The sequence below is a fragment of the Spermophilus citellus genome, assembly GCF_964194105.1.
Source record: "Spermophilus citellus genome assembly, chromosome: 3".
Taxonomy (NCBI): Eukaryota; Metazoa; Chordata; class Mammalia; order Rodentia; family Sciuridae; genus Spermophilus; species Spermophilus citellus.
In genome coordinates this window covers 219,747,275-219,818,479 of record NC_138184.1, presented here as the reverse complement: position 1 = coordinate 219,818,479, position 71,205 = coordinate 219,747,275, and the positions used below count along the sequence as shown (strand labels likewise).

At 45.5% G+C, this 71,205-nt stretch overlaps 3 protein-coding genes across 3 annotated transcripts; 2 read left to right on the top strand and 1 right to left on the bottom strand.

Moving 5' to 3' along the window:
* Positions 1-11,519: 11,519 nt before the first annotated feature.
* On the top strand, positions 11,520-30,624 carry KEL (Kell metallo-endopeptidase (Kell blood group); the record flags this gene model as incomplete). The annotated part of the gene is made up of 18 exons (XM_081283332.1): positions 11,520-11,540; positions 11,820-11,961; positions 12,253-12,429; positions 14,252-14,376; positions 14,696-14,842; positions 17,663-17,725; positions 17,814-18,002; positions 18,250-18,398; positions 19,358-19,487; positions 26,144-26,254; positions 27,319-27,417; positions 27,617-27,694; positions 28,078-28,178; positions 28,357-28,467; positions 28,610-28,677; positions 28,880-29,049; positions 29,404-29,499; positions 30,379-30,624. 18 exons carry the CDS (start codon positions 11,520-11,522, stop codon positions 30,538-30,540), a joined length of 2,139 nt encoding a protein of 712 aa, XP_081139458.1. The 3' UTR covers positions 30,541-30,624.
* Positions 30,625-31,193: 569 nt separating this feature from the next.
* LLCFC1 (LLLL and CFNLAS motif containing 1) lies at positions 31,194-32,045 on the bottom strand (the record flags this gene model as incomplete). Its single annotated transcript, XM_081283331.1, has 2 exons — positions 31,194-31,372; positions 31,904-32,045. The coding sequence occupies 2 exons, from the start codon at positions 32,043-32,045 to the stop codon at positions 31,194-31,196; spliced, it is 321 nt and encodes a 106-aa protein (XP_081139457.1).
* Positions 32,046-37,047: 5,002 nt separating this feature from the next.
* TRPV5 (transient receptor potential cation channel subfamily V member 5) lies at positions 37,048-60,479 on the top strand (the record flags this gene model as incomplete). Its single annotated transcript, XM_081286504.1, has 15 exons — positions 37,048-37,160; positions 39,377-39,474; positions 39,624-39,746; positions 40,223-40,360; positions 40,668-40,766; positions 40,893-41,065; positions 41,493-41,639; positions 43,497-43,709; positions 53,734-53,820; positions 53,917-53,993; positions 54,249-54,414; positions 54,617-54,683; positions 56,374-56,642; positions 59,489-59,595; positions 60,182-60,479. The coding sequence occupies 15 exons, from the start codon at positions 37,048-37,050 to the stop codon at positions 60,477-60,479; spliced, it is 2,175 nt and encodes a 724-aa protein (XP_081142630.1).
* Positions 60,480-71,205: the final 10,726 nt, after the last annotated feature.

The window sequence follows — 71,205 nt, the reverse complement described above, 5'->3', positions numbered from 1 at the left end:
GCCAGTTCTATATTTATGGACCACAGGCTTTAGAAAATGTAGAGGACAATCTGGAAAGCAAAGTAAGAACATTTCTCTTCAAAATAGAATTTTCTTGGGAGGCTTCGGGTTCCCAAAAGAGAATAATCCTGTAGACCCATTCCAAACCAGCCACACAAATAGACTCAGAGGGTTTTTAGAGGCAAAATCCACATTTTCCTATTGTGCAGTGATAAGTTTGGCTAAACTTATCTTGTTCAATTAAGAACTTAAAACAACTGGGACCAGACCTCCAAAAATCTGGCATTAGGGACTCTACTGATGGGATGAGTACACAGTTTTTCTGTTTTTAACTCTATCTCCCAGAGTGGTTCCATCTTCTGCTGGGTGACCTCAGTTCCCAGGATTCATTAATACACCTTTGCTCTTCTAATTTTAAGGCATGTAGTTTCTACTTTTTGTTGATAATTTGGGGGCTGTTTCATTGGTTTCCTACCTGTTTGCTTCCTCCATTCTTTTATCACCTGTATATCCAATTAAATATATTAAGTTTCTTCTTTCTGTCTTCTTGGAAAGACTCCAATTATCCGACTCATCCAAATAAAGCCAAGTTGAACAGCTTGTGCAAGAACATCTAGGTCTCTGAGTGAACCAGCAAGCAGAATAGGAAGAACATAGCAGTAGGAATGAGATCAACTTCCTCTTTTTGACCTTATGTTACTTGTTAGATACAAGGTTGCCACGTGACCCAACCCTATAGAAAACCATGCATTCCCTAGCCCATGCATTTGACACTCCTTGGAGCTGTGCAGTTCACAGTATGGTCATCTGCATCTACCAACCCTGGGTAGGCAGACATTTTCAAACCCCGTTTCTTTTAGATGGTAAGTACCTGTGCGTTAGTAGGAACAGAGTAAACCATGAGTGATAGAAAAAAAATGACACTAACCTAAATCAAACAGTCATTTTTTCACATGTAAAAGTCTCCTGGGATGTAGTCCAGAGCTGGTAAAGCTGCTCTTCTCCACAAAGTTCTCAGACCTCCAGGCACTGGATTCCTTCCAATCCACCAGTGCTGGCCATCAAATGTGAACCTCATTTTTATCATCCATGGAAACATCTGCCCCCAGGCAGCAGAATAGAGGAAGGAACCAAAAGAATAACAATAACAAATGAAAACCCCAAAGAAAAACACAAAACATGTAGAGGTGATAGGAAAATGTAAGTCTCTTCCAAAGAAGATTCCAACAGCTAGTGTAGGACACGTTGCTTATATGCCTTTGGCAGAACTTTCAGGAGTGGAGGTGGTAAGCTTAAGTTGTCCCCACAGGTTGAGGCTGGTTTCTGACCCTAGAACTATAGAGACTTCTAAGAAAACTGTTGTCACCAAATCAGAAACCTAGAAGCACAGGTTTTAAATGCCAGATTTTATTGAGATAGAAAACTAGGCAAAAATCACCCTGGTAGTTTATGAGACATATAAAGAAAACCAAGTTTTCTGACTCCTAGTTCAGTGGACTCTTCATGATTATGATTTCCACAGAAAGTTGTCTTTCTCTTTATGGCATATCAAATATGAAAACATATGACCAAGTATTCTTTGCAATTTCTTCCCTCAAGTCAAGGAGTTTATTTTTCAACTCATTTAATATCCAGTAGTCTTGAGACTTGTACCAGTGGATTATGGCTGAAGTGATGCTGCAGGCCTTCCAAGCCTAGGTCCCCAGAGTCTTGCAAATTCCACTCTTGCTCCCTGGGAATCCAAGAAAACTAGTCCAGCCAGCCTGCTGGAGGGGCTTCATGGGGGTGATCTGAGCATCTGCCAGCAGCTGTGCCAACCACCTACCATGTTGAGTGGGACCATCCTGGACTGGACAGATTCAAGCCTCCCTGCCATGTGAAACCAAACACATAAATAAGCAGAGCTCCAGCTATACTTAATTGGTCAATCCATAGGATGGATAGCAATAAATTATGTTGTGTTTTTCCCCCTGGGGAGGGAATAGCACCAAATTTGGGGGTTGTGCATTATGAAGCAATAAATAACTGGTACACGCCCTGACTCCCTGTTCATATTCCTCCTGTTCCTTAAGGTTTCACAGAGGAAGACCATGTAGTGTGTCCCATTATTTTACCTTTTGTCACTCCAAATGGGAAAATTATTGTTATGAATCCTTCATACAACTCAGAGAACTTACTGAACATCAGAAGGACATAGGAGGGGCTAATATGCCTGCAGCATTTCATAACGTTTGTATTCACAAGAAATTTCATTGCTATAATGCTTAAGCATAATTCTCCAATTTTTCATATGATGGAATAAGAAGTTCCTCACCCTTGGTCATGTAGTTAATATGACTGGTTTAATAACAGAGCTAGACTTGGCAAAGTGCAGATTGACTTTATTCTTTCTTGCAATTATTCCAGCAAAAACTGCTCTATCAATTTGTTCATCATCTCTGGGTGAAGTCTTATGCAAGTCCAGTAGTTTTTCCAGGTGCTTTCAGTAATAAAACATCCAGTCAGTTAATAATAATAATAATAATAATAATAATAATAATACCATCTAAGCTGGTATTAAAGCCAAAACTCTGGCTTGTCATCTGTTTCAAAATGTTCTCTCCTTCCCCAGTTTGCACTTGTACCAGGCTTGGGGACTGCAGTGAAACACAAGTCATAGTCAACATCTTCTTTCTTTCTTTATCCACCTCCTTTCTAACTTGTCATAGCTGTTTTGTTTCCTTCCAGGTTAGAGCTTTGGAAGGGATGAGAAAGACAAGATGGAACTGGTTTTACTTTTAATCTGATGCTGGAGCCCTCTAGATGAGACCGATATCCAGAGTCTTATGGGACACTCTTCTGTGTTCTTCAGAGTGATTCTCCCACAGAATAAATAACTAAAGTCCTCTGAATTTTATCATGCTTCTCTGGCTCATCATTTTTAATTATGTCTTAATTTTTCCATCCAGGAGTGTATGAGCAGCCTCTTCCTGCTAAGTCTGCTTTCTCCTGGCATGAAGACCCCCATCGTGTACATTTTAGTGCAGCTCATGGCCAGCTCTACTCCAAGAGACTCACACAGCACCGAAAACAGGCATCGTGAAGGTGCATGTAATAGGCACTGTGGTGTTTTGGCTGGGCCATCTCAGTGCAAGTACCCAGCAGCCTCATCTTTACAGTTTTCAGGTATGAGTCATGAGCTCCCTTCATGACACGTCAAGTTCTTCAACATTTTCTTTTGCCTCAAAGTGAGAGGAGACTTGGTGAGGAGAAGAAACATCAGGACTCATGGTGAGGGGAAAAAAATCACAGTATCCCAAAATGTATTAAAAGAAGTGCATGTTCTCCAACGTCTTCAAATTTCCAATGACTTTCTAGCCTTGTCATATGTTCTGTTGAGATGCAAGACAAATCAAGAGCAAGAAAACCAGAGTCACAATCTCTGATTCTTTACTGCATCACTATCATGAAACTATTGCATTGTTCTTGGAAACTCTGAAACAACATAAATATGAAAACACAGGTACATGTGGGAAAGCCAGCACTTGTTGTTTGTCTATAATATGCAAAGCAATGGATAAAACGCATCACTTTATTTAGCTCTTACACCAAGTGGGTCAAAGAAGGCATGATTGTTGATTTACAGACGAGAACATCAAAGGTATAGAGATTGTGATACTTTCCTAAGATCTCATGGGCAGGAACTGGTAGAACTCACACTCCCAACGACTCAGCGATGCCTAGAACTAAAATTCCTGCTTTGCATTAGATCACACCACTTCTAAGAAACACACTGAGCTTATTTACTGGGGGGGGGGTGGATTATATATATTTTTATATCAGGTGAAGGATGAGGGAGCCAAGATTGACACAGAGAGCTGGAGGAGGTTATATTACAGGGAAGATGAGGCCAGTCGAGATATAAAGAGGCCTCTGACTTCCTGAAGGAGAAAGAAGAAAGAGAGAACCCCAGCACAGTCACTCTTAAGAGTTCCAGGAAAAGGTAAAAATGAGACAATAAAGGAGATGAGAAACTCACAAACCAGGAGGTACCCTTTTGAAGATGAGGTGGTGTGTGTGTGTGTGTGTGTGTGTGTGTGTGTGTGTGTGTTTAGAGGGAGTTAAAGAACAGAATTTTTAGTGAAAAAAGAAGTGGTTGAAGAAAGAGTAAAGGTAATTGCTTCCAGGGTTTGGAGATGATGACCGTGATCCTTCATGTCTTTAAAAAATTTTATTTTGATGCTCAGTTGTAGTAAAAAACATCGAACAGAAAATTTACCAATTAAACCATTCCAAGTGGCCAATTCAGTGGCATTAAGTATATATACCTTCTTGTATAACTAACATCCTTCTAAAGGACTTTTTCCTCTACCCAAACTAAAACTCTGCCTGAATTACACATCAAATCCCCATCCTCCCTTCCCCCCACCTGCTGGAAATCAGCATTCTGTGTTTTGTCTCTACGGATTTGACTACTTTAAGTATATCACCTAAGTAGACTCAATTAGTATTTGTCCTTTATTGACAGGATTCTTTAACTTAGACTTTTATTTATTTGTATTCAGTTTTGTATGGAAATGGTTGTATCCATTGTTGCTTATTTAACAATTTCTCAGCCATGAGACAGGTTAGGGGGTTATAGTTTTTAAAAGTCATTATAAATAACACTGCAGGTACCCTTATAGTCAAGCTGTAGGTCCGTTAATTCAGTTCTTCCTTTCCATTCAGAGTATGATCTCCCTGTTCTGTGCCAACACACTCAAGTCAGTGACTAATAAATATTGTCAGTAGAAGATGCTCTAACTTAAGAATCCAGGAATTAGGTCAGGCTAAGTGAGAGTCTTTGGACTCTCAAGAGACCAGAAAAGCTGAGAGCTGTCTCTGTAAATTCCTCCACATGCTAATATTAGATACCTCTTCCTGGGCTTTTTGTCCTTGCCAACCCCTGCCAGCTTCATTCCATTCTATTTCTTGAACTCAACACATCTTGGGTGATGTCTTGGGTTCTAAACTCAGCCTCGATTTTTACTTTTTCCTATTCATGTTGTTCAAAAGATCTCCATCTCTTTTAATTGGTGGACTGGCCAGCTGACATTGGGATAACAAATAACAATTTGTGGGTGCTTTTAGATCTGAAATCTAAAGTACAGAAAACAAAAGCAAAAGCATACAAATGGGTATATCAAACTAAAAAGCTTGGTCCAGCCAAGAAATAATCAACAGAGTGAAGAGACAAGCTATGTAATAGAAGAAAATATTTGCAAGCCATATATCAGATAAGAGTTAATATCCAAAATATGTAAGGAACTCAAACAACTCAATAGTTACAAAACAGATAACCTGGTTTCAAAAAATGGGCAAAGGATCCAAAGAGACATTTCTTAAAATAAAGTATATAAGTGCCCAACAAGTACATGAAAAGTTGCTTAACATCACTATCCATCAGAGAAATGCAATTAAAAACTACAGCGAGATGTCACCTCAGACCCGTTAGATGACTGGCACCAACAAGATGAAAGGTGACAAGTATTGGAGAGAATGTGCAGACGTCTCTGTATACTGTTGGTGAGAGTGTAAAGTTAAGTGGTCATTATGGAAAACATTTTAGAGGACCCTCAAAAAATTGGAAGTAGAACTGGCACATGATCTGGGGGTACATCCAAAGGAAATGGAATCAGTATGAAAGAGACTTTGCACTCCCATGTTCCATGCCAAACTAGTCACGATGGTCAAGATATGAAACCCACCAAGGAGTCCATTCAGGGATGAATGGATATAAAAAATGTGATTTTATATATTATGGAATACTATTTGGCCTTAAAAAGAAGGAAATTCTGTAATTTGGGATGACATGCATGAACCTGGAAGGTGGTTATACTCAGTAAAATAAACCAGGCACAGAAAGACAAATACCATATAATTTCACTTATATGTCGACTGTGAAGAGTTGAAATCATAAAAGTAGAGAGTAAAATGGTGGTTACCAAAGGATGGGATGTGGGAAATTGGGGAGATATCACTCAAAGGATATGAAACTTCAGTTAGAAGGAATAAATTCAAGAATTCTATTGCATAACACAGTGGCTACAGTTAATAACAATGTACTGTATTCTTTTTAATATTTATTTTTTAATTATAGGTGGACACAATATCTTTGTTTTATTTTTATGTGGTGTTGAGGATTGAACCCAGTGCCTCATGCATGCTAGGCGAGCGCTCTACCTCTTGAGCTACAACCCCAGCCCTCAATGTACTGTATTCTTGAAAATGCTGAAAGAATAGATTTTAAGTCTTCCTACCACAAAAATTATGAATATATGGGGTAATGCATATGCAAATTAGCTGGATTTTACCATTTCATAATATCTATATATTTCAAAGCAAAATGTTATACACAATTTTATTTATCAATTAATATAGAATAAAAATGAGTTTTTACAATTTCTAAACAAGATAAAAAAGTCATGGGTAGGGGGCTAGGTTAAAGGATCTTACTGGAACTGGAGTCTTCCAGGAGCTGAAGATCCAAGGCATGAATTTAAGCCAAAATCTTTAGAGTGTTTGCACACTTAAATCTGTATTAATTAATCTGAAGCAATAAGTCTGAGATATGGATGCTAGGCCTAAAGAAACGACAGAACTAAGGGTCAGTAGCAGAACCAGAAAGAATGGTCAATGTCAATATTAAAATGAGGAGAATCTTAGAAAACAATTTTTTTTTTTTATTCTGTGAAAAAGCTAAGGCATGTTGTGCATTTGCTTGAGTTGGTAAAAGACTGGTTTAATTGTTCACAGATGAAGGAATGCTACACTGCCTGTGGCCTGAGATGCCCTGCAGTGCTTAAGGACACAGGGAGCAAGGACCACCATTCATGTAACACAAGAAGTATTTGGGGTTTCCTCACGCAGAAAGCTGACCCCATTTGGTTCCTGCCATTTCATTTCTGTGTAGATTTCTGATGGTGTCACAAAGGGGCACATTTTTCTGCTTCCATAACAATATGATCAAACCCTAATGAGAGAGTATGTGGGATTCGCAATAGAATATGTATGGTGGTTTATGTTCATTAGTTAGCAAATATTCACTAATGTTCCCCTCCTCCTGTAGCAAGGTATACTTTTGATCCATTGACCTTGAGCTTGGCCATGTGACTTATTTTAGCCAATGGAATGTGGGCAGAGATGATGAAACCAACCTTAACATTTCTTTCACGCTTTGGTTTAAATCTTGGACTCTGGTGATCCTTTATGGGAACACATGACCTGCTTAGCCTCTGCCCATTAGCCTGGGCTCCAGAATAAACATTTGTGGGGCAGATCTGTATGAGCCTGTACTCTGGATTCAAACTCTCCAATTATAACGGGAAGCACAGAGGGATACCATGTAGATTGGCCGAACAACATGAGGTTAACACACAGATCTTTGAACCTGACAATAAATCCTTGTTTTTACATCCACTGAGTTTGGGTGGTTATTATGAACCACTGTTATGGAAGTTATTGATTCAGAAGGTTGGTTTAGGTTTAGCATACATTGAATTGACACAATTTTTAGAGTTTCCTATATCCAGACTATTGACATGAACACTTGTTGGCAGGGAAGGAGGCGTGGATAAAATAATAAGGACAATAAAGGACTAGAATCATCCTTTTGATGTGTTTTGAACTTCAGTCTTTTGGGCATTACCTTCAGGTTTTCTCCTTGTTTCAGTACCAACCCAACTATTATCTGTTAAATATATTTTTAGTTGACTTATCCATTTAATCAAACAGGGATTTTTCTATTCTAATATTGCTCTAGTCGTGTATCTATAGAAGACAAAAAAAAACATGGAAATTAAATAAAAATTTATATGGAAATTGAAACGTTAAACTCCTAAAATGGTTTAAAAACCAGTTTGTGGAATACTGAAGTTGTAATTTTCTATCCCAAGCAGGATCTCCAATTCTGAAGTATGTCTTCCTTTGAGAGAGTAATTAGAATGTCCCCAAACTTGCCTCCTGGAATCTGTGACTCCTCATTTTCTTGTCAAAGTCCTCAGCATTGCTCGTGACACAAAGGATTACTATGCTTCATTCAGAATCAGGTCGATGATGATTAGGAGGTAGCTTCCTGGTTGTTATCACTGCAATCCAATGAGCTAAGAAGCAAATTGCCACCGATGTTCACACCTAAGTGCCACAATAAGTACATAAATGTCCTGTCCTTGGTGTTGATACCATAAGCCCTGCAGATGGTAGCAGATTCTGAATAGATTAAAAAAAAAAAAAAGCAGCCCCAGTCTTCAGAAGGTGAAACTGGATGTTCAAGAGTTTAGAGAGTAACAGCCCCTAAAGCCATCTCATAACAAGGTCAAGCAGAAAAGATAGTTACAAAAAGGAAAGTAAGACAAAGGAAGAAAACTCATAAAGGCAGATGCTTAATGCCTAACAGCCTCAATTGATAAAGCTTTGGTTCAATTCTCAGTTCTGATCATTATTGATCTTATCACCTTGGGAAAGCTTACTGTGCTTCTATGCACTTCAGCTTGCTCATTTATACAACAGAGAGAATGGCAACTCTCACCTCCCCTACAGAACTGTTGTGAAGACCGAAGGGGGGAAAAAGACATAATAAGCAAATCATTTAATGTATTCCTGGCATACAGGAAGTGCTCTGTAAAAAATAGATATTATTGTTATGATTACTTGTAGTATAATTGTGCATTAAGCAAAGATCTTGCTTGGCATTAGAATAGGCAGTATCAAACAATTAAGGCACCCAGGAAGCAGTGTCTGCAGAGATAAACATGGTGGCTGCTCCAGGATGGGTGCTCTTAGCTCACCTCTCTTTGCTGCCCAGCTCTGAGTGGTGGCTGCTGTACTCACCCGGCTGGGCACGGCTGCGGTGGCGGTGACACCCAGAGGAGGAAACAGGAGATAAGGGGGAGCTGCACTCCTGAGGCAGCTCCCAGAACAGAGGTTCCTCGTTTGCCTTCAGGAGCTTCTGGACGGGAAGAGGAGAAGCCAGGAGGCTCGGTTGCCATCCAGGAGGGAACCCAAGTCAGGCTGGAGTGGCTGTCCACAGGGTTAATGCCACACAGCACATGCCTGCCTCAATTCACTCTAACCAACGGAGCTAGTCAGCCACCAATGCACTCTTATCTAATCAGAACGGCCCCCCTATTATCATTTTACTAGAGAAACAGCTTGGGGATTGATTGACAGAAGAGAAGGGAGGAAGGAAATTTGGGTGCAGGAAGTTAGATATTCATGGAAAGGGTTGTGGGACTGCCTGGGAAGGGAAGGCACCACTGGCATGTACCAGGCAGACTGAACACTTCTGAAATCCCAAAGCATCATTTTTCCCTTCAGGCTGATCCCCACTCCCCTCCTTAGCCAAGATCCCAGTTTTTCCATCACTGATGTTACTGTCCTTCTAGCCATCCAGAAATACAACTCATGCCTCCATGATGACCCCTCTCCCATCAATCTGAATATAGGACTTTATTTTCTTGCATAAAATGCTACTTTCTATCTACTTCCCTCCCCTTTTTCAGCATCAGGGGCCAGGCCCTCACTCCATTGTTTCTGCAACACCAAAGCAGCCACTGACTCTTGTCTTTTATTTAATCAATCCCGACCCACAGGACTACATCAACCTTTCTTAAGAGCCTCTTTCTGTCACTCTAGTCCTCAAAAACCTCATTTCCTTGTTTAATTGGTGCATTATAATTATATGTAATAGTGGGATTCATTGTGTTGTATTCATACATGCACTCGACATAATTGGATCAATCTCATTCCCAAGTAACTTTCCTTTCCCTTCCCTCAGGAGCCCTCTTTTTAAAATTCTTTTCCCCCCAAGTATTTCTACCTCCCACATATGAGAGAAAATATCTGATAATCTGACTCTTGATGTCTTGAGTCTGTCCTATTTGACTCACCATGATGTTCCCCAGTTCTATCCATTAACTAGCAAACAACAAAATTTCCCTGATGCCTTATTTTATATCCTGACTTATCTTCGTAACTTTCTTGATCTTCCATAATATGACCCCATTTGACCCAGCAGCTTGACTTCTCCAACTATGGAACCACTCTTTTGAACCCAGCTCTATCCCAAAAACTGCCACTTGGCCCTAGCACAGCGCTGCTGCTATCAGTGAGTATTTCCAGGTTGGCATTAACATGACCATCCTGATCAATTCCTTTCCACCTAGGATGAGGACACAAGGGATCTGCTCCCAGAAACGTGCTTGCTTTACTGAGACTGTAGGCAAGAGCTCAATATGATGCAGGAAAGAGAGTTTCTGACATGAAATTCGATTCATTCCTACTAACATTTGTAAAGCATCTTGGGTGCATGTGAAGCAAAAAGGGATACCATACCTGCCACAAAACATTTTTTAATCAACAGGGAGAGGAAGATGCAAATAAGTGGTGCAGTAGAAAGCAGAAGAAAGATTGGGACTCAGTATACTGAGTCTCATTCCTGAGTAGCAGGTGTGAGACCTTGTGAGGTAGGCATAGGAAAACATTACCTTCATTTTCCAGATGACAAAACTTGCTTACCAGCCTGAGAGCTTAAGTGGCTTGTTTATTGTTGCAGAGCTAATAATTAGCAGATTAGGGTCTCCTAGCTGGGTGATCTTTTAAATGTACAACTCTGCCTACAACCAGCAAGGAAATGAAACACCTAGAAAATCAATTAAGCATGCTTGGGAACAGAGTGAATGGCATGGAGCTGGGAGGCCTCCTGGGTGAGATGGCATTAGACCTGGGAATTAAAAAACCCAAGAGATTTAAATCAGAGAAGAAAAAGAAGGAGAAAGAATATTCTAGAAATAAAAGAAATTTATGAACAAAGCCACAGAACAGGATAAGAGGAACAGACCAAGGGCAAGATTTCTTGCCTAGTGAAGACTCCTCCCTCTTCTCCCCTGAGAAACTGAGATAAAGGAGGAGAGGCTTGAGTGTCTCCCTGCTGATAAACAGGCTCCACCCAGAGGCCAGTAGTGTGTGTTTGGGGACAGGGGGGCAGAGTGGCAGAAGTGCTCTTTCTCCAGGACCACAGACCTGGGGCAAGGGCAGAAGGGAGGCCATTTCCTACATCCCAGTCCTCAGACTCAACACCTAGTGCAGAACCAGGAGGACTCTGGGAGCCGAAGAGGAGAGACAGATGGCAAGTGCCCTAAAGAAGCCAGATACCTGGGGTGGGGTGTGGGGGTGGCTCTGTGAGAATGCCCTGCCCTCCACTAGGGAGGAGGGAATATGGGGCTTCCAGAATAGGAAGTGGGTAGAGCAGGAGGTGATGGAAGAGAAGGGATGAAGTGGCACATCCAGGGGATACATTCACCCTGAGGCCAATCTGGGGACACTACCTTGAGACGAGAATACATCTATGGGAGAGGTTGTGGGGGGTGTCAAACCACCAGATAAAACTGTCTTTAACACCCCCGCCCCCTTCCTGAACTGGCTTCTCTTTCCTCCTCTGCTCTCTTCAGGAGGGTGGGGACAAAAGTGGACAAGAACGAAGGAGACAGAGCCAGGCCAGGGGCATGGGGCCTCCCTGGAGCCAGGTAAGTGGCTTCCTCGATGGCATTGAAGTCAGTCCTTCCGGCTCTAAAGTTGCACAAACCCTCCTTGCTCAGTGCTTACCCCAAACGGGTAACGTCCTGTGCTTTCTCATCCTGCAGGGCCCGAAGAGGGATGGGTCTAGGAGAATCAGCAGAACTCCCTCTGTGCCAGGGGGCCCTGGCACTAACTTATTCCCTCTCTGTGCCCTCCCCTCGCCCTTTTCTATCCCTCTCTCAAAACTCCTCCATGTTGTGTTTTTCACCTCCTGGCTCCTCCCACAGAGCTCTCCAGAAGAGGGGCTGCCCACTGAATGGAGCCGAGAGTGGTCAGTGACCCGGCGGCTGCTGTTGGTTGTCTCCCTTTTCAGTCTGCTTCTTGGTTCTTCTGTGCTTTGGGTTTACATCTTCCGGAACTGCGGTCCTCGTAAGCAAGATTCTGGGACACCCCGGGCCCAGGCAGCTGTCCCTCAGCCATGGGCGCCGCCTTGTCCCTGAGGCTCCTGCCCTCTGACTTACTAGCCGCTTGCCCGGACCCTTGTATTCCCTGTGAATCCCTGGATCCCACACCCGGCTCCCACTCCCACCATGTTCTTCCTACCCTTGTTTCCCAGTTGATCCTCCCTTTTGATCCTCACTGGGGATTCCTTGGCCAGCCCCTTGGGGGAGCCCTCATCCCTTTCCCTCTTCTCTCCTAGCTCTGAGCTGTTCCCCACAGGCCCCTGTGAGACACCCATGTGTTTGGATCTCCTGGCTCGGTACCAGGCCTCTGGGAACATCAGTGAGGCCCCCTGCACTGACTTCTTCAGCTTTTCCTGTAAAAAGGCCAAAAGGATCAGTGATTCTTTTCAGGCTCTTGCGGAGGAGAATAAGAAACGTCTGAAGAGACTACTAGGTGAGGAAAGCAGGCCAGAAGATTCTCTGTGCAAGTAGATGGCTGAGCCTAGGACACCATGACTGCCCCAAACTCTGCACAGCAGTGAACAACTGGTTTGCGCCATCCTTGGTGGAATTTCTTGGGTTTGCTTCTCCACCCCTTTGCTCTCACATCAGATACCTCTCTCCCTCCATCTTTTCTGGTCTCTCTCCATGATCTCTTCCTCTTTTCTTTGCCACTTATATGTGGTTGCTCCAGTCTATTTAAGTGCTCTTTTTTAACAAGTTCCATAACCTTCGTTTTCCCCCCAATTTTTAATTTCTATCCTATGCATAGTATTTTCTACTACCTACTCCTCTTCAAGACATCCTGCACTTTAAGTCCTTATCAACATTACCTTCTCCTCCCATCTCTCCTCAAATTCCCTCTCACAATGACTTCTTGCTTCTCCCCCTGAAATGCTGGACCATGTCAAGCAAGTTGAAATGGAACAAGGCATAATGGAAATGGGTGATTAGAGATGATAGGGGAAGAAAAGAAGCTGAATAGAAGTGAGAGGGGCTTTCATTACGGGTGGTGTATGTGGAAAAGAATGAGTGAGCACAGAGCAAGAGGAGAGACAACTGAAATGCAGGTGAGGAATATTCCTGAAGATGGAGGCTATGCAGAAGAATGAATAACTGCCAGGACTGAAATGAAAACCAAGACAGAGGGGCAGATGAAAGGCAAGAAGAAGGGCACCCATGTTCGTTCCACAGTTTAGCAAATACCATGGTACCAACCTAGGTTCCTTTCAATACATGAATGGATAAAGAAAATGTGGTATATATATTCAATGGAGGTTGAAAGAGGGGTCCCAGGAAGTTGGTGGATGGCAATGAAGGTTTAGTAATAAGGACAAATAAGATAGGCAAGAATTTCCATTCCAAAGAAACCTAGAGAATGGGTTGACAGTGTAAATTGGAACCCTCCCTTTTATAAGAAAAGAGTGGGAAGTAGGTTTTCTTTTGGTTGAGGAGTACTTTCAGTTAAGGCACAGAAATGAAAAGAAATACCATGCTCAGGATAAGTTCTGTTTTTCACAAAGGGATGAAGAGATATCAGGGACACTGGAAGGAGAGTTGTAGATTTTAGTGGGCAGATGATCAGATAGATGTGTGTGTGTGTGTGTGTGTGTGTGTGTGTGCGCGCGCGTGCGCGTGTGAATTACTGTAACGTGTTGGATTGTTTGTTTTCTGAGATCAAGAGATGAGGAGAGTCTGAACTAATGGAGTTCTTCCCATTCTTCTCTTTTGATGAGTTTTCTTCCCTGCGTTCCCTCAAAGTCCTCTGGTTCCCTGATTCTGTCCCTGTCCCTTCTGCCTTCCATTTCTCTCCATTCTCCTTTGAATCATATCCCTCTTATCCCTATCCTTTTCTTTTATTCTTTTGTTTAATTTATAGCCACGGTGTCAGTAAAGACTTCCTGGAAGAGATACTCAGAGCCAACATTTGAAAACATGTAAGAATTTTCTAAGTGAAGTGTGGTTAATTGTAGGCAAAAGGAGCAGAGTATACAAATGAAGAAGAGACATTCCTTTCCTTCTTCTTTTGTTTTCCACTTTTCCCTTATTTTCTTTATCATCTTCTTGTCTGCAGTCTCTCTTCCTGTTCTTCTGCTTGCATCAAGTTGATCCATTACAAATTGGATGCTTTTTTTCCATTTATTTAAAACAGTTCCTCCCCTTTCTTCTATATTCCCGTGGGGAACTTCCCTTTCTTTCCTTTAAGTGCTGTGTCTCTCACCTCTCCGTCTCTACACCAGATTCCACCCTTTAATTCTCCCATTCTTCCTTTTTAGAAGATCCAGAGTCCTGGCACCCAGGCTCTGGGGAGGAGAAAGCCTTCCAATTCTATAACTCCTGTATGGACACAGATGCCATTGAAGCTGAAGGAGCTGGTCCCCTTAAACAAGTCATGGAGGAGGTAAGAAAAATCGGGGCATTGACTTTTCTGGATATAGAACCCATAAGTCCAAAGTATGCTTAGGGCTGCCATTTTTCCTAGAATCTGGGTCCCTTTCCTAGGGATCCTTAAGTTCTAGGAGGGAGATGGAGATGGAAATGGCCATGCCCTGTGAAGAATCAGGAACTAGGGTAAGAGGAGAGAGAGAGAATAGATGTAGAGACCTAGAGGGATCAAAGGGCTCAGAAGTCAGGAGACAGAGCTATGAGAGGAAGGGAAAATCAAGACAATGGGGAGAGGTCTCATAGCTCCCTGTCCTTTTGCCTTTCTCTTTTTCTAGCTTGGAGGCTGGCACATCTCTGGTAACAGGACTTCCTTTGACTTTAACCAAACTCTGAAACTTCTGATGAGTCAGTATGGCCACTTCCCATTCTTCAAAGCCTACCTGGGACCTCATCCTGAATCTCAGCACACGCCAGTCATCAAGGTGAGAGCTGCACTGGCAAAAACATAGCTGGACCTGGGCCTGGCTCAAACTCTAGGCTGCCATCTCTTAGCGGAAGACTATAAGGTTTGGGAGATACAACAAATGTTCAAAATTTCCTATTTCAAGAGAAAATTACTGCTATGAGAGCCAGGGACACTAGGTCAGAGTGGGAGAAAGAGCAAGAGTCAGTTCTGGGAAGACTGGAATAGTTCCAACCTTCCTTATTGCTAATCTGGATTTCTCTCAACCTCTTAACTAGTCTTCTCATCTCCAGGTTTGCCCTATTCTTATTTACTCTTCATTTCTGCCCAAGGGACCTTTTAAACTAAGAGTTAATTATGCTTTTGTTTCTGTTAAATGTCCCCCATTTTAATGGCTCATCAGGTCATCAAGATCTGATCCCTAATCCTTAGCAAAGCCTCCCAAGTCTTGTGATCTGACCCTTATACACTTCTCCAGCCTTATCTCCTACCACATTCTTTCTCCCTTTTATACCCTAACCTCTGCTGTCTCACTTGTAGCTCCAAGAATGTTTCTTCTTTCTTTGCATACTCTGCTCCTTTTGCCTACAATTAACCACACTTCACTTAGAAAATTCTTACATGTTTTCAAATGTTGGCTCTGAGTATCTCTTCCAGGAAGTCTTTACTGATACCGTGGCTATAAATTCGGTGAAATCCCTCTGTCCTGTCATATCCTCATGCTCTAAGCACTTAACACTCTAAATTGAAGACTTTGGGCCTCCTCCCAACAGGCAGCAGAGGTCCTCCTTGTCAAGCAGTTAGAAGTCTTTACTGATGTTTATTGAGCAAATAAGTAAATAAATAGTGGCACCATCACTATTGTGGTAGGCAATGTCATGCTATATATTTGGCTCCTGTTCTCAAAAAGTTCCACGGCATTATAAGGAAGAATATTCAAGAAGATCTGATAATCAGTGTAAGGTATTCAAAGTTCACTTTTAAAGTGTGTGCTCAGAAGTTTAACAGGTGTGGCCTTTGGAGATTTGTAAAGACCTGAGTTGGTTAAGGAAAGACTCAGAGAAGAGAATGTAAGGTGAGCCTTGAAGCATGGTCCATCTGCTCAGATGAAGGTGAGGCTGAAGGTCATCACAAGAGCTATGGGAAGATTCTGAGCCAAAGGAAGAACTGGGAACACTGTGGCTTTTCCATGGGGTCAGTGAGAAGACTGGTCTGGAGGTAGGGTGGGGGACCGTAGGAAGAAAAGGAAGACAACATGTGAGGTTTGACCTGGTTGTTCCTGGCCAAGGAAGCCAGGCAGATTTACCAGGAACAACAACAAGAACAAAGCTACTGAGTGCTTTCAGATTTTATGATGGCTATATATAGAGTTTAAGAGAGGCAGCAGTCTCGAAGGTCTACCAGAGGTGTTAGGAATCTAAGTGAGCACCATGAGGTCCTGAAATGGTGGAAGAAATGGAAAGGAAGAGCTAGGCATGAGGATATAGCCAACTTCATCCTGGTGGTGATGGTCTGAGGTGTTTCCAGAGGACTTAGTGACGGAATAAAAAATGAGGGAGATGGAGGCACTACCAAATGATGGCACTGTTTTGAGTCTGGGTGGCTCTTGGGAATAGAATAGGAAGGGAGATGCAACCACAGAAGGAGCACCCATGAGAGGCTGGCTCAGAAGGGAGCCAGAGAAGAGTAAGAACAGCCAGGAAAGTGGACGTTAGACCAGCATGTGTGGGACCACCCAGGAAAAGAGAGGACTCCCTGAAGGGGGTCGTTGTTGATTCCTGAGATTTCCAAATTTCTTTCCTTTCCATAGGAATGGAAAGATGTCACTGGAGACCTGCAGATAGTTTCAAAACAGTTGTAGAAATGAACACAATTTATTTGGCGTTTAGGAGAAGGGTAAGGAAGTTGAATCATTGGCATAGATGCCTTTTTACTTTTTAAACTTAGAACCTAAGATGTGAAAAAAGGGTCAAGTGAAATATTTTTTTATGCTAGAGGAAAATTATATAGCTTCAATTGGGAGTGAGATGTAGATATTGATGAGAAAAAGGAAAGTGTAGAAATGAAGATCTTCAAACGAGGGCATCACCACTATTGTGGTAGGCAAGGGGAATGGGGCACTCTCCTGGGGTGAAAAATTTAAGAGGTACCCCCAAACTCAGTATCAAGATAATTATGACTTGAATATTCTTTAAAAAAACCAAAATCAATGCAAAAATCTACTATGAACAAAATTTCCAATTTTGGTTTATTGTGGATTTGAGAGGGGGCAGGAATTATATCTTTTCTTCCCTAAATGGAACAAAAAAAACTTTATTAAGGACTTTTTTTGGGAAATACTTACAATATTAAAAGTAAATTAAAATTTATTGTGGAATTTATGGTAAAATAATGCTAAGCAAATTTTTGATGTTAATCATCATGGATTTTTTCCATTAACTTAGATTTTTGAAAAAATATTAAAATTTGTGTCCTGTTTTCTGTGTTGTGGCTACTCCTAATTATTTCAACTAAGGTGAGTGTCTCACCTGCCTTACCCCACACTTAACTCTGGCACAAGGAAGAGTTCCATCCAAGATGTTGATTTATTATATTTCTCTCTTGCTGAGCATCCTCAAACTGGTTGTAATTCCAATATCTGCTCACATTTTCATACCCGGACCTTCACCCATGCCACTTGCCCCCAATCTCTTCCTTTATTTATAATCTAGCTCCTTCTTTGTAGGCTCTTTACTCGCCTCTCCCCAAGCCATCTTTGGTGGAGCCTTCTCTACTTTCCCACACCTGCCCTCTCCACCCCCCATGCTCCCCATTTCTCTTCAGTCTCTCTTCTGTCCAGATAGACCAGCCAGAGTTTGATGTTCCCCTCAAGCAAGAGCAGGAACAGAAGATCTATGCCCAGGTAAGATGGTGCATGAACACAAACCTGCCCTCAGATCTGGAGAAAGATTGGGACTCTGGCACCTGTGACCAAGGTTGTCTTCCTCCAGATTTTTCGAGAATACCTGACTTACCTCAATCGCCTGGGAACTTTGCTGGGAGGAGACCCCATCAAGGTGCAGCAACATGCCTCCTTGTCCATCTCCATTACCTCACAGCTGTTCCAGTTCCTAAGTCCCGTGGAGCAGCAGGAGGCACAGGACAAGCACTTCCAAATGGTCACTATTAACCAACTGCAGGTGCCTGGAACTGGAGGGCAGAGGACTGTGGGCATGACAATCTATCAAACTTTATTTATTTACTTATTTATTTTACTTTATCTTCTTCCTCCTGGTGTCCTTGGCTCCTTTCTATCCCTATTATTCTCTGGCTGTATTTTTTCCTCAACGCTCCTCACTCCGTTTCAAACCCAAGGAGAAGCCCTTTCCCCTTCATTCTCGTTTCCCTTCATTCCCCCCACCCTCAGTTTTGTGTTCTTCCTCTAAGGAAATGGCGCCTGCCATCGACTGGTTGTCCTGCTTGCAAGCCACATTCACACCAATGTCCCTGAGCCCATCTCAGCTCCTTATGGTCCAAGACCTGGATTATTTGAGAAATATGTCGCAACTGGTAGAAGAAATGCTGTTGAAGCACAGGTTTGCCCCAGTTGGGTTTGGAGAGGAATTGGGAATGGAAACTGAGTCTGAGGACCCATAGGTTCCAAAGATCAAGGACACGGTAGGTGAGAAGGAACTGCAGAGAGGGGACAGAGTTAGTGTGCAGTGGATGACACAAGAGTGAATGGAGGGAACAAGAAGTGTGCAAGGCTTAGGAGCATGAAGAAGGCATATGCAAGAAATGAAGGATCCTGGGGTCTGTGGGAGGGAGCAAAATGTTAGCCTCTGAGGAGGCTGCATCAGAGGAGATGCTAGAAGGACCAGCCGGGAGCAGCCTGGGATGTTATAGGGGAAGAAATGGTGGGAAGCCCCTTCCCAGCTGTGGTGAGCAGATCCAGAACCTCCTTGGGAAAGAATTTTCAAGATAAATTCTGCTATGATTAGGAAGTCAAGGATGGTGGGACAGGAGTGTGACTCCATATTAGTTTTGCTGCCTTTCCTGATGCCTAAATGGCCACCACCCAAAGGTAGTGGCTTCCATCTGGGGGCTTGGACTCAGGACCCTTCTACAGAGTAATTCAGGGCAGCAGCATCTAGAAATCCCTTTTGAGGGAGGAAAGAAACACCCATGTGGGCACCAGCAGGTTTACATAGGGTACCGGCCGAGAGAGCTGCTGTGCTTAGGAGATGCATCTTCAGATGAACTGAGGTTCTTTGGTTATAGAAATAGATGAATCTGTTTGTTGAATTGAGCCCACCTCCTTGTGACTTAAGAAGGCTGCCTCTTTATCCAATTCCTCTGTCATTCTCCAAACCTCACCAAGAAAGGATCTTCTTGACTTGTCTGCATGCTGTGACAGTTATTCTTTGTAAATACACAGAAGGGTCTGCCCCCTGGAATGCTGACTTGGCTTCCACAAAGAGATTCTTTTTCTGAACACCCCCCCACACACAGAGCCCTACAGTTTATATGAGGTCTCTTTTTTTTGTCTCCCTAGGGACTTTCTGCAGAGCCACATGATCTTTGGGCTGGTGGGGACCCTTTCTCCAGCCCTAGACAGTAAATTCCAGGAGGCACGCAGGGAACTGAGACAGAAACTTCGGGAGCTGACAGAGCGGCCACCCTTGGTGAGGAGAGAAAGCCATGTATTTTCCAGATGGGGGCGAATATTGGTGTATCTCTATGAGGGAAGGGGCCAGGAGAACAGAGACCCCTCCACGTCTAGGCTTTCCGTGGAAGCAGGCAGGTTGGGAAGACAGAGACTCACTCAAGAAGCAAACTAGCAGATACCAGATTTTCAGGCATAAATTCCTGGCCACCTTGACATTATCAAGGACTGCTTTTGACAATTTGTCATCACTCTTCAACTGTTTGCTCAGTTATCTTGAGCTCTGTGATTGGAGGACTCCCGACCTACAGTTTAGGACTCACTGCAAGAATACATAAACATAGCAAGCACTGGACTTCCCTCTGTCTAGATGATCCCACATTTGATGTTCAAATGTGCTTCGCAAGGAGTTCATCTCTGATCCAGTGGGATCAGTGGTAGAGATGTTAATAACTCTGAGGAGGGGCCGGTGTAGGAAATATGCTTCACTAATCAGAGACTACTTGGAATTCTAGATCATATACATTCAAATGCAAGTAGAGATATCTACCACCCTGAATACATCCCAACCTCAGCAAAGGCCACAGTTTTGCCTTGAAAATTATTTTTTTCCTTAATAATTTTTGGACCATTTCTCTGCCTTAGAGAAACCTGAAATATGTATGGAATTCAGAGATGGGAAATGTATCCACAGAGAGAGGAATATAGTTATTGCTTATTGAGAGATTATCACATGCTCAATGTTTCCCTAAAACTTTGAGTCTAGTAGCTGATTTAATCCTCAAAATTTTCTGAGATATGATGGATATCATTTTATCTTTGTTTCAAAATAGGGAAATAGATGTACACCTATTAGGGAAGTTGCCCATGGTAATACAGCCAGTGAGTCATTGGAACAAGAATGTAAACCCCAGCGGTCTGGCTTCTGGGTCTGAGTGTTATAGAACATTTCTTCTTGGGCCCTTCACTCAGGGGGGCAAATTCCAAAGAAGCTCTTGCCCAGCTCCTTTCTTGATTCAACTGAAGCCAAACAGAACCCCAGCTCTTGTTTTCTTGCTACAAAATTCCTGGAAACAAATAGCTTTCTGTAAAAGCCAGCACCATGGCCTGACATCATGTGTTGAAGGGTGCAGGAGTGCCAACCTGAGACTCAAGCTTAAAGAATGTAGAAGACTTTCAAATCCTGAAACCACTATCCTTTCTTCTAGGGTACATATTTGTCCTTAGGCTGAAAAGCTGAACCAAGCTCTGCCAAGAAATAGTGGTGTGACCTTGGGGAAACTACTTCACCTTTCGGGAACAACAGTACAAAATATGACACAATAACTACCGTGCTCAGCCAAAAAACACTGAGTGGCTGCTGTCTGTAGTTATGTTCCTGGAAAACTTTGGTTTAAACAACAGAGATTCTGGGGGTTCCCAAGAAGGTGCATGATGGCAGGTTTGAGGATCAATGGCATCTCTTTATGACTGAAGCAATGTCTAGAGACCCAGAGTGTTCCAGCAAAGAAAGAGATCTCATCTGGTCAGGACAGCAGAGAACTTAGTGCAATATGGGGAATCTTCCTGGTGGCTCTGTCTGAGAAGAGATGACAAGGTTTGCCCGCGGGGCTGTGTCCAGGGCTACTGCTGAAACACGATGCGGGTGTTTGAAAAACAGAAAGTTAAATCAGGGCATCTGGAACAGAGGGAATAGGAGAACAGTGAGGTGGAAATGAGAGAGGCGTTGAGAGGACCTCACAGGGTTTGCAGGTCACTGTAAAGACTTTGCTGTTCTCTGCATGAAATAGGGATTGCAGAGGAATTTGTCTTTCATGTTTTAAAAGAAAATATTTTAAGTGAAGTAAGGGATTTTCTGACTCAAATGATGTAAGAAGAAAAGTGGGGACAAGGACAAAAATTAAGGTTTCAGCTTTGATTTGACCAAAATTTGGGGTTCTATCCAAGAGTCATTAATTTACAAACTTTATTATTCCTAAGGAATTCTAATTTCAGTTGTCTTTATTCGATAAGATGGCTAACTTTTATCATCTGACTATCTTTGCTGGGATATGTAGTCAGTGAAAATGTTTTGGAAAGTAAAAAACAGACCAAAAAATAAGAAAAGAAAAATAGGACATCACATTTGTACCTGTTAAATGTGTAGTATTTATATTCAATCAAAGATCCCAATTTGTTTATTCAATAATTTGAATCGTTGTTTCAACAATCCATTCTATGACTTTTCCTTTACATCTTTGGGTTGTTTGCAGTTTTATTCAGTATTTCTTCATCAAACCACTGCTAGATCCCGAAGCCGGGAGGACTTTGGGTCAAGTTATTGACTTACCTATACAGTCATCCATTTATTTATGTGAGAAATATTTATTGAGCACCTTCTATGTGCCAGACACTTCTTTACTCACGTGGAATACAGAGGAAACAAAACAGACAAGTATTCTTGCTTGTAGGCATTTGTATGGTGGAGGAAGAAAACAAACAAAAAATGTTGGGTGGTGTTAGGGTCAAAAGCTTAACAGCAAATGAAGAAAGTGATGCTAGGTGGGCAGCAGTTGTGAGTCTTGATGGGAGGGTCAGGAGAGGTCATAGGAAATCCAAGTCCTCCACCATCCATGTTTAGTTATGGTTTAGCCAGATGAGAGTCTGTTCAAATTGCACCATCGTTTAGCATTGATTTTTCTATTGAATTTCCTAGCACTGGGACTTGATTAGTGGTTCTGCCTGACATTCTCCTGAAATCAAAATAACTCCAACAGAGTGACATTAGATTAAACAGAGGAAGGAGCCAGGTGTGGCACACATGCCTATAATCTCTGAAGGCTGAGGCAGGAGGATGGCGAGTTTGAGACCAGTCTGGGCAATTTAGGAAGATTCCTGTTTCAAAAGAAGAAATAAAAAAGGCTGGCCGGGCACGGTGACACATGTCTGTTATCCCAGCAGCTCGGAAGGCTGAGGCCAGAGCATCGTGAGTTCAAAGCCAGCCTCAGTAATTTGGTGAGGTCCTTGGCAACTTAACAAGATCTCATCTTTAAATAAAGAATTAAAAATGTCTGGGGTTGTGACTCAGTGGTTAAGCACCCTTGGGTTCAATCCCTGGTGCCAAAAAAAAAAAAAAAAAAAAAAAAAAAGGCTGAGATTGTGGCTCAGTGGTAGGTAGAGGTCCCTGGGTTCAAGTCACAAAACTGGGGGGGGGGGGAAGATAGATATAATGCTTATGGAATTCCAGTGGAATTTAAAATATGCAGAGTATTTTGAAGATATTATTTTACCTGATCCTCCAATCTGTGAGGAGGGTAGAACAGGCATTACTCTTATTTTTACGGCTGGTGCAACCAGAGTACTGGGGTTTAAATTAATAACCATGCTTGGTAAATGCTGGATACTATTCAGGAGATTGCGGTGGCCCTTGAGGATCACTTTAGTCTATAGATTTGTTTTGTTGATTTTTAGAGTAATTTACAACTTTGAGGGCTGGGGTTGTGGCTCAGAGGTAGAGCACTCCCCTCTCACATGTGAGACCCTAGGTTTGATCCTCAGCACCACATAAAAATAAATTTAAAAAAAAATAAATAAAAATATTGTGCCCATGTATAACTAAAAAAATATTTGGGCTGGGGTTGTGGCTCAGCGGTAGCACGCTTGCCTAGCATGCATGAGGCACTGGGTTCGATTCTCAGCACCACATACAAATAAATAAAAATAAAAAGGTCCATCAACAATTAAAAAAATTTTTTAAAAAATGTACAACTTTGAATTAATTGCCAACATTCCCAAACTGGGAGATGACGTGCCAATATTCAGATTTCTAATTGCCTGTGAATGCACGCGACATGCAAAGCTTGACAGCCCTGGGCAGCCTTTTTGGGTGACAATGTTTGACTGTACCTGAAAAGGGCACCTCAGTACAGCTGGTGCCCCCTGTCCAGTCTCCCATAGCCTTGCCCTGCTCTGAGCTTGGGCTGCTGGACTGTTGCTGCATGGCCCCTGTTGGAAATCGTGGCTCCTGCTTGTTCCTATGCCCCAGTTTAATGAGCCTTTTAACCAGATAAATTTTTATTATTTTAGTATTATCTGTCCTCAGTGATCTCTCCTTGGTTCTTAATAGTTACACATTACTTTCAAAATTCTCTAAAATAATTTCTTTAATGACTCATTCTAGAATTTTGCTTAGGAATTAACATTAAAGATTCTCCACTGGGCTATTGTCCTTCATTCTACTTTACCCCTATTGAAGATTGTCCAAAGTTTTGCTTCCCTCCGGACTCTTGCAATTTTTCCTGAGTTCTATCACTTCTGAAATATTATTATTCATGGTTCAGAGGTGATAGATGAAAATTTCTCAGTGTCCTAAAATTAATCTACTGAGCTTCATTTCTTCCATCTTATATGTAAGCGCAAGATGATGGGTACAGACCTCAACAGATTTAGGGATTCTAAAGTTTTAGGGAATCAGATTTAGGGAAGCCATTTATTCATTTGTGGACTCCGGCACCCTAGGGCTTATTTCCTGGATGCGAGAAATGGCCTTCGTTACAGAGGGGATTTTGGTTTTATAGGGTACAATTAGGGTGGTTTCATCATTGGAATTTGTGGGCGTGTCCGTTCGAATAGTCAGGAGCTAGTTAGGTAGGTTAAAACGTTAACTCAGGAGGGCAGCTGTAAAAGGTTGAAATTCATTGTTACTTGGACAGGTAGGAGGAGCCCAGATTGTGAAGGATGGGTATTTAAATCTGTTCATCTCCTTCCTTCAGGGACCATTGTTCAGTATTTACCATGTGTCCTAATTTGCAATGGGGGAGGGTCAAAGTCCAGAGCCTAACACTCAGTTTTCAGTATTGGCCTCCTTCCTTCAGGGCCCATTGTTATAGGGAAGGGATTTACTGAAAGGTTAATGCTTGGCTAGTTTCTTTCCCTTCTCCTGAGCTGCTTTGTCTCTCTGCTTTTCCTCTGGGGGCTGTTTCATAGGATTATTATTTTTCATAACTCCTCATTATATATTTTACAGATTTTTCTCTTTTTATTCTATGTCTTTTTCTCTCTGCAGTCATTGTGGTTTACTTTAGCATTTTTATCTTGAAAGACAGCTAGGGTAGTAGTCTGAATGGTGTCTGTACTCTTGAGTAACCAGGTCTCATTACAAAGGGTGTTGGAGAAATGGTCAGGCATCCACCCGTGAAGGGGATCAGCAAACAAGTCGGGAAGTGTGAAAGGGCGGGCAGATCCACATCACCGAGTTCACCCGGGTCCCCCACAGATGCTGTTGCTGCTGCACCCAGGTGCAGCCATAGTCAAGGGAGAGGCATTCTCAGAGACAGGTCTGTCTGGAGTAGGAAGGATGTTGAAAGTCATTGCAGTCAGACCCACATTCCCAATGGGAACCCATTGCTTTTCACATTGATATTGCAGAACTTCGACTAGCACACCATAGAAAGGGTCTGACCACTTTTCACAAGAAGAGACATGCACAGAGTTTAGTTTATGGTTCAGAGAACAGAGCACACAGATTTGGGCACCCAAGACTGGAGCAACCTGCAAAATAATGAACTGCCCAACAGGCAGGCCCAGGAGCTTCCTCTCCACCCAGGCTGCAATGACCTGCCTTTCCATTTCCTCTAGTGGGATGCCCCTGGGGCCCCATCTCCAACCGGGGAACCAGCCCAGCTCATGTTAAAAACAGCAGTGACAGCTTTCCTACCTTCCTAGCCAGCAGATCTTCGGGAGGGAAATAAGTTACAGGAATAAAGTGGCTGGTTTCATCTCTTCTAACCCAGATTAGTCTAGTAGCTGGTTTTTGTAGGTTCCAGCTTGGCCACCCCTAGGCCAGTTGCCTGAATTTTTTTCTCTGGCTCCGCAATATATTTCTTTATCCACCTGTGTCCTCTCTGGGCTAATCTCTGGTCAACTTTTCAAAATCACCCAATCCATTCTCTGAAATCTCCCCAGCATCTTTCTTTTGTTTTTTATTCTTTGGGCCATGCTCTTAGAAAAACATGTCCCTAGTTCTCTGAGCTGATAATTTTTCTGTACCTTTGAAGTTAAATTTTCCTTTTCTCATCCTATTCCCCCTCAAAAAAAAAAAAATTGGGGTGAAAGTTTCATAGATTTGTGAATTATACACTTAGCTGCTTTTTTTCCCTTGCTTCCTCAAGCAAACAATGTAGCCTCCAAAGCCCAGTTTTATTAATGATTTTCTTCTTTATGACTTAAGGTCCTACAATATGATATATACACTTAGAGAGCAGGCATGGGTGATGGTAGAGGAAGGGAATCACTGTCTTAACTGTCCATTTTGAGCAAAGAAGTGTGGGAGGGTGGAGTCATTGCTGGGACCCAGGGCCATGCGTGTGGTGGGTGGGGACCGGGGTGGGTAATTGTCCTACTAAAGGAAGAGGTTAGGCTTCTCCTCCTCCCCTGCCCAGGAGCCTTTTATTCCTTCAGAGCAATGCCTGCCGGGAGTCTTGCTTTCCAATTAATAGGCAATTTGCTCAACCAGGCTCACAAGACCAGTTGCAGAGGACCCAAGCCCCTATATGCTAAGTAGGAATGTATGGCCAGAGGGGGTAATAAAGAGAGATAAATCAGGGACTCCAGGGGAGAGAGCAGGCTCTGGGGTGAAGGTCTAGAGAAGATTGGTGAGGAAAGAGCCTTAGACTCACTCCAACTTTGTCTCTGCAGCCAGCCCACCCGCGATGGATGAAATGTGTGGAGGAAACAGGCACTTTCTTCGAGCCCACCCTGGCGGCCTTGTTTGTTCATGAGGCATTTGGCCCAGGCATCCGAAGTGCTGTATGTGAGAGCAATCCCCTGCTGCGCCCCCTGCCCCGTCCTATGGACTGCATGCTTCTCAGTAGTATGTGTGGGGGACAGGGGGATCCCAGAGGCCCCTCCACCCCCTGGGTGAGCACAGTTCAGCTATGGAACAAGAGTAGGCATAACATGCACTAATTTGGACACGTCACCGACTTCCTTGGTCTTGTGTTTCTTCAACCATAAAATGAAAAAATCGAACTCCCTGACCTTTAAGGCTCCTCCCTGTTTATCTAAGACTTTAGAGCAACACATGACATGACATGAGCGTGAGGTGACGTAACCTTGAGGAGTACAAATAAATAACTACAGAACACTTGGTGAGTGTCTGTCACATGCTGGGACTCTTGCAAGTATTTCACCTGCGACTTTATTTAAGTCTGGGTATCATCCTAATTTGATAGGACCAAGAACTGAGGAATGGAAAGGTTAGATGACTCGATCAAGGTCACACAGCTACCAAACAGCACAGTCAGGACTGAACTCAGGCAGTCTGATGCCAGAGCCCAGGCTTCCGAATATTGTCACTCACTTTCTTCCCCTAAGAGAGGATGCATGCAAGATGCTGGGTGGCTGAAAAACAGGAACTATACTTTCAGGCCCTGAAGATGGGGAGAGGCCTACTTGTTAGGAAGCTGAAGAGCTCAGAAAGATGAAGAGAGGAAGTGCATGCATCGAGAGGGAGGGTGGGAGGACAAGATCCCGATCGATCCCGAGAGCAGAGGGGGAGATGGCAGCCCTCTTTTCCCTTGGCTCCAACTGTAAGGGCCTCTCCAGCTCAGATCTCCCTCTTCCTGATTGACCAGTGGTGGCCAGCTCCCACTTTCCTCTCTGTGCTTGGCACTGCCTTTTTAGCCCTGCCTTTATAGTACCTAGGAAAAGGCCTTCCCCTCCTCTTTCTGAGCTCTTCTTCCTTCTGTGATAGCTCCTCCTGTGAAGGCACCCTCCAGAGCCAAGGCCCCCTGAAGATCAGTGCTGTGGCAGAGCCAGAGCTGAGGCTGATCTTGGTTCTGTTACCCTGTCCCCCACCCTCACCCCCACAGGCCATGGAGTTATTCACTGAGATCAAAGATGCCCTTGTCTCACACCTCAAAAGACTCCCCTGGATAAGCGAAAAGACCCGAAGAGAGGCCCAGAACAGGGTAAGGCCAGGATTGCAGGCCAGTGTGGGAATGCTTAGGGGTAGGTCAAACGACAGTGGAGGGGGAGAGAGCCAAAGGCACATGAGCAGGCGGGAAGTACAGATGCCACTGTGCTGCACACACGCCTGGAGACAGTATTAAAGGCTCCGAGACAGTCAGGGAATGTGAGGTCCTTACCACCTTTCATGTCTCTCCCCAGGTCACTCAGCTGCAGGTGCAGATGGGAGCCCCTGAATGGACCCTGAAGCCAGAGCTGGCCAGACAAGAATACAGCAATGTGGGTCCCTGCCTTTTGCAGCTCCCCTCCCTAACCTAGCCAAGTCTTATCCACATCATCCATTTTCCCTGAGCAATTCTTACCCACCCACTTCCTTGCCCTGGTGCTGGCTGGGTCTTGCCAGCAGAAAAACAGAAACTATTCAGGCTGTGATGCTTGTGTGCACACACCTGTGTCTTCTGTGATTTCCTGTGTATGTTTGTCTGTGTGCTGATGCACGTGGATCGTGTCTGCACCCACAGCAGTAGTGGTCTCCACTAACTCATGGATGTTTGTGTATGAGGGTATTATGTGTGTTTGGGTTTAATGTGCTCCTTGGAATACATAGATGTCCGTCAGTGTTTGTCTCTGTGTGCCCAAGTCACCTCTTGCCTCCTCTCTAGATACAACTTGGCCCCAACTTCCTGCAGTCTTTTCTGAGCTGTGTCCGATCTCTCCAAGCTAGAAAGGTCTGGAGCTTCTTGCAGCCTCTCCCTTACCACAGGTATGGGGTCAGAGGAGATAGGGACGCGCCATCCCTGAGATACCCCATCTGTAATTAGTAGGAAAGGAATCTGGAGACTTGGAGGTGGCCATGGGGACAGTGATATTAGTTGGAGGAATTGTAGGTGCCTTGGGGCAGTTAATGATGGAGCTGTGTTCATATGTCCTTTCCCCCACAGATGGCAGGTGTCCCCCTGGGGGGTCACTGCTTCCTATTCCATACCTGACCATGAGGTGGTCTTCCCAGCAGGACTCCTGCAACCTCCATTCTTCCACCCTGACTACCCTAGGTAAGGGCCATTCTGGGAGGGTGGCCAGGGAGTTTCCCAGGAGAGATTAACAGTTGTTATGATGGATGAGATCCGTGGCTGGAGAATTGGGGTAAAAAATGTTGAAGGATTCTGGGGGTAAGACAGGCTCTTGTATCCCTAGAGCCGTGAACTTTGGCGCTGCTGGAAGCATCATGGCCCGTGAGCTGTTGCGCATCTTCTACCAGCTGTGTGGGTAACAGGGGCCATTGGGATGTGGGATCACAGAGAACCCAAGGGAAGACCTCAAAGAAGTCCTACAGGGGAAAGGAGGATTATTCAAGGGCTCCAGGAGGGACAGTCCTAGAAACTTGCCATGTTTCTGGGAGCCAGAACCTTCTGTGGCACAACCCACGTCCCTTGCCATTTCATTTTCTTGCTCTGTTTTCAACAGTGCACCCTGGGGACTGCCTGGACTGTGACACCCGGGCCCTGCAGGAGGCACTCCTATGTTTGGAGCGCCATTACGCTGCCTTCCCATTGCCCGGTGGAACCTCCTTCAGTGGCTCCAGCACACTCCTAGAGAATGCCGCAGACGTGGGGGGGCTGGCCATTGCGTTCCAGGTGGGTCCACGGTCATGATCTGTTTTCACCAGCAGACTAAAGGCACTGTCCTCAAGTTTTCCTTCCACCTTCTCTCATGCAAATATACTTACATAATTTTCTGCCCTTTATATCTCCACATATCAGTTGGCAGCTTGGGGACACACCTCATTCCCTGTAGATTCCCCCCTCCCACTTTCTAAGAAATCTATCAGTCTTCCGGAAAATATTCTTTCTTTTGGCTCAGACCAATGTGTTAGTTCAGAACAGGGAACAAAGGCCCGTGAGTTTGTTTGAGGTACCGCTCGAACGGCATCGAGCTTCCAGATGGTCTCAAGCATAAAGCCAACTCTTCATCCTATCCCCCCAATCCAGGCATACAGCAGGAGCCTCCTAGAGTACCGTGGGGAGACCAAGCTGCCCAACTGGGACCTCAGCCCCCACCAGCTCTTCTTCAGAAGCTATGCCCAGGTAAGCAGCTGCCCTGCCTTCCTCAGCTTGCTTCAGATCCGATAAGCACCCTATTACTAATACTCAAAGGCATTTTTCTCTTATGACACACCCTCTTCAAATACCCCTGACTCACTGCCATGGATGTCCCTGCTGTCATCCTTTCTCACTTGTCCCCTTGCCACCACCCTCCAGATGACTAAAAAATTCTTCAACCAAATCAGCAACCCTCCCCCTCCTCAAAAAGAAGAAAATATTTCTCCTTCTAGGTCCCTCCATGATTTGAGTCCAACATTTTCTTATGTCATAGGCCAGAAATATGGACCCTTTAAAATGACCCTACCAGAAGCTGACTATATGTAACATTCCTCCTCAGAGACTTCACCCCCAGGAGTGGTCCCAGTGTGACATGACCCCTTTTATCACCTGTGATTCCCCAAGAGGCACAGTCCCCAGCTCCCTCGCAGGGCTGTCTCATTATTAGACTCAGCCTCCGGGGTCCTCACCAATGGTGTCATTGCATAGCTTGGGCCCTCCTCTGCTCTCCTAGTGCCAGATGAAATGACTTACAAATGACATGTACTCTACTAGGCCCTTGAGCATTTGAATCCTGCTCTACTCTTTGCCTGCTACTCCTGGTGACCCTTAGCCCCAGCCTTGTTCTAATAAACCTATAAGAACTTGATCTGGTCAGGCACATCGTAATACGAGTGACATGAGAGGCTGAGGCAGGAGGACTGCAATTTTTGAGACCAACTTCAGAAATTTATAAGACTCTGTCTCAAAATCAACAAAATGGAAAGGGTTGGGGATGTAGCTACGTGGCACAGCACCCCTGGGTTCAGTTCCTAGTACTAGAAAGAAAAAGTCAAGACTTCTCTGCTCCTTACCCTTCCTCAGGTCCTGTGTAGGGAACCCAGCACCGAGCACTCCCAGGACACTCACAGCCCGCCCAGACTTCGAGTCCATGGACCTCTCAGCAACACCCCAGCCTTTGCCAGACATTTTCGGTGTCCGCGTGATGCCCTCATGAATCCCTCCAGCCGCTGCCAGCTCTGGTAACATGGACCCACAGACACAGCAAGGCAGGTGGATCAGCAGCCCCTGGCCCATCCAGGCAATGGGGCACCATTTCTTTTCCCTTCTAGTCTCCAAATAAAAGGCGGCACTTGGTCCCCACCTGTCTCCCAATGACTCTTTCCTGCTATGTTCTATTCCTAGAAGTCAGAAAAGATAAGAGGGAAACGTGCCAAGGACGGTAGGTAGAAAAGGAAAGAGCTGGCGAGATGGTGGGTCTGAAGGTCAGTCAGTCAGTGGGCCAAAGGGCTGGCAATTCAACAGACCATTTAGAGCCCCAAGGGCTTGGTGAGGGCTCAGAAAGCTGCTCCCGATTGTTTTCAGGATTTTATTGCTATTTTATTGTCACTGCCTCCTCCCTCTAATCTTCTGTTTTGGACAAAGCCAGGACAGGTGTAAGAGAGAGAAGGGTGTAGGTCTGGTGTGATGTCTCTGGCGGTGGGAGATGAAACTCTGGGCGTGGGGTGGCAATCCTCTAGGTACCAATGATAAGAGGTGGGGAGTGGTGTGTGAGTCCTTTTTGGGAGTAGTGACCTGAAGCCCACTGGGGGGAAGAGGTCAGTGAGCAATTATGAAGCGCAGGCAGACGTTCAGGTTTTCATTCAGGAACCAGGCCACCACCTCAGCCTCAATGTCTCTTATAAAAAAACCATGATGCTGGCCATGTTAAAGCAGAAGGCTAGATCAAAAAGGTGGTCTCGGACAGCTGCTGCCTTCGATGTCATGTTCTCCTCTTGCTGGGCCATGTCCATCACCTGCCACAGCTCACCCACCGAGGAAGCCAGAAAATGTTCTTCAAACTGCTCTTGGTTCTGGTCTGGAACAGGGAAGAGGGGGAGGGATGGGCGGCCCTGATCCTGACCTGCCCCCACCTTGACCTGGCTGAGAGAGAAAAGTGGGGACCAAGGGGGTTTGGCACAATCGCCACCTCTTTGGCCTTGACGAGAGAGGTGCTCCCCATTTAGATGTCCTTTCTGATCTGGGTTCACCACAGCCCCAAATCCCACACACCCAAACCCCACCTCTAAGGCTAGCTGTCTCCTCTAAAGTGGCACCATCCTGAGGGAATGAAGGACATCTTTCAATATGAGGAAAACCCAGGTTCTCCTCCAGGACACTCATGCTCACCCATGCAGAAGCTGCATGCGATTGCAGCTGGCCCAGGTGGGCCCTGGCTGGGAACCCTCCCTGCTCCAGACAGGACATTCTACCCTGATAGGGAAACGGAGCTATCTCCCAGAATCCAAACCCACCTCAGATGCACCCTCATCTGAACAGCTACCTGAGGCCTGGCCTCAATCAGACCCAACCCTTACCTCCAGACTTTGTCTCTCTCTTCTCCACCTACCTGCAGAAGCCATTTTCTCTTTCTGCTTCCCCTCATCCATGTCTGGGCTGCCCTTCTGAGACTCCATCCCCTTCACCCGCAGCAGCAGTAGGAGGGCTGTCAGGAATGCTACCCAGCAGAGCTGGGAGCCCAGAGATGTCATGGGCCTGCCCACCCACAGCTTCTGGTCCACCAGCTCCCTAGTGCCCAGCAGGCTTCCCCCACCTGCCTCCCAGTCCCTGTCCCAGTCCTTACCCTTTCCCTGCATCGATTTCCTCTCTTCTCTTCCATAGGACCTCTGACTTCATGTGCTCTGTGACATCACAGCCATGGATCCCATGCTCATTCCAGCTCACTAGTGCATTCCATTGCCAGGCGGGAGGAGGAGGGTAGCCAGCCGGGAATGGCAGAGGCTTTTAAAATGGCTGTAGTGGGTCATCCTGTAGAGATGGCAATAAAAAGGACTTAAGAGCTTGCAAAGTACTTTCTTTTTTATTTTGTACCCATGGGTGCTCAACCACTGAGACACATCCCCAGTTCTTTGTATTTATTTACTTATTTTATTTGGAGACAGGGTCTTGCTAAGTTACTTAGGGCCTTACTAAATTGCTGAATCTGGTTTTGAACTTGCAATCCTCCTGCCTCATGTTCCTGAGATGCTAGGATTACAGGCGTGAGCCACTGTGCCCAGCTTACAAAGTACTTTCAAATCCACTATGTTATTGGTTCCACACAGGCACTGGCACTCCAAAATACTAGTATTCTCATACCCATTATATAGATGAGGAAACCAAGGTTCACAGAATAAATGAGCCCTTTCTCAAGATCATAGAGTTACCAATGAATGGGCAGAGCAGGACTCTCAATTACAGCTTTTGAATGTGAACATGACATTTCTCCGCTGTCCACGTAGCATTTCTTTAAAGAGAGTGTCTTGAATAGATAAGGGCCAGACCAGACGTAGCAACAAGCAACAAAGATCACCAAATCCTGGGAACATGCTTCATGCTGTGCATGAAAGCCTAGTCTGTTCAAAGTGAAATAGAGTGGGGCAGATGGAGAGAGGGAAAATTCTCATGCTCTAAACCTGTGCATGAGCAACAGACAGACACAGAGACAGAGACACATACACAGAGAATGCACAGATATAGAAACAGAACAGTCTCCTGTCCCTGAGTAGAAGCCATCATCTCCTCTTCCTTCTCCTCTATTTTTTTTCCTTTCCTAGACTTTGTCCTCTTGAACCACTTGAAGCTAAAAACCTTCTCTCTTTCTCTGTCTCTCCCTCTCTCTGTACCAAGTATGATTGAACCCAGGGTCTTACCTTGCTAGGCAAGTGGTTCACCACTGAGCTACATCCCCAGCACTCCACCTTTTCAGATAGGGTGTTGTGGTGTGGATCTGGAGTGGCCCCCAAAAGCTCATGTGTTGAAGGCTTGGTCCCCAGTGCAATAGGGTTCAGAGGTAGGGCTTTTAAAAATGATTGGATCTGAAGGCTCTAACCTCACCAGTGAATTAATCCATTTGGTGGATTAATATTTTGAATAGACTATTGGAAGGGGATAGAAATTGTAGGAAGTGGGACCCAGTTGGAGGAAGCAGACCACTGGAGGTGTGTTCTTGGGGACAATTTCTTGTCCCTGCCCCCACCACCCTCTCTTCTTCCCATCTGCCATGAACTGAGCAGCTGTCTGGGGGATGCCACTGCCATGACATTTCTGCCTTGGAGCCAGCTGACCCAGGACTGAAACTCTGAAACTGTGAGCCAAAAATAAAAATAAACCAACCAACCAACCACCGAAGGTCTCACTAAGGTGCCCAGGCTGACCTCAGACTTGTGATCCTCCTGCCTCAGCCTCTCATGTAGCTGGAATTGTAGGTGTGCACCATGGCACCTGGGAGTCTCTTCTCTTCTTTTACATTTTTCTTTAAGACACAGAGAAAAAGTGTTTCCAGGCTCATCTCCAAGCCCTTCACTTGATGGAAGGAGTTACTCTGCAGAGGAAATGTAGTGGGGCAGGTGTCTCTGCAGCTCACTTTCATCCTGCCCCTGAACCTGGTGAGCACAGACATGTTGGCCCCCTGGATGGTTCTGGGTTGGAGAGACAGGATGAAGGACTTTCCTGGAAAACCAGAAGCCGATGCCAAACCATGAGAGGCAGGCTGGGTGCCCAGGACTGGGGAGGAGCTATCACAGCCACTAGCGCTGTCCACGCAGACCATGCCCGAATGAAGTGTGCACACGCTGGTGCAAGGACATATGCAAAAACATGTGCCCCTTCTTCAAGAGCGACCTGCAGACCTGGGAAGTGTGACAAGATTTGCCCGGGCTAGCAGATGTGTTCATGTGGAGGCTGCTCCTTGTGCAGCAGATACCACCTCTGACATAATTCCTGGTGACACAAACCAGATGACAGTGAACCAGAGAGCGGTCTGGAAGGGCACTTGATGATGAAGGAGGAAAGAGTCAGATTGAGAGTGACCCTGCTCACCCCTTCCTTGTACCCATTGAACTGCAGAGCCACAAAACTAATGCTTGAATGGAAAAAATAAAATCACTAATCTCCTCCTGGCTATTTTGGGGGAGGAGCCTGTTGATTCCCTGGCACAAAGAGAAGCCATCTCCAGCTCTGTAGATATGAATGGGGAGGGCAGCGGGAGGGGCAAGCTGGAGTGGAAAGAACCAGTTTATACCGACCACCATTACTTCCACCTGCCTGACTCCTGGTGTCAAGAGGTAAATAAATCCTTGCAGGAAGCCAACAATCCATTTAAATTTTTTTTTTTTTGTAAAGTATAGAAAAGTACACACACACACACACACACACACACACAAAGGCTAATCATTCCATCATTGAATGATATTCACTCTGAATGTTTTTAAAATGTAGTAGTACTCAGATCTGTTTCCTGCTTGCCTGTGGGCAGCTGGGGTGACAGGGCATTTCCTAAAACTTGAAACCCAGGTTTGTTTTCTCCTCCTTCTCAGCATGTCAGTCTGCGAAGTCCTGCTGCTTTTCTGTAAGAGCACTCTGGGATGTGTTGATGGGGCGAAGCGCCCCAGCCCAGCTCCTCTCCCAGGCACCTGGCGGCATTAGACTCTGAGGTGTCCTGGCTGGGAAAGCCGCTATCTGAATTGGGGATGTGCTTGTCCACAGAAAGCTGGGGCAGGACAGAGGAAGACAGAATGGCAATGCAGACTATTGCCAAGATGAGGAGTGGCCGAGATCAAAAGAGACTCAAATCTCCCCTCTACCAGCTGGGACTGGCAGACAGTATGGTCTCCATCCAGAGTACTTGTTCATGCTCTTCCCATTAAAGTCAGCAGTGTAGGCAGCAGCAGGGGACAGGGGAGACACTGAAGACCCAGGGGTGGGGACTTGAACATGGGGCCCTCTTTCCTCCTTCCCAGACTTACAGCTGATGCCCTTAGTGGTAGCCCGGGTACCTGCTCCGTGCAGCTCTGACCGGGCCAGCCTCCTCCACTGCCAGCTCCTCCCTCCCCCACCCCCTGCAGGATCAGCTTTATGGGTTGAGTGTTTCCTTGGCAAGTGCTCCCTTCCTGGCCTGCCCCCCTGCTTATCAGCGCATCTACAACCCCCACTTCAACCTTATCGCTCCCTCCATCTCCTTAGACTGGAAGTCCCCAGGCTTCAGTGATCATTACCACCCACACTGCCCCAACCCTGGGAGGGCAGAAAAATGTCCCACAAGGTGACCCCTCCCCACTCCCTGGGTGAGAACCCCTCCCTGTCGGGGACACCTCCTCTTCCTTTCTTGCTTGATTTTCCTTTCAATTCTTGTCCTTCTCTAGAGGTTATTTTATCCATCCCTTACTCTCTGGAGCACAGCCAACGAGGAAGGCAGTTCTTGGTTCCAGAGGATCCCAAAGAGGAGGGTCCCAACATACCCCACCCAAGTCTCTCACATCTTTATGGACAAAAGACTCCCAAGAAGCAACAAGATCTGGAGAGGAACTTACTGGGAGCCAAAGTCCCCAATTCAGAGCCAGGTCCAGTCTTGCCTCCAGCCCTGGAGTTTGGGGGAACCTCACTTCTCCTCTGTGCTCTGTCCTTCATTCAGAAAACAGAGAACTTGTGCCCTATTCCCCTTGGCCTCACAGAAGGACTACAACTCAATGACATTGATATGCCTTTTTGAGAACAATCACAACAATAGGCACAAGCTGTCACACAATAAAGTAATATAACCTCCACTTATCCGTGTCCATTCCTCCTGCAGCCTTGTTCCTGGAATGAGTCTTAAGATTTCCCTGTCCTACACTTTACTAGGCTCCTGCTGTTCAACTCCCCTTGGAGCACAGACCCCTGGGTGTTTCCTGGGATTTGTACCTGAGAGTCATGCTCAGGCTGGGCTCAGGAAAATGGCAGGGGAGGAGGAGTCACCACAGGCAGGGGTGGCCTGGAAAGGGGAGAGTCAGACACCCTCTTTTGAGGTCCAGACAGGAGCCACAGGCTTTTGAGGAGAAGCCATCCCCGGGTTCTTTGGGGGAGAATATGCTGGTGAGGTCTTGTGACACATGGTACCTTACATACACTTTCTTGTTATGGTATAATTGCTTCCCCTACTTTAAAAATTCAGAAGATCGTGGTGAAGAATGCTCACCTGACTGTAAGGGATAAGAGGCAGGACTTAAACCGGGATCTGCCAGATTCCTGAGCTGGAGGCCTTTAGTTCCCACATCTTGCAACCCACAGCCTGCACACCTTGTTCATGGGACCCACCTTCCAGGCACTGCCCTTGCTTCCTCTCCAAACTTGCCTGCCCCATTCCTCAGCCTCTCCAGGTCTCAGCTGACCCAGCTGACTGCCAGGAACCAAGAAGTTCCCTCCCCTTCCCCTATCCCTGCTCCAGGGCAGCTCTGTGCCCCCAGGCTCAGCTCTGGAAAGAGCTCCGCCCCTTCCAGGGAAAGCCTCCTCTCCCTAGGCAGGTTGGCTAGTCCCTCAGTGCACGTGCGCGCGCGCGCACACACACACACACACACACACACACACACACACCACAACCACACCTGCACACACAAGTCACACAGAGAATACACTCACTCAGGGTCCTAAGCAGACCCTGCTTCCTGAGTTGCTGCTGCCATCCTAGCTTGTTCCTCTCACCAGAGTCTCATACCCTGCCAGTGCCTGCAAGAAGACATGGGGGCAAAAGGGCCTTGGATTCAACTCCAGAAATTTCTGGCCTCCTGGCTGGTTGGAGAGCAAGACTGGGACCAGCACCTGGACCAGGTCTACATGTTGCAGCAGAAGAGGTAGGCTCCTAAGGAGTTGGTGTGAAACACACCAATTCTCAAACCCTCTGACCCACAGGACTGTTTTCCTGATATTGCACCCTAGAATTCAGCATCAGCTTCCTGGATATATTCTTCCCTCCAGCCCGCCCACTAAAGCACCCCAGCTGGACCCTCTTGGTAGTAGTGCAGAATGTAGCATTGGGCCACCTAAGGAGACTTTGTCAATATAAAGGCAGGGGCAGAATGACAGCCCAGGCAGGAACCTGCCTGCCTCCTAGAAGGAGGACTAAATGCGACTAGATTGAAGAAGCCAAGCATATAGAATGGGGAGGACAGACAATATCAGGTTGTTGGGAGCAGGTTGATGGAGATGGGATCAGATATTACCGGTCTTTTGTTGAGAAAACTTGGTGGAAGACAGAACATGAAGTTACAGTTGGAATTAAAGTCGGTTGTCTGGAAAAGGGGGAGGAGAGATTAGTTTTGTGTGACACTTGGATGAGACCAGCTGAAGAGGACAACCAGGGTGACATTGCAGAATCCTGCCTTCAATTCTGCCTTTTATTGTATGTACTGTGTTGGGGGTGCACCAGGTGCCCACTACATGGAGAATGAATGGGGCTTGTGCCGTTCCTGGGACCTTTAGTTCAGGAAAGGGCTGGTCTACCTAGTGCGGACCATCCCATGGTTTTTCCCTGAGGTCCAGAGTCAGGAAAAGCAGCCTGGGTGGGGGCAGGGATGCATCCTGCAGGCCAGCCTGCGGGGGAGGGAGTGGGGCCTTCCCACTCTAGAGCTGAGGGGTGGAGCAAGCCGACAGCCATCTCTGAAGCAGGCTGCTCTGGGTATCAGGAGAGTCTTGTTTTTGGTTCAGTGTCCTGCTGTCCCTGTCTTGAGACTGTTCATCATTTTGAAGAGGAAGTCCTGAATTTGCGTTTCACATTGAACCCTCCTATTGACAGGGCCTTCTGCTTACTGAGCCCCAATCCTCCACAACGCCCTATGCTGGAACCTTTGATCTCCCCTCCCCCTGCATCAGAGTGGGACTAAAGTGGTCTCCCAGGGACCTGGTCACAGGACCTCCCCTCTGCAGAGTAGCAGCGGGCCAAGGGTCAGGAGGGACAAGAGCTTTGTACAGTGGCCTTAGGACACGGAGTGATCTCTGGAATCTAGCCCTGGCCACTCTGGACAGGTCAGAGATACACAGTTCACTGGGACTGAGGGCCTGGGTGAAAGAGGCAGGTGCTGACCCTTCACTCTGCAAGTCTCTCCCAGTGGTATTCCCTGGGATAGAGAACTCCTTCTTTAACCAGAACACTTCTTCCCCCTGGCTCCCAGAGCCATGGGAAGAAAGGAATCCGTGAGTCGGGGCCATGAGGTAAACGGCTCCTCTGCTCTGCCCGATGACCCTCATCCTGCCTAACTCTGTGTTTGCCTTTGGAGCCAAGGCTACGTTGTCTAGCAGACCAGGCTCCAGCTTTATCTCTTGTTGGCTTTAGAAGCAGACCAGGGCAGAAACAATAATGAACTCTTGGAGGGCGTGTAGATGACTGTCTCATTCTGATTTCTGAGCTGAGAAGCCCGGTGCTCATTCCTCCTCGGTCATGAACAACTTGCTTTGAGTCCAGGAGGAATACATGGCCCATAACCTACCCCAAATTCTCCATCCACAGTAGACATTGTATCTAAACAGCCCAAAGGAGTATTCAGAGCTTTAGAAGCTCATGATTTCCACAGATTTCCTAAGCCCTAACAGTTGGTCTTGTCCTTCCTCACTGTTTTGGTTTCTAAACTCCCCTGGCTACAGAGAGCAGGTTCAGTAAGCATGACATCCTGGGGAACCCCACAGAAACGCACCTTCCCTCCACCTGCTGATTTCCTGAAACATCTTCGCAATTTTGATGAGTCAGCAGGGCCCCAGGAACTCTTTGCAGGGATGTCATAGCCAGACCTCAGGCTTCCTCCTTCAGGAACTGCACCCTTCTATTAGCCTCCCTACCCAGCTGAGCCACAAACCTGTATACAAGGAATCTGCATGACAGGGATGACACCAGAACCAGGGAGACCCTTAGACCACACTTTGCCTTAATGTCCCCTTAGTTCCTTCAGTCCTTGTAGATGATGCAAGGGTGGCAAAGTGGAGATGTGTGCGTCTTAGACAGAGGATGTCTCTGGTTGTCCCTGCTCTTGGCATCTCTGTGATGGTTTCTACCTGACTCCAGTTCATCCTCCTCCAGGATATGGGAGTCTCCACTGCTTCAGGCAGCCAAGGAAAATGACCTGTGTACACTTAAGAAACTTCTGTTGGAACAAAATTGTGACTTTCGACAAAGAGGTGAGATCAGAGTTTAATGGGATAGAGGTAGGCAGAAGGCCCCTCTCCCTGCTGAGCATGTGGGGACTTTGGAGCTATTCCTGGAGCCAGGAGCTCCTTCCTGGAGGGCTCCTGGCTGGAATTGACGTTCTTGTCTCATTCCACTCCAGGAGCCCTGGGGGAGACGGCACTGCACGTAGCGGCCCTCTATGACAACCTGGAGGCCGCCATGGTGCTGATGGAGGCCGCCCCAGACCTGGTCCAGGAGCCCACCGTGTGTGAGCCTTTTTTAGGTGAGGAGTCTGCGTGGTAACTCCAGGTGGAGACAGGCATGGGATGGTTGGCTGTTACCTCTTGAAATGGGCTTCTGAAGGGTGGGTTTGGGGAAGTACTAGAGGGCCAGGAAGCATGACACCCATGAATTGGGAGAAATACCCAAATCCCAGCCTTTGCTTTGAGTATCCATGGATTCCTTTAGCTGTTTTGCATCTCAATCCTGTCAGCATCCCTGATGACATCTCTCTCTGCCCCCTGCATAGCAGCCACAGTGGTTTTATTTACATCAAGTCCTCCTCACCTGCCTCCAGTAGTGGAGGGGTAGGGACAATGAGTTGGGCAGCCTGAGGGAGTAACTAGCCACTCTGTGCAGCCATGGTAGTAGTCTACATGAGGAACTGGCAGGGACTCTTGCTGGGGATTCTGCTGGGTGTTGTGTCCCTGAGAGACCTGAGGGAGATGGACTTGTGACTGATGGTTCTCCCTGGGCCAGGTCAGACTGCCCTGCACATCGCTGTCATGAACCAGAACGTGAACCTGGTGCGTGCCCTGCTCGCCCACGGGGCCAGCGTCTCTGCCAGAGCCACAGGCACCGCCTTCCAACACAATCCCCACAACCTCATCTACTATGGTGAGGGCAGGGCCAGGCTGGGAGGAAGGGGAGGTGGAGAGCCAGGTCTAGGACAAGGAGCTAGACTAAGCAGGGCCTTGCCCTCAGCTCCATCTGTGGGGAAGCAGAAGGGCAGCCCTTACAGGACTTAAGGCCAGAGGCCAATTCCCAGGACCCTCTTCAGTGTCCTTCCTCTGGTTCTGCTGGACAAGTGCCCCATGCCCTGAGCTGAGATGTGGGAGGAGCAAGCAGGCAGTCACCTGGGAGAAACTGCCCCCTCAGCTCGTGACCCTGTGGTCTCCTGCCATGGATCTCTCTGTGTCCCCAGGGGAGCACCCTTTGTCCTTTGCTGCCTGCGTGGGCAGCGAGGAGATTGTGCGGCTGCTCATTGAGCATGGAGCTGACATTCGGGCCCAGGACTCTCTGGGTAAGAGCTGAGATGGGAGGGGGTGCTGGGATGTGGCTGGGGGTGTGAGGGAGGACCGGGGGGGGGGGAATGGGACCATGGGGGCCTTTAGACCTGTGTCCACATGCCAGCCCATGTCCTCCCCAGGAAACACAGTGCTGCACATCCTCATCCTGCAGCCCAACAAAACCTTTGCCTGCCAGATGTACAACCTGCTGCTGTCCTATGATGGAGGGGACCACCTGCAGCCCCTGGAGCTCGTGCCCAATCACCAGGGCCTCACCCCCTTCAAGCTGGCTGGAGTAGAGGGCAACACTGTGGTGAGAGGCTCCCCAGCCCTAAGGTGCCTCTCTTATGACCCTTCTCTCCAAGCTCCTCCCAAAGGAGGTAGTCCCCTACTTTCTACCTCATCACCAAAATGTTCAACCTCAGGTTCCCCTCCTAGTGGCATTTGAGACTTTCATCTTAAAATATTTTCCATAGTATTCTCAAATCCTACTCCCTTCATCTCATTTCCTCTTACAGAGCTTTATGGGAAAGAAAGAAAGGGGTGGGGGGGAATGGAGGGAGTGGGGAGGGAGGGAGGGAGGGAGGAAGGAAGGAAGGAAGGAGGAAGATTCATGTAAACAGAAGATGGCCAATTCTACACTATCTGTGGAGAGTGAGCAACTGGCCTGGTCCACAGGCATTTTGTCTCAGACCAGCTTCTCACACTTTGACTCTCCTGTTCGTCCCTGTATCTTTCAGATGTTCCAGCACCTGATGCAGAGGCGGAAGCACATCCAATGGACATATGGACCCCTGACCTCCACTCTCTACGACCTCACAGAGATCGACTCCTGGGGAGAGGAGCTGTCCTTTCTAGAACTTGTGGTCTCCTCCAAGAAGCGGGAGGTATGGACTCAAGAAGTGTCAGAGAGCACTGTGTCCACACGGTACCTGCCCATTTTCTGGGATCCCGGGCTCCAGGGGACTTACAACAGGCCAAGAGGAGAACAGTTTCCTGGGACCTGGGAGAAAGACCAGCCAACACTAATCTCCTGAGGTCGTTTCCCTCTGCTTGGCTCTAGTTCCTTCAGCTTACCTGTTCCACTCTACCATTTCAGATGAGGAATTCTCCAGAAGGAAACTCTTCCTTCCCTCCCTCCCTTGCTTTCTTCCTTTTTTCCTTCAGCATAATGAGCGCCTGCTGGGTTCCAGACACTACCCAGGAACTGAGAATACAGAAAGAGAGAAAGCACGTTTCCTGTCAGCCAAATTCCTCAGTTCTGATCCCTATCCTCAATAATTGCAATAGAGCACAAGATGTACCATTATAGGGTGGTGAGCTATGAACTGGGGCAGCAACATGGAGGTGTAGTCAACTTGGTTTGGATGGCCAGAGAAGGTGTCACAGAGGAAGTGCTCCTCCTAGGTCTTCAACGGGGAGTTGGGAGTCATCAGGAAGATAAGTCAAAAGAGAGCTTTCCAGAGAGGGAACAAGGCATAGATCATTGAGACAGTCCAAGATTGAATAACATGAAGGAAAGGAAAATTTGTGGAAGTCTATACAAGGAAGAAGAAAATGCTTCTGGCATTCAGGAACCTCCAAGATATTGGCAAGCTATAGTTTCCGTTGTTTATCTGCTACATGACAATTTCCTGGGAGCCTTTGTAGAGTCACAAAACATGGACAATTGTGATGGATGATGGAAACATGAATGATGGGAGGAAGGCTGAGTGGTCAGTTTTTGTGACCCTCCTCAAGGAATCATCCTGGAAATGGATAAGCTTTGAGCAGGTTTTCTTAGGAATTAGATGTCCGGTCCCTCTGTGTGGACTTTGCCACCATGCTTGTTTAGTTTTTGATATCAGCTAGTTCTCAACAGACTCTTGTGGGTCTGATACCTTCCCCTTCCCTAACGCCTCCCAGCTTATTCCCTTTTCATATTCTTGCTACCTTCACCCTTAGTTCCAGCAAAGAAGACCCCTACCTGTGACAAACCTTAGCCACTCTGGGTGGGGATCCTTAAACTTTCTGCTCTGAACTGCCAAGTACTCTGTCTCTCTCTTTCCCTCCAGCTTCAGTGGTATAAAAAGTTTTTTTATGCTAATGGTTAATCCCTTCAGCTTTGCCTTGGATCTGCCTCTTCCTAATTTCTGACATGCTTCATCCCGTCCTTCACCCTCTCTAGAGCACAGTCCCATCACACTTAGATTTCTGGCACATTCTACAGCCTGCTTACTGCTTTTCTTGAGTCTAACAGTACTTCCAGAGCAAACTGGACTATATCCTTGCTTAGACTTTCCACTTGCTTTCCATTGTATTCAGACTTCACACACAATACACAATAATATGGCTCATATTTACCTTGCGCTTTATATCTTTTGTCCACCAGTCCCAACAGGCTCTCCCATATTCCCAACCACACCTCACCTGCAAATAGATAATGCCTTCTTACCCCCTCCTGCCCTGGTGCCTGCTGCCACTTCATGGAATGATCTTTCCTAACTCTCCTTCATTCAGTAAACTACTCTTCATCTGTTAAAGCTACAGTGGTGCTATGGTGCCTTGTTTTGCTTCTTAATAGTATATCTATAGTATTAGCACAAACCTAGCATATAGTAGAAATGGACTAGTTATCCTTCAAGGAAATGACTAACTAAATGAATGATGATAATGATGGTTACTGTCCTTCACTTCTGGGACCCAGTGGGAACTCAATAACCTCAAAATGTTGGTCACCCCAAGCTACTTTCCTTCCATGGCAGGCTCGCCAGATCTTGGAACAGACCCCAGTGAAGGAGCTGGTGAGCTTCAAGTGGAAGAAATATGGGCAGCCATACTTCTGTATCCTGGGTGCCTTGTACATTCTCTATATGATATGCTTCACCACATGTTGTGTTTACCGCCCCCTCAAGTTCCGTGTTGGCAACCGCACAAATCCTCGAGATAACATCATCTTCCAACAGAAACTACTACAGGTGATTTTATTGGAAGAGATAAAAGGGAATAGTAACATGGGGTAATGATGCTGGAGACAAGACTGATGCTATCCAGGAAAGATACCACCCTTGGGTTCTAGAAGTTGCAGGCTGCAAATCACCATGGTAGGAATTAGGCATAAGATAAAGGAATCAGATGGAATTTAATGAGCGAAAGAGTAATTGCCTAGGGATTTATGGACTCTTTTGCAACAACATTGAGAGACCCCTTCATATTAGTAACCTCATGCATTTGTGAAACTTTTTGCACTTTACAAAGAGGACCAGCTTTTTGGTAGTGGGATATTCAAGGAAACCTCTTCTAAAGAAGGAAGATTGTACTCCAAGTCACATCTGTGTTATTTTCTGTTCTGGTAGGGTCAGCACTTCTGGCCTGCTTTCTCTTCTGGACACTATCAATATCAGCTCATTGGCAATAATGGGTCAGCTGTCTGACTTCTAGTTGAGGACCTTGTGGATCTGCCTCTTCCTAATTTCTGACATGCTTGGATTGGGCAGCAGATTGCAGTAAATGGTCTTTAAGGTCACAGGCCTGCCTCCTATAATGTTCTTGAGAACTAGGAGGGTGAGAAGGGCTGATTAGAGGTGTGTAGACACAAAACTCTGTAGCTGGGGAAAACAAACTGTCTTTTGGGTGTAATAGAGGGAGTAAATTCAGAATAGTACTTTTAAACACGTAAAATTCAACCTAGTACAACTACATTTGGGTTTGATCCATGGATTACTAAATTTTTTGTCCTGGTGAGCTAAAAATAGCAGAAATAGCTCAGGCATATAGGACTAAAGGAACAGAAATGGAAGAAGAATTTTGCAAGATAAGTAAGAGCTGGGTGACTGGAGATCTATGGTCTATGAGGGATAGACCAGCCATAGGAAGAGCTCAGCATGGACGACTAGGAAAAGGGGTAGGTTAGGTGAGAAAGAGAAGATAAACTTCTTACATTCAAGAAGCAAAAACTCTGAGTTGGGTTAGACCAAAGACAATAGTATGCACAGAGAAAAACAGGGAAAAGGACCCCAAACTAAGTAGGCACTCCATCTCTTCAATTTCTAGCATTCGCTACCCTAATTATATGTGTAGCTCAAACTACACAAAAGCTGACTTGTAAGGATGGAGTTAGTTTATCTGTATCCAATTTTGAGAATACCTTGACTCTAAGATGCCTCATCATTCATTTATAGGAGTTGTGGTCCCCCCCCCAGGGGAAGGGGCAGGAGAGAGAGAGAGAGAGAGAGAGAGAGAGAGAGAGAGAGAGAGAGAGAGAGAGAGAGAGACTCCTGTATCAAGAGCCCCTGTGAGTTTGTGTTCCATGAACATCACTCCAGGCAGGAGGCTGTCTCTGGTGTGGAGAGCCCATAAGGCCAATAAGGACATTTAGGAGATAGGTAGAATGGGGAGTGACTAGGAATGAAGAGAATGTATAAACATAAACAAATTGAGCGTGCCTAGACTTTCCTCTAGCTTCTGGCCCTATTTCTTCATATGTGCTCCTTCCCAGCCTTCCTTTATCTCCGATTTCTTGGAATCTTTATGAGTTTTCAGTGTAGATAGTGTTCTGCTCAAGGAGTTGAGAGATGTTGAGCAATTAACCACCAGTGTCTTCTTCCGTGTGTCTGCTTCTCTTGGGGCAGGACGAACTAGATAGGAACATGTTCCCAGATAGTTAAATCACACTTATCAGGTCCCCTAGCTTTGCCTCAGGACTAGGAGAGGCATGTTTAAGTCTAAGTACCCCTACCATCCTTCTTCTCTCCTATTCTTTCCCTTCTTTCTTCTTAGCATTTTTGCCCTGGGTCAAAGCCACCTTGATCTATAAGGAAGTCTCTTTGAGTTCTAAATGTTCTTTCTCAGTGCAGGAGAGGGGCAAGAGGGTTAAGAATGCAGCTGTGGGGGGTTAGAAAGAAATAACAGCCAAAGGTCCCTAGTCTTTGGTGTTAGCCCTTAGCCTTGTCCCGGAGTCAATGGAATGTTTGTACTGCTCTTACTCAAATGGTAAGCCAATCTGGATTAGATCCGGGACTCCCAAACATATCACTATGACTTGAAAGATTCTGCTTTCCCAGTGCTGCTGAAAGCAAATTTTGCACTTTTTAAATAATAAGAAATTCTCTTTTTTTTCTTTTCTTCTACTTTTTGGTTACTTGAAAGTTTTAGAAATATTAAAGTGGACAGTATAGAATCTTTATGATTGCAGCTGTCACTGATTAGCTAGTTTATGGATCTTCAGCTTAGATAAATGAATACTCTAACAGCCAAGTTTATTAATAAGCCTAGAAGCCCTTGGCTCTCAGTCACTCTAGCATTTTCTCTGTGGATCTTTTGGGGCCTAAGGAAAACATTGGGCTCTATGAACTTTAATCCTTTGTAGCTTAACTTCTAGATTTTATGACAGACAGCCACCCAAGAGCACCATCTCAAACATTTGAAATTGAGAAAAACGAGCTCTTAATTTTCATGAAACTCTACAAAAGTTGAATTGTGTAAGGATGGGATTAGTTCATTTCTATCCAATTTGGGGTATATCTTAAGGACTCTAAGATGCTTCATCGTTCAGCTTCCCCAGGGTCTCCCAAGAGCTCTATTAATTAGAATTACTTTCCTCCTGCACTCAAATTTTTACCTGGCTTAGGCAGAGCAGCAAGCACTATAGAACTAGTTCTTTTAGGTTCCCAGGTGAGTGGAAAGTTCAAAGTTGGTGAGCTAGGTGGTTTGGATTTTAGTCCTAAATCTGAAATTAAATAGTTGTTTGACCTCAGGCAAATCCTACCTCCTGTTAGATACGTGATTTTTAACCAAGACTATATATTAGAAATTTGGGAGGCTGGAAAAGAAGACCTGTTCTTATGCTACAACCCAGTAAATCAGAATGTCTGAGCTGAGGCTCTGGCCTTGGTGTTTTTTTTTTTAATTTTAATTTTTTAATTTTTAGTCATACATGACAGTAGAATGCATTTTGATATATAATACATACATGGAATGTACATACATCAATCATGTTGTCTATTCTATTCTGCTGCCCTTCCTATCCTCCCTACTCCTCCCCTCCTCTCCCATCCTTTCTCTCTATCCAATCTAATGTGACACGCTTTCTTTTTTTTCCTTTTTCTCATTACAACATCATATATGTATTCTGTATAACAATGAGGTTCTCTTTCCATCTTCTGTGCAACTCCCTTTCTCCCTCTGTTCCCTCCCAGAGTTGAGAACTCGCAGATTCTGTCTTTGAGATTTGCTCAGTTTCAGTTGGCTAATCTTAGGGCTGCCATCTGAGCATTTAGATTCTAAAGTGCACTGTTCAGCTTGAGGGTATTAATTTTACATCGCTGTATCTCCTTTTTCTCTCTTAGAAAAGATTCCCTCAAGCTCTTCTTTGCCTTTTCCTTTCCTAGAAACATTTCACTGATTCATTCATTAAACAAATAATTAATGCTAAACACTGTTCTAGGTGTTAGAAATTCAATACTCACCATTTGAGCAAAACACGAAGTAGATAGTGTTTTGGTCTGATAGTTTAAAGACTGATGCATATTAATTAAATGAGAGTATGAATAGCTATTTCATTACAAACTGATTAACATTATTTTGTTCCATGGTATAAAAAGGACACGGTGCAAAGAGGGCTTATAACAGGGCCCTGGTCCTTCTAGGAGGCCAGAGAGGGTCTTTGAAGAAGGCTTGTCTCTGAGCTGAAATTGGTGGTGAAAAGAATATTTTAGGCAGAAGGAATGCTTATCCAAAGACCCCAAGGCAGGAAGACCCTCCTTAAGGTCTAGGAACTAAAAGTTTAGCTAGAACCCAGAGAACCAGGGTAGGTGCCTGCAGTTGAAATGGTCCTTTCCAAATTACACAGGGTGCTACAGGATATATTGGGGATTTTATTCTTTATTTCCAAAGCAATGAGATCTTCAGAAGGATTTTAAACAGGATAAGAACTTGACCAGATTTTTTTTTTTAATGACTCCTTGCATGGTAGAGTATTCTCTGTTGAGTCGAGGGAACTAGAGAGGATGTGGAAAGACTAGTAAGCATCCACTACAGTTTAGCAATCCAGAGACAATGGCAGATTGGTACAGAGGTGTGATGGAAGGTGGGGGGAAGGAGTGACATCAGGGCAGATTGTTAAAAGCATCAGAAGGTGAAAGCATCACTCCCTGGTGACAGATTAGATGCAGAGAGTGAGGGAGCAGATGGGGCAGGAATGACATGTGTTGTTCTATCCGTTTGAAATCATCTTTTACCTGTTGCAAAAAGTGGGATGATTTGTGTACACCTCATTATTCCTTATGAATTCTGGACAACCCAAAGCACCATAGCTATTTGAAAACCCAATTGATCTCCAACTCTGTCCTAGTTGGTTCAGGAGTCCTAACCAACACCCTGTGGAACAAGCACAGCAGATAAAGACAGAGGAAGGGATGGGGAGAAACAGGAAACCCAGGAGAAAAAAAAAATGACATCTACTAAGTGCTTACTGTGTGCACATTACATGCATGGGTCAGCACCTTCAAGAACTTGTTAAAGCGCAGATTCTGGCAGTGAGGCTGGGTGGTACCTGAGAAACTGCATTTCTGACAAGCTGCCCATGAAGTTGATGTGACTCTGTAGACCATGGCAAAGCATTATATCATAATACCATTAGCAAATAAAATTGTCACCATTTTAACAATGGTGACTCTGAGGTCAGAAGAGATCAAACACACAGGCAAAGACACTTAGCTGGCAAGGGGAATGTAGGGGTTGGGGTGCAGGAGTGCTTCGTTTGAAAACCTTCACCTCTAAATACCAAGAGAGGGCACTTGTCTCTCCAGAACCATGAGCTCGATCCCAGTCTTCTTTCTTAGGGACTCAATCTATAAGAAATTCATCTTCATCCTGCTTTGAGCTCACCAGGGGATTATGTGCCACATCTAATCTTTCCCTCTTAAGATGAGAGGGACACGGATTGATGGGTAGATCAGATATGCAATAACTCCTACCCCCAGAGACTGAGCTACTGCCTGTTCTCTCATTTAGGTGTGACCTCTTTAGAACTTAGAATGCCAGGCAAAGGGAGAAATTAAAGACTTGCAAGGGCAAAGTGAGGATATGTAACCTGGCAAAGGACAATGGCAAAGGAGCAGCCACAGTTACATGTGGCTTCTCGGAAGAGAGTAAAATTTTCCAAGATCCATCTTCCTGAGAAAATGCAGAGTCTCTTTGAAGGTGGCCTTTCATGGGAACCACATCTTCCTCTCTTATGGCCCAGGCCCAGAAATTCTCACCTTGGAATACAGATTAGAATACATATTAAAAATCTACCAAGATTTTTTTTTTTTTTTTAGAAAAACAAACAACAACATATTGATCCAAACTATTGATCCAGGCTTGGCCTTTGTGTGTATGTTGTGACAAAGACTTGCCATTTAGTTCTAATGGGCAGCTGTATTTAGGAGACCTGCCCCATTTAGAGAATCAGAGTAACTTTCATTGAGAGCTTGCAAGGCCCTGCTGGTAGCTTCATTTATTTACAAGTCTGGGATTTGGGGGAGACAAAGTAAGATCTAGATTGGGGTTGACAAGTGGTTCTGGTGCCCTCCCACTTTCTATTGGGACAGGGGATGCTCTCCACACTTTCCCGCAGGACACACACCCAGCTCTTTCAACTCAGTGGAGCCCCAGGCTCTGTTCTGCCTGCCTGCCTCTGGGCATTTCCTTGAAGGCAAAGAGCTCAGGCATCTGCCAAGCAAGAGCAATCTCATTGGGGCAGTTTCTCAGTGAAGTAGGAAGGGCCAAACTCTGCAGGGGATTTGGTTGTTGACAACCCCTAAAATTCTAAGACATGTAGTGATGTGAAAAAATTCCAGACATTGTTGGAAGATATTTATTTTCAAAGGAGTGGTGTGGAGTATTTTCTTAGTGCATTATTAGTCAGGCTTGCCTAAGGGACTTTGAGCCGAGGACTTTGGAAATCTCAGAAAAGCCCAATTGTCATCTTTTTCTCCTTTCATTCCTAGTTAGGTGTCCCCATTTCCACTTCTCCATTCCTTCTTTGTCTCCCTTTAGGTAATGCTCAGCTTGAATCTGCCGCAGCCCGGCTGGCTCCATTTCCCCTCTCCTTTCTCACCTTCCTTCTTTCTTTTCTTACTAAATCAATACCTGCCATCATGGTGGGCATTGTGGTAAAAAGCAGGAGACATCCCTGCTCCCTGGAGAGACAAGGGGTACCCAGACACCTTCAATGTGCTGGGTGAGGGCCGTGAACACAGAGCAGCACCAGGTGTCTGCAGGAGAGCACCTGATCTGGACACACAGGGGCAGGAAATGAGAGCCAAGAGGAATGCTGGGCTCACCTTAATCTTGGAGATCAGGAAGGGTGAGACAGGCTAACAGGGGGCAGAAGGTGTTCTATAGAAAGGGCCCATCCTTGATGGAAGGCTTGACTCAACCACCAAGTCCCCAGAAGCTCAGAGCATGGGGACATAAAGCAGTGATCAAAGCAGTGAGGGCTTTGTACATCATGCTTGATAATCTGGGGTTTATCTCACAGTCAACATTTCTAATTAAAAGACTACATACATGTGATTTAAGATCAAGTGACATATTTGATGAAAAGCAACTGTGTCCTGCACTGGTCCTTCTCCCCACCACCTCTCATTCCTGGGCACGACCAGGCTTTGCTTGCTTCAGCTCTCCATTCTTGTCCTTATCTCCATGTCATTGAAATAATATGCATCTTTCTCCATTTATCAATAAAATTCAGACACTATCAAAATTTCTACTGTCATATGAAAGTAAGGAACACTGCTCTCTTGCCTACACTTTTATTTTGAAGGCTTTGGGTAGCAAGAAAAGGCATTAAATAGAGAAGCCATATGATAATATTCATGACTTTTGTGTTTAGAAAGATCATTCCAGAAGCTTGGTGGGGAAAGTGGATGCAGATAAACAAGATGATAGGTGCCATGGGTTTGACTAAAGGGTTGGCTCTGTTAATTCAGAGAACATGAAGCAAGAAAAATTGGGAGACTGAATTGGTACTTGGGGATGAGTGTTCCTGATAATTTACTTTGCTAAACATAACCTTGAACTTGATCCCAAAACCTGGGTATGAGGACTAAAAATCTAGAAAGCTATGGATTAATTAGCCTTTCATCTTAGAAAATCCTGAATACAATCCCCAAAGAATAAAGTTCTAGAAACTGAAAGGAAGTCATTATTTGTTTGAGTTTAGGGCTTAATTCTAGGGGGACCAGGTGGTTTCTTAAAGATGAATCCTTATTATTGTTTCAAGCAACATCAAAAAATCCATCATTGAAATTTGATGCTCCTTTCCATTTTAGAAACACTAAAATATTCTTAACAACACAAAGAGTGCTTATTCTAAACCATGAACCAACCTAATATATCAAATGAAACTCTAGAGTTCCCCTTAAAATCAAAACAAAAGTCAAATGTTTTAAAAGTCCACTACTATTATTTTTATGGCAACTTTCACACACATACCAAGTTTTTTTTTCCTTGCCCAAAGAGAACAGTTAAAAAAAAAAACAAACAAACAGGACCCTATATAAAAGTCTGTGTACTGGTCCAGAAGATGAGCAAGGAAGGGGGTTCTCAGCTGACCTGGCACCTGCAGCCTAGGGCCCTGGGGACAGATGGTGCAGGCAGCCACTCCAGGGCCGTGGATCCCAGGTGGGGCTAGGCAAAGCGAGCAGTTTCTGTTCCTTGGCCTCCTCACTGTTGAATTTGTGCCAGGAAACGCCTCCGTGTGAAGGAATCTGTGAAATAAGCAAAGAGAAGCTGGCGAGGGGAAGCCCCAGCAGGACCTGCACTGTCCCCAATGTTCTCTGTTGGTTGAGGTTTCATGGTTTTCATCTCCTGAGATCATCATAGCTAGTGCCATTCCTTTTCTGGCCGCTAGGGGTGCTCTGATCTTCACAGCTCTTCAGGTGAACCTGAGCAGAGTTCCTTCTCTTAGTTGTGACAAGATACAAAAACAGGCGTTTACCTTGACATACTCAACAAAGATACAACATTTTAAAATAAATTCAACATTGTTGTGCAAACACATATATAAAATAATGCAGGGTTTTTGTTTTTTTGTTTTTGCAGTTTGGGGGACGGAACCCAGGACTTCCTGTGAGCAACATTCCCAGCCCCTTTCATTTTACCTTGAGACAGTCTTGTTAAATTGCTCAGGCTGGCCTAGAACTTGTGATCCTCCGGCTTCAGCCTCCTGAGTAGCTGGGATCACAGGGGCACCAGCAAGCGTGTCTTATTTCTATATTTAATGTAGTTTCTAAAGTTAATATATTTATTATTTTTCTCCTGCCATGAGTCTGAAAAGGAGTTGACATGTTTTACAATAAAAAGACATGCTGTAGAAACATTAAGATAAAACAAAATATTAAAGTCCATGAACTGAATTTTAGGAGAGAGGAGAGGGAGTTCAAAGACAGTTGCTAGGACTGAGGACAAAACAAGCCAATGAACAACAACAGTGAACCCTTTTATGGCCAAAAAGTTGCCTTAATGTTTTGGAATTCATTGCATAATTGTCTGCACCTGAATGTATTTCTCTGAAAGAGGCTCCATAGTCCTTTTTATATATTTAGGTGGGGTCATGGCTTTAAACATGTTAAGGATGTTTAATGTGAGATTTAATCCCTGCTTCTGTATGATGTTGCAGAACTTCCACTGGAGGTAACATGCATTGAAGTAGAATGGTCTTCACTCCACCCTGACCCCAGGACTATGCCTTCTACATCTTCTGCTCAGGATAGGCAGGGACCCTTCCTAAGAACTAAAATCCATACAGCATTTCTAGCCCAATTTCTACCACAATTATGTGTTGCCAAATAATAATAAAACCATGATGAATGTATCAGTGGTCCTTTATGGTTTGTGAAGTTCATCCAAATATATCATATAGTGTGATCTTCACAATAACTCTTCAAGGTAAGCAGTAAGAATCTCCATTTTCTGGTTGAGGACTCCTCAGGCTCAGAGATCTTCAATGACTTGTTCAAGGTCTCATTGGAAATGGTAGTTTCTGGGCCCATGCTAGAACCTGCATTCTGAGATAGGCTTACAGTGTATTCTACCCAGTGCCAGCCATAATGAGATTGGAAAAGCTGGACTTCTCCCATAGTCAAAACCATCCCAAGCCACTAAGATCTCTCTTTTTTAAAAAATTTGCTTTATCGGTGCCCTGTACCTTTCCCTTCCCTCTCCTATTCCCTCCCTCCTCTGCTCTCTCTGCTCTATATATCTCCCTTCCATCTTTATGAAATCCCTTTTCTTTTCCCTTTTCTCTCTAGCTTCCACTTATGAGAGATTTCTGAGTCAGACCTATTTTACTTAGCATGATGTTCTCTAGGTCTATCCATTTTCCTGAAAATGACATGATTTCATTCTTCTTTATGTCTGAATAAATCTTCATTATGTATATATAGCGCATTCGTCTGTTGACAAACAGACTGGTTCTATAACTTGGCTATTGTGAATTGTGCTGCTATAAACATGGGTATGCATGTATCATTATGGTATGATGATTTTAATTCTTTAGGATAAATATCAAGGAGTGGTATAGCGGGGTCATTTGGTGTTTTCAAAACTAGTCTTTTGAGGAATCTCCATTGTGGTTTTAGTAATTTACAATCCTACCCACAGTGTGTAAATGTAAAGGTCTCTTCTTATTTATTAATTCAGTATATCTCAAATATGTTCCCAGCTGCTCATACACAAATCATAAATTACTGCTTACAACATATATAGAGGAGGTGATATCCAATAATAGGTCAAGCCATTAGCATTTAGTTTTTTAAATAAACCTTGGACATATAGACTCCTGTCCTGGTTGAATTTAGCCACATTGGTACTATACTGGGGATGATTGACGGGGGATGATGGATGGCTTTTCTTCATCCTGGATAAACGTTGGAATCTTTAGACCACTCACTTGAAAGGATTTGACTCTCCACCCATCAGAAAGCATTCCTTGTCCTGAATTTCCCTCCATAGGAGGCCTATGTGACTTACCAGGATCACATCCGGCTGGTGGGGGAGCTGGTGACCGTCATCGGGGCTGTGATTATCCTGCTTCTAGAGGTGAGGTGCTGGGGGGTCCAGGCTAAGGCCATCCACCTGAGGCCCCAGGCTGAACTGCGGTCTACATTGTCTCTTTGTTTTACTGGCCTCCCCCAGATCCCAGACATTTTCAGAGTTGGTGCCTCTCGCTATTTTGGACAGACAATCCTCGGGGGGCCATTCCATGTCATCATGTGAGTGTCTCCTCCTTTTAGCCCCTGCCCACACTTAAAATTGTTCCAGGTCTCCAGTGCACTCTCTGGGATATAGACCTTAGGTGACCCTCACTCAGGTGTTTCTCTCCAGTGGACTTATATCTATGTGTGTAGGTGTGTTTTATGTGTTAAAACTAAGCCTGAGTGTGTGGGTACCACCCAAGTCACCACCATGCTGTGGGGATATAGAATATTCCCAGCCCACCCTCACTCTATTTCCTGCTCTTCTTCTAGCATCACCTATGCCTCCCTGGTGCTGGTGACCATGGTGATGCGGCTCACCAACATGAATGGAGAGGTGGTACCCATATCCTTGGCCCTGGTGCTGGGCTGGTGCAGTGTCATGTACTTTGCTCGAGGATTCCAGATGCTGGGTCCCTTCACCATCATGATCCAGAAGGTCAGTGCTTTCTGAAGCCTTCTTCTGGCTCAGTCAGAGGACTTTTGCAGGCTGAGGGTTGGGGACAGGTGCCAAAAAGGAACTTCTGCTCTGACTGGAGCTGGTGGAACTCTGGGGGCCTCCTGATCTGTTAGTAATAATGGCTCAGATACAGTGGAGAAAGGATCATTCCACCTTTCTTCCTCTTCTCTGTTTCATGCAGATGATTTTTGGGGACCTGATGCGTTTCTGTTGGCTGATGGCCATGGTCATCCTGGGATTTGCCTCTGGTGAGTGTGTTACTCCTTCTTCCAGTGGACCATTGGGTCCAGATCTTCAGAAAGCTCACCCTCACTCTCGCTCTCAGCTCTCTTCTGTACTCTATTTTGTTGTCCATGAGATCAGGACCACTTAGGTTGGCCCAGAAGGTAGACTCATGTGGCCTGGACCAATCACATTTGTGTTGACTAACTTCCCTGTGAGACCTTGAGCTAGAGAGGGCTTTTGGAGAGAGATGGACCTTAAACAGGAAAGATTGGCCAGTTGTGGATCCCAGAAAACTGTGTGGACAAAGAGAAACAAGGCAGTGTTTAACTCTTCTTTCCTTACAGTTCAGAAGAAGAAACAAAGAATTAAGAAGACAGTGTGCTCTCTTTCTATAGGTGGTCTTTAAAGTTGAGATAAAAGGAAAGAATCAGAACAAAGAGATATACAAGAGAGTCTGGACATTTTAAATCATGGTAGAGAAAACAGAAAAAGAAGAGTGGTGAAGAGAGACTGAGAGATATGGGACAAGCAGGGATTCAGTCAAGGCTTAGTGGAGGGTGCCAGGGAGAGAGAAAAAAGAGAGCAAGGGAAGGAAAAATGGCAGGAAGAGCAGCGGGCAGGAGAAGGAACAGGAAGGAGTACAAGAGAGTTCTTGGTGTTGAAAAGATGAAGATCCTAAGGCCAGGAACTCTGACTCTGTCCTTGATTAGACAGGCAGGTCTATCAGAAGAGCTTTGAAGACCACCAACTCTAAAAGATCATGACTCCTTACACAGATTCTTTACTATTCCCAGAAATTTCCCTGTTCAATAGGGGTTTCCACAAAAACAAAGACGGAAAAACAAAAAGAAAAACAAACAAACAAAAAAAAAAACCCCAAAACACTCCAAGATGTAAAGCATGAAAGGGTAGAGCTGGCAGTCTATCTAGAATGTTCTACTCCCCTGCACCCTCCGATACCCCTCTTCGAAGCCTTCTCCCTTCCTCACCTGCGTCTACTCATACACAGGTTATAAAGCAGGGCAAGGGTAACAGAGTTGCTTCCTACAATGTCCTAGACCCCACATTCCCTAAATGATCACTTCGTGGCCATTGTACTTAACTTTTTTTATTAAATAAGGAAGATGTTCTCTGTCATGGACCCTATTTCTGCTCTTGGAGCCAACTTGTTGATGTTTCAATTTCCCACACGGAGAAGCCATTTAAAGGGTCTAATGCTGAGATCAGGTCCAAGGATGCCCATTACCGTCCAGCAGGTCACACAGAAAGCAACGATAGCCTTCCCACGAGCGTCCAGGCTCACCTAGGGAGTCTCAGGGTGATGGACAGTTATCTAAAGCCCATCGAGATAAAAGGTCCTCTTCTTTTAGCCTTTTTATGTGCTCCATTTTAAAAAGTTGTTGCGTATTCCACGCATTCTTTTAAACAACTTATCTTGTAAATGTTTGGCTTTCTAAAAGTTAAGAAACAGTTGACGTTATGCCATACATGCCCATACATTTTTTTTCTTAATTCCTGAGTATTATCATCACCCAGCATGGTGAACTTAGTCATAGGACCTCTTGGAGTTGGCCAGTTTCACAGTTTCACATTTGCGGATGCATGATTGTGTGGACGTGTGTATGTATATGGAGATGTATATATTAGAGGTAGAGTGAATACTAACTTGGCCCATGCTTATTGTGATAATTCCATTCTTTCTGGGCGGAGCAGCGTTCTGTATCATTTTCCAGACAGAGGACCCAGCCAACCTGGGGGAATTCTCTGACTATCCCACGGCACTGTTCAGCACCTTTGAGCTGTTCCTTACCATCATCGATGGCCCTGCCAACTACAACGTAGATCTGCCCTTCATGTACAACCTCGCCTACGCTGCCTTCGCCATCATCGCCACACTGCTCATGCTCAACTTGTTCATCGCCATGATGGGTGACACCCACTGGAGAGTGGCTCAGGAGCGTGATGAGCTCTGGAGGGCCCAGGTGAGTTTATTAGTGTGATTCTTGCTAAGGGACAGGGGATGGAGAGAAAAATCAAAGTGGGATGTTATGGTGGACCGTGCCCAGAAGAGTCACAGGACAACCCAGTGAGGCTGTCATCTCAGTGATGTGTAAATCTGAGGTACATGTGGATAGATAGAGGGGACAGAAGCAGGATAAACTGGAGGGTAGAGGCAAGAGGTGGGGCTGTTGATCATGGGTGAAAAGTAGATCTAGGAGTCCTTCTTGGATCTGCTGGGAACCAGAAACTGTGCTAGTATATTCTAGTTTTTATATTTGGACCTTATGTTCTCTTAGATTCTATAAATCCCTGTTTTCCATGATCTCTTCTTGTGTCACCATAAGACAATAAGTAGTAGAGTTGGAAGTTACCCTCAAGAGACCTCTAAGAAGTACTCACCTACTACTCAGCATAATTATTTATTGGTCAGAGTCCTTCAACATCTTCTCAATGCTAATCAAGACCTTATTATCTTATATGTTTGGATAGGGGGTAGGAGGAGGGGAGTTTTCCCAAATTATTAAAAATGTCCATATTGCGTTGAGCTGAAACTTGTCTTTTTATAATTTTCATTCTCTGGCCCTAAACTTCTTCATACAATAGGGAATACATTTTTTTTATGCCACTAGTCAATTATTTGAATAGAGTCATCATCCAATTTACTCCTCAAACTTTTCATTTTGGTCACGATAATCCTTTAGGGCCTGCTCTTTATTGGGAAATTTCTAGGAGCTGGAACACATACATGCACAAACACGACAGCTGTAACCTGTGACCTCATGGGGCTGCCAGTCTAGTTGGAAAGACAGACATCAAGCAAATGACTTCATAGAAGGTTGCAAACTTACAGCAATAAAAGTGCCATGGAGAATACCAGGTGCTCGGAAGAGAAGGCAACCCAGGAATCTGACTGGAAAGTTAGGGAATGCTTTCCTGAGACAGTGACATTTAAGATGAGACCTGAAGATGGGCAAGAATCCATTGAGAACAATGGTGGAGAGGATAGGGGTCAGGGATTGTAGCAGTGAGGACCCATGACAACAGGAACAGAGAACAAAACTCAAACAGACTTGTTTTTAAGTAGGAGGAGGAGGGTATGTTGATCCTTTGGGGGTGGCTGGTCAGAACCCAGTCTCCATCTCACATATTCTGTCAGTCCCTTGTTCTGCTCTCTCTTGTTCTGACTTTCTTCTAAGTCAGGTTCTCCTGCCCTGTTGTCCTGATGACTTAAAGAAGTTCTAAGCTCTGAGGGAAAGAGCAGGTTCCTTTAGTGCATAATCATAAGACCTGTTCTTGTGGCGTTCTGTCAACATCGTATAGTGCTGTTGGCTTGGAAAGAGCATCTTTGACCCCAGAAAAATCAGCCTAAGATTCACATCCTTGCAAAAAGTTTGGGTCTCACAGACCCATTTCTGAATTTAACATAAAGTTATGACCTTGATGGTGGTGCTAGTGTGGAGGTAAGGAGCCCTCACCTCGAGCCCCATAATGGAGGAGATGATTTCCAGGGACTTGGTAATCCAGCTTATTCTAACCAATGGGCTGAGAGAGGTGAAGGATCCATTCTCTAAATGAAGGATGGGTTCTGTCACCAGAAAACAAAGGGAGGCTGAATAATAGCTGAGTAAATCATGTGAAAAAAAATTCAGATTCTAGTAGATCATAAACTTAGAAAGAGACAGTTACATATATGTATCCTTTTTGCGGAAGAGAAGACCTACCCAGAGAAGAGAACAGAATGGTTAGAAGTCCTGAGATTGACTCAACTATGAACCCAAGGGAAGTGTGGAGTAATAAGAAAGTCAGGGAATGGGAGATGGTGACGTGTACAGTTGGCTGTATTAAGGACTGCTAGCTCCTGCAATCAATAATGCTTCCTGGCCCTGACCCATTGTGACTGCACTCTGATCCTGTGATAATAGACCACGGTCCTTTTGAAATTAGAATTGTCCAGTTCCTGATATGATTGGAGCAGTGCTGAGAGAGATCATGCCTTTTCTTACTTTGGATGTAATACTATTACCAAAAGCACCTAAAATCAGGTCAGATCTTTTAGCATATATGTAACTGTCTCTTTCTAAGTTTATGATCTACTAGAATCTGATTTTTTTCCACATGATTTACTTAGCTAAGTTCCTTACATGTAAATGTAGGACCTCACATTTTTTTTAATTCAATGTTATTGGTTTTAGAGCAGCATTCTGGTTTGGTGAGGTCATTTTATATTGCTTTTGTCACCCCACATATTACGTATCCCTCCCAGTTTTGTGTCACAGGCATATTTGATAAGCTTGTCCTCTGTTTCATCTAGGTAGTTAATGAGGGCTGGGCAAAGGACAGAACCTGGGACATGCTACTAGAAATTTCCCTGCCAAGTGAGCAGTCATTAATCAATCCTTTTCCCTCTTCAGGTATGGATGTTTAAGTAGCTGAAATTCCTTGAACTGGAGCAGCATCAGTTCATCCCTGAGATCAGAGAGATTTTATTTAATCATTTTATTTAAACCAAGATCATTGGTCTGTGACCTTCCAATGAAAAAGAAAATGAGATTACTTTGAAATGACTCATTTTCCCTGAATCTGAATAATAATGTTGGAGTCACTGTTTTATTCAAAACAAAGAACATTCTTTCTCCTTTTCCTATGAGAAAAGCAGGCTGGCATGATCTTGTCACAGGCTCGAAGAAGATAATGGTAGCTCTTACCGCTGATCTCTGGGGTCCTCGTTTCACACATTGCTTTTGATTCCCTTTGTTGGTGGCCTCGGTGTCCCTCGGAACCTCACAGCTCTTTCTGAGTTCTTTCTCTGCCTCTGCCCTCCTTTCAGGTCGTGGCCACCACCGTGATGCTGGAGAGAAAGATGCCTCGCTTCCTGTGGCCTCGCTCAGGGATCTGCGGGTGCGAGTATGGCCTGGGGGACCGCTGGTTCTTGCGGTGAGTGACGAGGGTGATCAGCCTTAGAAGCAAGGGCCACCAGGGGACTTCATGAGACTGTGTTAGCCTGTCTTGGGGAGGGAGATGGAGTACAGGCGGGGGCTTAAGGAATGCTGATGGTAATGGCAGGCTGTGTGTGTGAAAGGCTCGGATGTGAGCGCGATTGCCCGGCTCATGGTCTGTTCCTGCCTGACCAGCATTTCCAATATACTCTGGCCTTGAGTGCTGCTTCCTCCTTCATGCTCTACCCTTATCTCCTTACCTGGCTCTCGTCTCTCTGGGGGTTTCCTGAACTCTATATTCTCAACCCTGTGACCCTGTATCTGTTAACTGACTCCATTTTCTCTTTCACATTCCTCTATATTGCCATCACCCATGTCCCACGGCCCTCTAAAGGCTGATTGCTCCACACCTCCATTGCACTCCTGTCCCCTTCCTCTCTCTTGATCCTCGGGGCTCTTCCTGCTTCAGCACTGGTCCCCTCCTTTTCTTCCCCTGTGACCCCATTTCCTCCATGTTCACCTCTCCTTCTCCCCCACAGCCTCTCCCCACCTCGGGTGAATCCTTTCTTCTTTTCTCTCAACAGGGTTGAGAACCATCACGACCAGAATCCTTTGCGAGTGCTCCGTTATGTGGAAGCTTTCAAATGCTCAGACAAGGAGGATGGACAGGAGCAGCTGTCTGAGAAACAGCCCTCTGTGACTGAGGTTGGAACTCTAGCCAGAGCCTCTCTGGTTCTTCAAACTCCGTCCCTGTCCAGGACCACATCTCAGAGCAGCAACAGTCACCGGGGCTGGGAGATCCTTCGTCGTAACACCCTGGCACACTTGAATCTTGGACTGGACCTTGGTGAGGGGGATGGAGAGGAGGTCTACCATTTCTGATGAGGATTCCCTGACTCTTGGCCTGACTCCAGGTGGGCCTGGGTGAGGACAGAGAAGGAGACGCCTGCTGATGCAAGCGTCTAGCTTTCATGCCTGTTAGTCACGAGAAGGTGTAGATGGAACAGTTTCTAAAGGGCCATACCATATTTCACCCATCACGTCAGCATCTATGCAGGTGGGCGATGGTCATCGACTGTCCCATGTATCTTATGGGTTCTTGGAAGTCTCAAGTCCTGAAAATGGCGGGTATCTTTCTGAGCAAAGTTGGACTTGGCAACTAGAGACATGAGATAGGGAGGCCAGATTGATATCTGGACCATCTCTCTTCTGCCCCAGGCAGTCTTCAGAGAGTAGCAAGCAGTGCGGCCTACCCGGCTCCACACAGCTTCTTAGGGGAAGAGCTAGGCTTGGCGTAGAACAGTGACCTTTCTTCTTTTCCTATCTCTCTGCTGGACTCTCTCCCACCTAGCAACCAAAGCCCAGCTATGAAGCTACAAGAAGAAAGCTTCCATATCCTTGCTTTCTCTAAATTTTCTCTTACTGTGGCTAAGTACATATAATCTAAAATTTACTATTTTAATTATTTTTTAGATGTACATTTCAGTTTCAGGGAGTACATTCACATCATTGTACAAAGTTTCATCATTTTGCAGAAGTTTATCATCATAGATGATAAGCCCACTAAATAACAACTCCCTTCCATTTCCTACCCCTGTTTCTAATAATTCATGTTTTACTTGGTGTCCATGACTTTGACTACTCTAGGTACCTCATATAAATGGAATCATGCAGTTAAGTCCTATTGTATCTCTCTATCTTCAGTTAGCATAATATTCTCAAGGTTCATCCATGCTGAAGCAGGTATCAGAATTCCATTTCTTGTTAAGGTGGAATGATATTTTGTTGTGTATACGCACACACACACATCCCACAAATTTTTTTATCTCTTCATTTATCTATAAATATTCAGTTATTTCTACTTTTGGTTATTGTAAATAATGCTGCTATGAAAATGAGTGTATACATATTTGTTCCAGTCACTGCTTTCAATTCTTTGGGGCATATACCTAGAAATGGAATTGTTAGGTCACATGACAATTCTATGCTTACTATTTTGAGAATCTGCCATACTGTTTTCCACCGTGGTTTTCAGATTTGACATTTCCTCCTAATGAGTGTGAAATGGTATATCATTGTACTTTTAATTTGCCTTTCCCTAAGTACTAAGGATATTGAACATATTGACATGTATTTATTTATGGGACATTTGTATATCATTGGGAAAATGTCTATTCAATGTCTTTGCCTCATTTCGAAATGGGTTTTTTTGTTTTTATGGTTGTTGTTAAGTTGCCTTATCTAATTTCTCTCCTGGTGTGTGTATGTTTGTTTTTCTTTAATTTGTTTTACCTAGTTACACATGACAGTACAGTGATCTTGACATATCATACATTTGAATCAGATGGGATATAATTTCTCATGTTTCTGAGTATACAGGTTGCAGAATCACATAGGGGTGGTGAATGTTGACTTTCTCTGTTTGAATGGCCCAATCGCTTCGGCCAGACGCTCCCTGCTCTATCCTTCAGGTGGCTCCTTTGCAGCTAATCATCCTTGAGCCTGGAGGCAAAGGCTCCTGCTTTGTATCCTGAAACTGCCTGGCTCCACACCCATCTCCCTTTGCCCCTGTGCTGAGTTGTGAATTGAACAGCAAGAATAAAAGGCTGTCATCTCTGCCAGGAGGGAAATTTGGAACCAGGTGTCCAGGTTACAGGAGCTCGTATATAACGACCCTCTTGTCCCCAGCCCTTACATCTCATCTCAGTCCTGTCATCGCTTCTACCAAAAAACCATTACAACTTTAAAAAGAACTATAGTCTGGAATAGTAAAGAGGTAAGTAGCATTTGTGAAACCATAGCCAGATTCATTCAGATACATAAGTGCCGAGTTGCACTCCCCAACAGTGAGGGCTCACACCAAAGTTCACAAACACTCTCACACCCACGGGACCTACTGGGCATGGTGTTTAAAAGTGCTGAGCCATGGTGATTCCTCTGTTCTCCTTCAAGTGGAAGCACTTCCAAGCCTCCGGAAAACTGGACTCTCATCTGTGCTCCAGATCCAGTTCTCTCTGCATTTTCAGACACCTGTGCCCAGCGTTGTCTGCTCTCACTCTTCCTATTTATGTATCTCCAGCTTCTCTACTAGCTCATCAGTAGATAAACATGCTGCATTCTTAAGCACACTCTCTCCATCCCACACTAATTTCAGCTACCTATGATTTCTACTTCCTGTTTAAGGAAAAACTTAAGATTTGTCTCATTGTCTGCTGGTCTGCCATTGATTCCTCAACCCACTGTGCTTTGACCTGGTCTTTTCCATGCTACTGGTTCTACCCTGGTCTGGGCTATCTTCCTGGGGGCCAACTCATGGAGCCATCTTGGTTTTGCTTCAACTCTCTGCAGCATTCAGATTACAGTTGACTATCTGCCACTTCCCATGTTCCTACCCCTCTGGCTGCTTGTCTTCATTTCCTTAAATGTCTTTGGTCCACAAGACTCTGTTTCCTCTATCACCTGGGCAGTGCCACCTCCTGCCATAGATTACTACATGTAAGCTCATGTCTCGCAAGTGCCTATCTTTGGTTCAGATCTGTCTTCTGAGCTCCAGGCATGAACAGCTTCGACGCCAGCTATTGGACCGCTCCACTTGGATATTTTATAGACCTCTTGAACTCAACATGTCCCAAACTGAACAGCGTTTCCTCCTCACCAAACCTGCTCCTCCACCAGTGTTCTCAACCAAATAGGCAGCAGCACAATAGGCAAAGTTGCCCAAACCAGTATCTTAGGCGTCATCCTCAGTATTTCTGTCTCAATTCTCATATCCAGCACATCTCATCTTGTGGAAATTCTATTCCTTAAAACATCTGCTTTGAGGGGCTGGGAATGTGGCTCAAGCGGTAGCGCGCTCGCCTGGCATGCGTGCGGCCCGGGTTCGATCCTCAGCACCACATACCAACAAAGATGTTGTGTCTGCCGAGAACTAAGAAATAAATATTAAAAAAAAAATTCTCTCTCTCTCTCCTCTCTCACTCTCTCTTAAAAAAAAAAAAAAAAAAAAAAAAAAACATCTGCTTTGAGAAATAATAATTTTGATTAGACAGAAAAGTAAACTTTACTATCTCTGCCTCAGCCCCTTGGCTGTTTTCCTCAGGGATATTCACTATTAAAAGTTTGTTATTTATCTTTCCAAAAATCCTTTAAGTGTGCCCAAGCACAGGTGTGTACATATTTTCTTAAAAATAATATCATGGGATAGTCTATTAGAAAAACAGTTTTTACTTTTCTCATTTAATGGATTTTTAGAGACTATTCTGTACTGACATAACATTTAAAAGTTTCCTTTTTTTTTTTTGTCTGCTTCTTTGTAAAACGGGCCGCCATCATCTCCCTCCCACATCACAGGAGAACATTCCCAACTGCTCAGGTTGCATGCAGTCTTGGCCTTCCCCAGTCTGTAGTTCCCAGTACAGCCAGAATGACCTTGGTATGAGGCAGCCCCTGCCTTACACTATGGTCTTTGGGAAGTGCTGACACCTAGCAACCTCTCCAGGCTTCTCTCTCTTCCTGTGCTGTGTGTCACCAAGATAAATTCCTCTCAGTTCCTGGAGAGTAAGTTTGCTTCCTCTCATCTTCATGATTTATGGACCTTCCTACCTCTCTGTACTATTCTCCCTTCAATCTTTGTAACTTTTTACTCATCCTTTGGTGTCAACTTAAAGATAAGACCTTTGGGGTGTGTGTGTGTGTATGTGTGTGTGCCCGTGTGCCCGCGTGTGCACGTACCATCTGAAAGAGGAGGGGTAGTCTCTGTCCCCCTAGATTAAGTTAGAGACCACCTGCTGTTTCCTGTCTAATAATTTTTTTTTATATTATGCACCCTACACCATTCCACTTACTTGTTTAAATATCTGTTTTCCTTAGTAAACTACGCACACCACAAAGGCAAAGATGGTGCCCATCCTACTCTCTATTGTTTTCCCAGGACCTGGCATAATTCCTGGTATTGTGAAATAAATATTCATTAACTGAATCTATGAATGATTGACCTGTTTTTAGTTTAAGTTCTCACTGGCCACCCTCACTTTTTTTTTCCCCGATACTGGAGATTGAACCCAGAGGCACTTTGTTACTGAGCTATATCCCACCCCTTTTTATTCTTTATTTTGAAAAAGGTCTTGCTAAGTTGCTTAGGGCTTCGCTAAGTTGCTGAGGCTGGCTTTGAACTTGCAACTCTCCTGCCTCAATCTCCAGAGTCACTGGGATTACAGGCCTGCCCCACTGTGCCTGGCTTTCTTACTTCTTAAATGTGTTAAAAAAATAACTGACTTTGAGTGGAGTTGTAATAATTAAAGATGAGCAATGAGTAGAAACACTTGAAAAAGATAAAACCAACACAAATGCAATTAGTGGGACATTTTTCCAGCCTAATTATACATGGGCCAGGGAAAGGGAGCTGCAGAAGGAAGGAAAAGGTGAAGGACAAAGAACCATGAGGAATATCAGGAGGGAGAGGAAAAGGGAGGAGGCCCCAGCAGCAGAGCTCTGGGACAGACCTCCCTGCACCTGCTACGGTGTGGCACCCTCTGGGTGGCACTGAGATCTACAAGACTCCACACCTGCCCTCAGAGGCCCAAGTGAGAAGGGAAGAGAAGACATGCACAGACATCTGTACTGCAGGCCAGACATGGTAAGTGGGCCACGTGTGAAGGGTTAGACCAAAGAGCAGGTGTTCTTGTCCTGCCCTCCTGCTTGATGAAGCAGAAGTAGAGCAAAAGACATCCTGCTGTTTCTGTCCCAGGAATTCTTCAGATACCCCAGAGGGTCACCATTCTCCCCTCTGGCTGCGGCTCCACCGGTGGCTTCAGAATAGAATGCAGAACATTCTGGCTCCCGCATGCCTCATAGGCTAGAAGCAGGGAAGTTCCCACAGGTGTCACCAGGCTGGACAAGGTATCCCCTCCCAGAGGTTTGCAAAGAATGTTCTTGATGAGGTTCTGAGTTCTGGTGAGGAGGATTGCATTGCCCCTGACAAGTGGCTCTGCCGGCAGCCTTGGGGAAGGCCAGAGGCCAGCATCCTTTCCCCCTGTGCTATATCTGAAGAAAGACAAGATAAGGTGTTGGGTCCTAGAGCTGAGGGAGATGGAGAAGTGGAGGAAGGAGAGACCCAGAGAAGGAAGGGCTGTGGAACTCAGCCAAGACTGGGCAGAGAAATGGAGTTGGCAAAGAAGGGCAAATGGTGGCCCCTTGCCACCACTAAGATCGCTCAATGAGAAGCTGAGAAAACACCTTGATGTGGGGCCAAGGGTCATTTACCTCTCTGAGCCATGCCACTTATTTCTTAAAGGTTAATGAGAAAGGATAAGAAATGTGCAGGGAAAGACATGTTTTGACCAGATCACTGGTGCCACACTGCTGGGAGAGCTTGGGGAAGTGTGGTCCCCTTTTCCTGCCTGGGATAGCAGCCAAGCAGGAGCCACCTGGGGAAGGGCTGGACACACCTTCTTTCTACTTCTCCCTCTTCTTTGTCATCCCTGGGATTGAGGAGGCGGCAATTAGGGCCACTTGGGCCTGAGGGAGCAGGTGCTTGTGCAAGGCTGCAGCTGGGCAAAGGCAGCGTGTGTGTCCACTCTTACCTTTGCTGGGCCAGGTATTCTGAGAGGGTGCTTGCTGCTTGGTGTTCCCTAAGGTCCACTCTCTATCCACAAAGCTGTCTCTCCTCTCCTTCCTCCTATATTCCCTGCCAAGCCTGAAGTCAACAAAGGGGGCCAGCACAAAGCTCTTTCCCGGCACCATGACCGTCCACGCCCAACCCCGGATCACCATCATGGGCTTCTCCTGCGAGTGACTACCCCAGGTTCCTGAAAACCTGAGGTTTCCTTGTTTTTCATTCCTGGGGGCAGGGTTCTCTGGGGAACAAGGCCCTTTGGAGGCGATGAGTGCACATGCAAACCCAACCTCAGTCCCCATCCCTGCACATGAGATTAGCGGAGGGAACTTGGGCTCAGACAGCCGAGGATGATAATTCCTCTCTAGTCTACCTGACGTGGCTGTGACAAGATATGGAAGCCTGCAGTCACTGAAGTTGTCCGGTTGTAGGAATTACTGCAATGTCTTAGCCTGCCCCCAGCTCCCTCTCTGTGTTCTCATTGTCTCTGCTATTCCTCAGCCCTCCAGTTCTGGGATAAACAGACAAGAGAAAGAGCCATGGCTTCATGAAGGTGACCTTGGCCTAGTCCATGTGGCCTCTCTTGAGCTCCTGGGTCAAAGAGCATTAACCCCAGCGAATGGCCAGCTCCTTCTCCCAGGGAGTCCTGGAGCCCGGGCCCTGACTTTCCCGCTGCTCTCCCATCTAAACCATGAACAGAGAGGGCAGCAGCACACTGGTCCCAATTCTTCTTCTCTTCCCCACAAGGAGGTCCCTGTCTCTGCTCTTGCTCTCCCTCCATGAGCTAGCCTGGTGGCAGGAAGGAGACAATTCCAAGGCTTTGTGACCATTGTTCTAGCCCCTTTAGGCCTCCAGTCAGTGACACTCCCTCCCTGGGGCACAGGCTCCTGGGATGGGTGAGTTCAGTTCAGGAGTGTGACAGTGGCTGGGACACAGGTGCCTTTGCTGCATACACCCCGCCCTCCTCATCCCAGCTGCGGCTCCCTACCCACCTTCTCAGGACAATAAATCTTTCAAGAGCAGATGGCCAGCCATTCTCTGTGTGGAGGCTGAGAATTGACCAACACCCTCAATCCATACTGACGCGTGTGCACGCACACACACACTTTTCTGCCACCTTCCCTTTCCCCGTCACCTTCAGGGGCCCCTTCTCACACACTGACCTACCTTTGCCCTTGGGGCCCCAGAAAGGAGAGACAGCTACTCAACGACTTGCAATTTCCTTGGCACAGCTCACTCTTCACAAAACATTCTTCAACACAAACTCTGCCAAGTGCTCTCATGGGGAGAAAGAAGAATTCAGTGTGGGGTTACCCTCTTCCTTGGAGACTCTGAGCGAGGAAAAGAGGTAAGTGAAGGAAGACTCTTACTGCCTTAGGTCACCCTGCACTCCCAGTGGGCAGGAAGGAGCCACAGCTGGGTGGGATGAGATGCAGAGGAGATAAAAGAGAAAAGATGGCATTTGGGAGGAGCTTCCAGGGATGAGCTGGAGCTTGCAGATCAGGCCATCTGGGGTATCTTTGGCCTGGTTAGAGAGCCTTGTTTTGGGAAATGTCAGAAACATTATTTATGCCCTACTCTAGTCAACAGTGAATAAGGGAACTACAGGTGCACAGTCTCTTCAGGAGGAAAGGGGCCAATGGGATGGAAGATGGAACTTACCCTGCGAAGGTGGTGACAGGCTGAGATTGGATTTTCTCTGGTCCCATGGAGGGAGGGTAAGCTGGTCACTGAAAGGTCTCCAAGACAGGAAAAACTGCATAAAGAAGATTGAGGGAAAGGAACAGAGATGATTACTGTACATTGATCACTGGCCAGGTGCCCCATACACCTGTCTCTTCTAATTCTCAGGAGCCTGCAAGTCAGCTGTTGTTATCCTTGCTTTCCAGACAGGCAACTAAGGGCCAGAGCAGGATGAATTAACTTGTCCAAGGTCAAGTGACTATTACCGTGATCATTTTGTAGACAAGGAAGCTGAGGCTCAGAGAGGTGGACTAATTTGCCCAAGATGGCTCAACTAGTAATTAGCAGAGTCTGACTTTAAACTCAAATGTATCTGGCCCCAAAGCCAATGCTTCTACTAAGCTTCAGGGCCCCTGAGACAAGACAATTCTAATGTCTCTATCAGAAAGCAATTTCCTCTGAGTCTTCAATTTCAAATACTCCCACCCAAACAAAGATGATAAAACAAATGGTTTGCATTCCTATGAAATTTTATAGCGTGTAAGGCCTTTTCATGTCCATTATTGTCTTTAATCCTAACAACAACCCTATAAAGTTAACAGAGCACGATGAGTGTTCTCACTTTACAGACAAGGAAGTCCATTCTTAGATTATCTGATAGAGGTCATGGATCTCACCAATACAGAGCAGTACACTAACCCAGGACTTCCAGGTCCCCTTGTTTTGTATGGACAGCTGGACAAATCCAGACCTGTGGCAGGGTGGGTGGTGCTATCCTCACCACAAAGTCCTTCACAAAAGCAGACACAGAAAATGAGATCCAGAGATGCTGGGTGCAGTGCTAAGCACACAGGCCTTGTGTAACCTCTGACATAGAAAGTGTGTATTTTATTTTTTTAATATTTATTCTTTAGTTAGACACAATATCTTTATTTTATTTATTTATTTTTATGTGGCACTGAGGATCAAACCCAGGACCTCACACATACTAGACGGGCCCTCTGACGCTGAGCCACAATCCCAGTCCTGGAAAGTGTTTTAATAGACTGCCCTCCATGACGGACACACCGTCTTGGCCACACAATCACACCCATCACCTTCAGCACTGGCCCTCATGGGCAACCTGTGCTCTGAAGGTTTATTTCCTCTCTCTGGTCTGTGTGAAAGACTTTGAGCTCAACCCTGACTTTTTAGTAGCTCCGAGGCTCCTGGGTCCCTTGGACACTCCAGAGTTACCTCCTGGAGTTGGGCACTTCAGCAAAGCAAGAAGAAGGGGGAGGAGGCAAGAGAACTGCCCCCAGGGCTCTGCATGCAACTCTGTGATAAGGAGATGATAGGTCAACAGGTTTCCAACTAGAGATTCTTACTCTCCGGCAAATGCCTGTCCACCTCCACTCCACCCCGATTTCTCACTGCCCCATGTGTGTTCCAGGGCAGGCATGCTGCATAAATCCAGGTGTCACATTCTGACATCACCATGTCCCCTGTCCTGGGATTATGGTGGTGGGGACAGGGGAGGTAAGGGAGTTGCAGAGTAGTTAAGATTTTTTTTTTCTTTTTCAATTTCCCAGTTCCTGTTATTGTCGAGGCTGACCAAGGACCTCACGCTCTTGGTTCCTAGGTAGGTTCAGAATTGCCCAACAGCCACCTAGAGAATGTACTATTTGGCTTCCGTCCCTCCCTTGTACCCAGCAGGGACACCTCCTTCTGGCCCCCTTGGTTCCTGCCTCTTCCCCCTCTCAGCCTCAAGTATCGCCACAGAATCTGCTCAGCCCCTCATGCCCTGGCCTGGTGCTGACCTCTAGTCCAGGGGATGCAGATGGTGGGCCTGGCTTCCACTCCATCTCCAGGGAACCCCTAGCCCCAGCTATGGCAAAGGGTGTTTCATGCTCTGACTTCAGGACTCAGGGCCAACCTCAAGCCCCTAGATTCTCGGGGTGTCCCTCACTCCTAGTTCATTTCCTCCTCCATTCTGCCTTTTCCTTATCCCTCGGTCTCTCTGCCTGGGCCTTCAGAAAGAGCACTCGTGCTTGCTCTTAGTGTGTCCCCTCCCACAGTTTGCATGTGTCTGAACACATTAAACAATCACCACTACTCTTAGACAAGTCTGGCATTTTACTTGGTTTTTATGACGGCGGTGGTGGGGTGTTGGGTGAGTGCTTGCATTAAATAAATAGAATTTGAAAGAGTTCTTATCGCCCGCTGCCCTTTCATTGAGTGTGTTGGGGTGGGAAGAAAAAAAAGAATAAAAAAACACAGGTGGGGAAAAATCGGGGAAAGATCAGTGATAAATGTGGCTGCCTGCAAGGGCCATGGGTTCTAGACTAAATGCCCTTGGAAAGGGGTTTGGCAAACATGATGAGATTAGGGATAATGGTTAGGTCCTGTCTCCTGGGCCCAACCAGCTATTTATTCTAGGCTCTAGGACCCCACAGCCCCCCTCCCCATGCCCCTGGCTGAGAGGCCACAAGATTCTTGCAGAATAAAAATAGTTGGTGATGTCGGGCCTGGAGTCTGGTGATACTGCCCAGGAACAGAGAGCCAGCCTCCTGCTGCCTTGTTCCAGGGGCCACACATGTTATTCCCTCCCCTTTTTGTGGCTGTCCAGCACTCTGGGAAGCACCATGGTTGGGGAGCTTCACTCTTCCCCACCCAGAGCTAGCGGTGATCAAAGGCTGTGTGCCCAGTTTCTTCCTGCTACCCTCTCCCTCTCCTCCCTGCCTGGTGGAGCCTCTGCCAGTGTCTTTCACACATAAAGACAGCCAACCAGCCTGGGGAAGATGAGAGCCCTGTTGACATGATGCTGCATCCAGCTCCTTCCTCTCCACAGCTGGAAACCCAGGAGAACTGCCTGGGGGCGCAGGGAGTGGAGAGAGGAGCAGAGAAGTGGAGACACGGAAACTTTCGTTTTTCAGATCAGAAAACAAAAGGTAAGTGACGTGGCCGAGGTCAATCAAATAATTTCTGGGTGAATTGATGTTGTAGTGCAGCTTTTCTGATCCGACCGATTGCTCTCCTCTCTGCGTTTTCCCCTCCCACAAAGCCAAGCCCCTCAGCACATTCCGCGCACTCGTAAAGCTCCTTAGTGGGCTCTGTGCACTTCTGCAGCCTGTTCTCCTGGTCGGCCTTGGTGCCTGCAACAGAGCAGATGGGACTGGGGTCCCTGAGGCTCAATGAGGAAGAGAGACAGCGGGAGGCAGAAAAATTCAGCCCAGGGGAAACAAGGCCCGTGGGACTGGGACTCACCCAGAGGCAGGTTGTGGACTTTGACACCCTCCTTCACAAGTCAGGATCATATCTCTAGGGGGCCCT